At 29.1% G+C, this 60,948-nt stretch overlaps 7 protein-coding genes across 13 annotated transcripts; 1 reads left to right on the top strand and 6 right to left on the bottom strand.

Moving 5' to 3' along the window:
* Window positions 1–1,030: 1,030 nt before the first annotated feature.
* On the top strand, window positions 1,031–4,110 carry LOC137827123 (uncharacterized). Its single transcript, XM_068633338.2, has 3 exons — window positions 1,031–1,356; window positions 3,098–3,152; window positions 3,570–4,110. Exons 1-3 carry the CDS (start codon window positions 1,222–1,224, stop codon window positions 3,896–3,898), a joined length of 519 nt encoding a protein of 172 aa, XP_068489439.1. The 5' UTR covers window positions 1,031–1,221; the 3' UTR covers window positions 3,899–4,110.
* A 633-nt stretch (window positions 4,111–4,743) lies between these two features.
* Window positions 4,744–5,261, bottom strand: LOC150025359 (seed trypsin/chymotrypsin inhibitor TI5-72-like). Its single transcript, XM_090293641.1, has one exon. The coding sequence runs from the start codon at window positions 5,213–5,215 to the stop codon at window positions 4,901–4,903; it is 315 nt and encodes a 104-aa protein (XP_090149767.1). The 5' UTR covers window positions 5,216–5,261; the 3' UTR covers window positions 4,744–4,900.
* Window positions 5,262–13,895: 8,634 nt separating this feature from the next.
* LOC137825616 (acyl-CoA thioesterase II) lies at window positions 13,896–24,085 on the bottom strand. Its single transcript, XM_068631328.2, has 17 exons — window positions 23,880–24,085; window positions 23,630–23,722; window positions 23,009–23,076; window positions 22,772–22,853; window positions 21,009–21,055; window positions 20,783–20,908; window positions 20,442–20,519; window positions 20,262–20,349; window positions 18,914–19,026; window positions 17,608–17,670; window positions 17,479–17,534; window positions 17,250–17,354; window positions 16,970–17,026; window positions 16,411–16,512; window positions 15,889–15,937; window positions 15,563–15,631; window positions 13,896–14,499 (listed from the first exon to the last, which is right to left on the bottom strand). The coding sequence occupies exons 1-17, from the start codon at window positions 23,893–23,895 to the stop codon at window positions 14,422–14,424; spliced, it is 1,290 nt and encodes a 429-aa protein (XP_068487429.1). The 5' UTR covers window positions 23,896–24,085; the 3' UTR covers window positions 13,896–14,421.
* A 3,040-nt stretch (window positions 24,086–27,125) lies between these two features.
* On the bottom strand, window positions 27,126–33,491 carry BAM7 (beta-amylase 7). Of its 6 annotated transcripts, XR_016514816.1 has the most exons (12): window positions 33,092–33,460; window positions 32,177–32,767; window positions 31,494–31,772; window positions 30,820–30,897; window positions 30,434–30,637; window positions 30,152–30,346; window positions 29,802–29,966; window positions 29,571–29,658; window positions 29,398–29,497; window positions 28,321–28,539; window positions 27,902–28,121; window positions 27,126–27,455 (listed from the first exon to the last, which is right to left on the bottom strand). XR_016514816.1 is itself a non-coding variant. In XM_068629314.2 (11 exons), the coding sequence occupies exons 2-11, from the start codon at window positions 32,627–32,629 to the stop codon at window positions 27,427–27,429; spliced, it is 2,103 nt and encodes a 700-aa protein (XP_068485415.1). In that variant the 5' UTR covers window positions 32,630–32,767; window positions 33,092–33,491; the 3' UTR covers window positions 27,126–27,426. The 6 variants fall into 6 exon arrangements, 4 of the variants coding, with proteins under 4 accessions (XP_068485415.1, XP_068485416.1, XP_068485418.1 ...); XR_016514817.1 differs by lacking the exon at window positions 31,494–31,772; XM_068629314.2 differs by having other exon boundaries at window positions 29,398–29,658; window positions 33,092–33,491.
* Window positions 33,492–36,745: 3,254 nt separating this feature from the next.
* LOC137826884 (uncharacterized) lies at window positions 36,746–41,589 on the bottom strand. 2 transcript variants are annotated; one of them, XM_068633042.2, is made up of 5 exons: window positions 41,468–41,589; window positions 41,242–41,357; window positions 37,627–37,704; window positions 37,314–37,393; window positions 36,746–37,219 (listed from the first exon to the last, which is right to left on the bottom strand). In XM_068633042.2, exons 3-5 carry the CDS (start codon window positions 37,696–37,698, stop codon window positions 36,958–36,960), a joined length of 414 nt encoding a protein of 137 aa, XP_068489143.1. In that variant the 5' UTR covers window positions 37,699–37,704; window positions 41,242–41,357; window positions 41,468–41,589; the 3' UTR covers window positions 36,746–36,957. The 2 variants fall into 2 exon arrangements, with proteins under 2 accessions (XP_068489143.1, XP_068489144.1); XM_068633043.2 differs by having other exon boundaries at window positions 41,463–41,572.
* A 2,749-nt stretch (window positions 41,590–44,338) lies between these two features.
* LOC137823601 (uncharacterized) lies at window positions 44,339–44,749 on the bottom strand. Its single transcript, XM_068628806.1, has one exon. The coding sequence runs from the start codon at window positions 44,747–44,749 to the stop codon at window positions 44,339–44,341; it is 411 nt and encodes a 136-aa protein (XP_068484907.1).
* Window positions 44,750–49,173: 4,424 nt separating this feature from the next.
* On the bottom strand, window positions 49,174–49,572 carry LOC137823599 (uncharacterized). Its single transcript, XM_068628802.1, has one exon. It carries the CDS (start codon window positions 49,570–49,572, stop codon window positions 49,174–49,176), a length of 399 nt encoding a protein of 132 aa, XP_068484903.1.
* Between the last annotated feature and the right edge of the window lie 11,376 nt (window positions 49,573–60,948).

The following is a 60,948-nucleotide window of genomic DNA, read 5'->3' as shown; positions in this document are numbered from 1 at the left end:
TAAATGAAACTCAATTTAGTCTAATTTAATTAGATTGTGTCATTAAATAACCTGAACCAATGGATACTCATGTTAACATAGTAAAATAAATACAAACAAAGAATCAATCAAGATAATTTATTTTAATGGTTAAAGAATATATATATATATATATATTTTTTTTTCATGAGAAACTTACGTAAGAGAATAAAAAAAATAAAAGCAATTGCGGATAGAAAAGGTAAAAAAAATGTGCAAAGATAAAAAAAAAACCATAACAATAACAAATAAAACACAACATACATTATTTTTAGATAAAATTCATTAAAAAAGTACACAAATAATTATGTACTTAAATGAATCAAATGATTTAAAAAATAATAGACTCTGTTACCTCTAAGTTGATCAATGATATCGTTACAAATATTTTTTAATATAATATTTATTAACATATCTACACATGAGAAAACAAAGACGAGATACCAAAAATTGACTAACTATATTAGTTACCTAAAAAAATTTATTGCTGTCTTAATTACATTTTACGACTAAATTATTATTTTTTGAGTTTTACTGCTTAATTTTTTTCACATATTTTATTACCATATATTTTAATTTTCGCATATTTAACCCATTTATTAAATATATAGCGATGTAAGTTTAAAATAAATAAATAAAATCACATGTTATTTTTATTTTTATTGACAAGTCAGCATGCCATTTTATGTATTTACAGAATAGTAAAACCTGTGAAAATTATAAAATATTAAAATTAAAGTAATAAAAGTTGCTCAATGACAATGGACAGTAAGATAATTAAGTTATAATAGTTTGTAATTTTGGATATTTTAATTGAGTATTTGTTAAGAATTTTTTTTTATTAAATGTTTAAAATATTTTTTATTTTTTGTCTTATTGTTTGATTTTTTTTTTGTCTCTGATATAATTAGCCGATCAACTTCATCCTTGGAAAGTGGAGAAATGAATTTACCAAATTGAAAAAAAAAATAAAAAAAAATGTTGAAATTGATTTGAGAATTAAAGATGGAGAGATGAAAATAATAAATAGCTGATGGGCTCATGGGGAAGGTACTCACACTTCGAATTTAGTTAGCCCTAAAAAAATCTCAAAATTAAGGTTTTTTTTTTTCTTTGTAAAAGCCAACAGTGAGATCGTTGTGTTCATTTTTTGAAACTCGAGAAGAGAAGAAACGATTAAGTCACAGAAAAAGCTTTGTTTCAATGGAAGAAGCCAAAGCATCGGTGGCTCCTCCTGTTCCTCCGATGACGAGGAAGAGGCCACTCGAATCCAATGCTCACTCCAATCACTTCAAGATTCGTGCCGTTATTCGAGACCTTCGTCCTCGCTTTCTCGAGGTTCAATATTTCAAACATCTGTTTTTTTTTTTGTTTTTTTTATTTTTTTATACAGTAACCATTTTTTCTTGTTTATATAATGTAATAGTTGTTCATGAAACTAGTTGGCTTGTGTTTTAACTCTCTGTCTTTTTCAATTTTCAAAGTGACTAGTTGCTGTGAAAATCTCAAGTTTACTCCTCTTGTTCCTTTGGTACTCTTTTGTGTTTGGCTTTTATTCATATCGAGTTTCGCGTTTGTTTTTGTAATATTTAGTTAGTAGGGTTTCTGGTGTGTTTTTTGGGGGTGAATATTTTGTTTTAAGCAAATCATTTTAATCTAACATTTTTTAGGATGAAATGAATGGAGTTTTTCATGTAATTCGTAAGGTGGTGGAACTAGGGTAAATGTGTGATCAGTACCGGACCCAAAATATAGGATATGATTTTTTTAGCAGGACAGATTAATTAGCAGATCGAAATAGTTGCATGGAGTTCTAAAGATTCTGGAACTAACTACTAGGTTGTTTTCAGTATCTTGTATCTGGAATTTATTAAATAACTTGCGTTTCTAAACTCTTTAATGCCAAATGTGTTCATTTCAAAGTTTCAAATAGTAAAACAATTGAAGTATGGCGGGGATCCAAGGTCTTTTCATTATTGTTGCCTCTTACCTGTTCTTCCACCTTACAATCACGGTATTTTTTATATTTGGTGATCTTCTTGGTTGTTTTGAATACAAGTTAAGATTAGTTAACATGGTCTTATATAATTTGTGCGCGTGCATCTTTGTTTGGGTTAATATGGTATCAATCCAAAGAAGAGTTGAGGAGAGATTTGCAAATACATAATTTAAGGTCCCTTCCCTAAATTTTTCTCATAAATAATCTTTCTTATAGTTGTTTTGTGTTTAATTGTAAATTTGTTTCCTTGAAAGAGAGTTTACTATGCAAAGAAAGGGCATAATTTGTGATTAAGTTTATGTGAAGTCTCAAGTCCAACATTAAAGACCTGAAAATCAAACAAATTTCAAGTACCTTGATTTACACATACACACACTCTTAATTTGCTTAAGTTAGCTTTTTAATAGGTATTTGTAATGAATAATGACCTGGTAATAGATGATTTCCGAAATATAGAACCTTTTATAGAGTTTTTATCCATTTTCTAATGAGAAATATCATGCTTAATATGACTAATCCTAATAAAGAAATTAATCTTTAAGAAAAGAAGTGAAAGTTAAGAACATCAGCTCGACAGAGCAAACTAGTCTGAATACCAATTGGCCAAGACAAGTCTCTGGTTTGAAGTATTTCTTTTCCAAAATATGAATATGGAACAAATAAAACATGTACACTTTACCTGCTGATTCAGCAAATTTTGGAACTTTCCTCTTTATGTTTTGGTCGGAACCAAGAAGGTGAGAACATCTCTTATTGTTGCATACTTGCATGTACATCTTATGTAGATGCTTCATTAACTGACTCATATTGACTTTATATTGATCTATACTACCATGTACTGAGGTACTAGTTTCTTTTATATGATCCAAGGTGGTGTTATGAGTTTTTAGTTACCATTTTAATAAGTTATTATCTTTGAAACTGATTTGGATGTGTGAACTATTGAGTCATTTTCGTAATAGTTCAGATAGATTGAGTTAATTTCCAGTGTATTTCTTTCCCTTTATCTGGTGTGTAGAGTGTCCTTTCTTCACTTGAAACACTGTATGAAGTTCCTCACATTGCTGTTTGATTTTGAAGCTTCTCCGAACTCCTGACTACAAAAATTGCAAGGCATCCCATGAAATTCAACAACGTAAGATCATCCACACAAAATTATATTCTTTACATGTTTGATTAAATAATCAAATTATATATATATATATATATATTACACTTCTGACGATGAAATTGGACAATATATTGAATATGTCTATTTATATTTGGTATGTCCTCTGAAAAAAAAAACAATTGTATTTTGTCTGTATGGAGGAGATTCATGTGCTTAATGATTGGCATATAGGTAGGACCTATGCTCATCCAGTCAAAATTATATTACATGATTGATCAAATAATCAAATCCTAAGGATATATTTGTTATATTATGTCTATTTTATTTATATGGGTTTCTCCACTGAGCCACCATGTCTATGATTTCTGGTAGTTTTAGGGTAAGTGGTGTAAAAGTACTACATGTGGTAGCTTGAAGTATGCCTTTTGACTTCAATTGCAGAGCTGAAGATTGTGATCAAGTTATATGAAAGCATGAAAGCGGATTCACTGGCGAAGTCTAAGAATATGCAAGATGGCCAGATGAAGGCTCCATATGTCAAGTTTTCTGAGCAGATTCAAGTAGAGAAATCATTTGCACGACCATCTGAAATTAAGCTTACTCCACCAGTTCCTGGCTTTCAGAAGCAGCAGGTTGAAGATGGTCTACCAGGGACATATATAGTTGGAGGATCCGCTTTTGGCTGGAATTTCATCACCTTTTCAGGCAAAGAACCTGTCTATTGCGGTAGGTCAAAGCAAGAATTTCGATCTGGAAAAGTTTCTAAGTAATCCTTTGGAGCTTGAAACCCCTATTATTGATGGTCAGGTAGAACTAAAGAGTATAAGTGGTTATCGGGAACATTTCTTTTATGAAACTTTTATTTAGATATAACAAGACACTTGACAGATGCTGCAGTGGTTCTGAGATTGGTTAGATTTCATCACGCAAACCATATCTTACATAAATAAAAATTCTCAAAAAAAAAAAGTATGCATCTGAAGTAATGTGGTTTGTTTGACTGCAGTCTGGAATATTGCCAACCCAACTTTGATATTTCAAATAAATAATGATATTTACATTGCTAAAGAAAGAAATAGGCATTCTGCATATTCTTATTTTCTTCTCAATCAAAGAAAGTATTTTTACGAACATTGAAGTCTTTGTTAATTAACCTGTATAAGTTGTAAGTATCATTGAAAAGTAAAAGAGAATAGTAGTTCCTCTCTCATTTAGGTTTAGATCAAACCACTTCTTTAGCCCTAAAAGTAAGAAAACGTATTCAAAACAAAGTCTTACTCATTTTTGTCTTTGAATTTAGTTATTTATTGTCTTTGTTTATTAAAAATATATCAATATTATTGTTTAAAATTACATGATCTTCTAAGTTTGAACAAGAATGAATGACAATTTCTTAGAATGTTTTCAATCTTATTGTTTTCAAGAACTAAAATGTATAGCAACCTAATTCTAGAACTTGCAGCTGTTTAAACAGCATATGTGTAAGAATATCACAACCTAGGGTATGTCCTTTTAAAGCGCCACAAAGCAATATAAATAAGGAAAGCAAAACTAAAATATAAATAAGGAAAACATAGAAGAAAAACAAAACTAAAAAAAACACAATGATCAACAATTCACCGGAAAATGCATGTATACTTTCATTTATTTAAATATATAGAATGCATGTATACTTTCATTTATTTAAATATATAGTTATAAATTATACTAATGCATTCATACAGGAATTGAAATGGTTGGTGAACTCTGCAGTGAGTTATCTCTGCACATTCTCAGTGAGCTTTGGTTGGTTCATAGGAATGACATGATTCATAACAGAAGTCGGTATCGTCATTGCAACGACACTGTGGAGGAATGGAGCGTGTGCAAAAACATGATTTGCATGCAGAGTGACATGTTTCTCCGATATCTTCACAACGGCACTGTGGAGGAATTGATTTCGTGCATGGACAGTTGTCACAGCACGGTTTCTCTGTGGATTTCACTTCATAATTTGCATAAACTGTTGTTGAAACGAACCCTAAGAGGAAAAGCAAAGAAGCTACTTTCAGCAACACTTTTATCTTAAGTTCCATCTCTCTCACCATAAACTCTATAACTAATAGAGTCTCTTCTTTCACCACCACAATGAACTCAACAATAGGTCTATTTATAATGGGATGCATGTATAGATAGACAAACCCTGTTTTTCTTCTTATTTTAAAATATGTCTTAACTACTAAAATATCTAGATTTCTTTGGTAAAACTTTTTAAAATGTTTAATTTATAAAAATATTAATAATGCTCACACTTCATTTATAAAGAAAATTTATTTTATGTTCACTCATAATATATTTTTGTACAAGTTACTTTAGTTATTCCATGTGCAATTGGAACTGTGTTTTAATTCTTAATTTTTAATTTATCCCTACTTTCTCTGTCCCCATTAAATGTTTTACCTTCCATCTTACCCAAACACGTGGTGCTAGTTTTGTTGCAGCAAAATTTCTTAGTTTTGGGTGCCTTCATCATTTAACTTTGGAACTCAAACTCAATTAATTACGATTGACATAAATATTAGCATACAACTTTCACCGAGTGCTAATAGTAGCTTCATTGATTTGCCGAATTATGAAGTCTGAATTGTAGTAGCTGCTTCCAATCTTACCCAGACACGTTAGCTGATCCTATTGCATCAAATTTTCATAGTTTTGGATGCTTTCACTCAGATAATTATGAGTATAAATGTTTGAATAATCTATTCAGACACGTGTGCTAAAAGGTTAATCTGACCGGTTAAGAAGTATTAAGTCATAACTGTTTTCAATCTTATCCAAACATTAACGGACACTATTGCATCAAATTTTCGTAGTTGTCGGTGGCTTCATTATTTGACTTTGCAACAAATCTTAACTTTTGTCTTGTGAATGGTCTAAGCCAACCAAACACATGACTTTTGATGGCGGCGTGCTACACATAGCTTCCTTAATTTAATAATTTATTAAGTCTTTAAATCCTACACATGACTAGATAACTTTGTTACAGAGTTATCTTAAGGTTTTGACTTGTAATAAAAAAAAATCTTCCTTATTAGTTATTAGAAATTAAATATAACTAGATATTATATACAAATAATAAGTTATTTTAATCTTTTACTGTTCAAATTTGTTCAATATGTTAACACTGTTGTATATAACAATTATATTTTTACTCTTTTTTTTCGGTTTTTACTTTCATAAATATCATAAATGAAATATTGAATGTCTTATGGTCCATTACTATAGTATGATATCTCTATTTTAGATATTAGTTTTTGCAATGGTTAGCTTTTTTTTTTTTTTTCTATTTCTATCATTTATTTATTAAAAGGAGTTGAATTATTGATTTTGGTATTAATGTTTGTATAGCTAATTTTTTTAATGTTTTCAATCTTATAAATATATGATGAAATTATTGTATTATCCAGTCTATTAATATTGTAGTAAATAATATAAATAGATATTACAAATAATAGTTATTTTATTTCCTTTACTATTAATACAAATCCTATTTTTTTTCCTTTTCAAATTACTAATGTTTGTAATAATATTTTTGTTTAACATTCTACATTTGTATATGTCTTTCATAAAATCTTTCCACTTTTTGAGTAATGAATTTCTTTTTCATATTTCACATGATTTTTCTATTTCCAAAGAATTTTTGTTCTCTTATTAAATTTAAAATATAGCCTTCAATTCACTAAAAAGTATTCCATTTACTATTATTTTACTTACGATGATAATTTTTTTTTTAAAAAATTAACAATTGTAGTCTATTTTTGCAAGTATGAAACTGTTAATATTATAAAACAATCTTTTTAGATGGTTAAAACTCTGTTTCGGTTCAATAGTAAGTGTCTCAGGTTTGATAAATGAAAAGAGCTTGTCTTTAGTGATTTTCTATTAATATTAGATAATGTACATCAACTTTTTTTTTTTCATCTAGAGACCTCAATAAAACTTAGTAGTTAAGAGAAATTAACATTCATTCAGTCTGAATTTAATTTGGATTTTTCTATCAATCCAATTTTGGAGTTGTGTGTTTCCACTATTTTTCTTCTAATCAATAAATTTTTTCTCTAATATTATAACAGAAATCACCTCTCTTATGTTCTATACCAATCGAAACCTAATTATCAATCATTATTAGATATATGACTTATGCATTAACTTTGTTTTTCTCTATAAACAAATTTACTTCTCAAGTCATTTCATCAATTTTTGTTGGTTATCCTAGAGGCTACGAGGGATACAAATTATACAATCCAGAAACTAAACAATTTTTTTTATTTATTTCAATGGATGTGTTCTTTCATGAAATATTTTTTTTTCAAGAAAGTGATTTTTTCTAGAGATTTTTTCTCCTTTGTTGATGATAAGGTGATTCCTTTGTCCATTAGTGATGATTTGCCTTAGATACTTCTAGTTCATTAATCTAATGAGCCTCAGTGTATATGAAACATCAATGTTCCAGGTAATGAACTTGAATCCTTTGTTTAAAGATTATTTAGAATGTCTAATAAACTCTTTTATTTGTGACTTTGCGCTTTAACACCTCACACCCTTATCCCATTCAAAAAATTTATTTTTTTGGACAAATTCAATCCAAAATATAAAACCTTTATAAACCAAAATTCTACTATTTATGAGCCTCAATTTTGTCATCTAAGTAGTTCCTTATCCTAAATGGAGATATGTTATGACTCAAGATATTAATGCTTTGAGAGATAATAACACTTGGTTTTTAGTTCCTTTACATGTAGGCAAACACAACATAAAGTATAGATGAGTTTTCAATTTGAAATATAGTGTTGATGGTTTAGTCGATAAGTACAAAGTTTGATTGATAGTCAAATGAACACAACAAATTGAAATTGATTTTTAAGATACTTTCTCATTTGTGACCAAACTTATTGCAAAAAAATGGAACCTACAACAACTAGATATCGATAATGTATTTTAAAATGATGAGTTATTTGAGGAAGTATATATGATATTCTTCAAAGTTACAAAACAACAACAAATAAGTTTATATATTTATTTAGACAAGTCTCTACACAATGGCTCTACAAGTTCTCATCAATATTACTGCAACATGATTTTACAGTCTAAAAATAATTACTCTATATCATTAACATTGTCTTCTTTGTTCAAACCAAAGATCCTTGGTTCTCTTCAATAATTCTTAGACTTGGAAATTTCCAAATCCAACAAAAGTATTTTTTTAAGAGAAAATATATTTCATCTTTGGTTGTTGTCACTAGTCTCTTTGGTAACAAACCAATTACTTATTCATGGAACACTTAACTTCAATGATGATAATCCTATTGAGGATCCTTTTGTATATAGAAATTAATTGGTAGACTTATGTACTTGTCTACTTTCATACCAGACATTATCTTTGTAGTTATTACCAAACATTTAACTACAACCCATTACCTATCATAAGAAAAGTTCAGTTCAGGTCAAGGTATTTTTTCTTGACCACCAAAAAGTTTCATCTTATGCACACAGGGATAATTGAAGGTGGTAAAAAATGTATTGTGTCCAAATCTTCAGTAAAATTAGAATATCCTATCTTATTCTCAATATCCAGTGAAGTGGTTTAACTGAAATGATTACTCAAATTTTTTGAAGTTTTAACTGAGACCTTTATGTTCTTATAGGATAATAAATTTATCATTCATCTTACTTCTACTCTCCTAAATATTGATTTAAAATATGAATTTGTTTAAAATCAATTATTCACTCTTATTCACAGAGTCCTTCTAACTATCACTATAAGAAAATCATGAAATAGAAATCAATTTTAGAGACAAAAATAATTAGTTACTATAATGACTAAATTATAGACCATTTTAAAAACTAAAAAAACTTTTGATTTCTATATTAGTTTATATTATTGTTAACTGTTTTTAAATTGGTATCCAATTAGCTACCAATGTTTTTCTACCAAATTTATAATTTAAATAATTGGTAGTTAAAACTTTGGTAGCTAATTAGATACTAATTTAGAAACTATTTAAAAATAATAAAAATTAATTTAGAAACCAATATTTTAGTTTTTATTATTTAATTAGTTATTATAATAAATAATTATTTTTATCTTTAAAATTAATTTTTATTTCATGATTTTCTTATAGTGTATTGTTTTTCAATTGTTTTTATCCACATGTTGAAAATCATGAGTATCTATCCCACAAGAGATATTAAAATAAAAAGATATTACAATATTATATTTACTTTGTTAGTACGTTACTATTAGACTATTAGATTTTTCAAAAATCTAATTGGATCAAAGTGCTCCAATTTCACACGGTTTTGATGAATTAAAAATTCATTTATTTAAATATAATCTTTATATTTTGATCCATTTTTATAATTTTTTTAGATCAAATTTTTATTTCGTTTATACAAATTTTAAAAATTAAAAAATCTAAATTTCCAATTGTAAAATTAACTTTCTAGATATTATAGAGGGACTCCTCACTTGGATTATTGTCATAAGCATTTAAACCAACTAAGAGTACTAGCACAAGTTCTCTCTCTACCACCTCCAGCATAAATTTTGACTATACTATTTTTTTTTTTAAATTATGGATTTGAATTTAAGATTCAATTTAAATATTTGGATTTGGATTTATCCAAATTATTTTTATAAAAAATATGAATTTCGATTTAAAATATGATCCAATTGAATATGGATATGTCCTTAGTTGTTGAATTGAAGTGAGAATGTTGGTTTTGTTCTTGAAGATAAAAAAGGTGAGGAATCTTTCTGCTAGGCATTTGCATTCTGTAATGCCTGCACACAATAACAAATTGTTTAATCACAATAAATTAGCATAAATTTGGAGTTTTGTCTTTCGTTCCTGATCTGTATTTATTCCTTCTGTAACACTCTTTAAGGATTAACAATTACCAACCCAAACTCATTTCTCAACTCTTGAAATGAGTGTAAGGATAAGAAGCCCAGACACGGATACGATACGGACACGGAGATACGGCTAAACTGAAAATTATAGGACACGGGACACGGCTATATATAAATTAAAATGTAGTAATATATTTTGTTATATGAAAAAAAATCAAGAAAAACATAATGTTTAACTTTTACTTTTTTTGGAGATTTTAATATTTTGTTTGAGATTTTATCATATTTTATCTGAGATGTAGTGTGGAAAAGAAGAGTTCTTTAAAACACTGAACCGCGTTTTTTTTTCGAGCTTTTCTGACGTGTTCAAGGAGAAAAACCGTTTCCGGCCCAATAAAAAGTGCCCGACACCGTGTCGGGCACGCTTCCGCCGCGTGTCTGTGTCTGTGTCCGCGGTGTATCGGACACACCGACAACACATTTTTAGCCGTATCCGAGCTTCATAAAGATGACCCCTAGAATACTCTTTTAAGGTGCTAAAACACCAGCACTTTAAGCACCCTTTGCAGTTAAGAAGGACCATCACAAAACATTTAGTAATTTCCTCTTCAAAACTCAATTTTTTTAGACCCTAAAATAGAAGAAATGATGTTCATTGAAATTTTCTTTGCTGATATATAACAGTGTAAAATGACATTGAGTGAACGGAGTTCATGGTACCCATGAGTCTAGTTACTCAATTTAAAATATGCTTCAACTACAACACTTTTATCTCAGACCTTGAACTGCAAATATATCACTTGTTTTTCTGGCTTTAGGCTCTTCATTGGAGTATCCATCTCAGAATATCCATTTCAAAATGACAATTTCTGTCACAAATTAGTTAAATATCTCCTCTTACTACTCTCCTTAACAAGCAGTTAGATGACACTGCTTAACTCTTAGAACATAACATTAAGAACTATATATCTGATTTGTATATATCAACAATATCAATTCCTTGTTGGGCATTTCTGAAGCTACCACTATATCTTATTGTCTATTAAAAGAAGCACATTACTAGTTACTTCATTGATGTCTTAGCTAACAGTTTTGTATTATAATGAAGTAGTTGATTGGCTCCAGGTTTTCAGACACTCATAAATCTTCACTGATCAAGGAAGAAGAAAGTATATTGCATCATATTCTTCAATAAATTATAAGCATTCACCACTGTTTTCTAGATTGGCAGAAAGGATGTAAAGTTGAGGAGTGAGATATGATGCTGATAATCCTAAACTCATAGGAAGTGTCAAGACCAAACATAAGAAAAATTAATTGTTGAATGAACACCTTTTCAGTTTCACTTGCTAAAAGTCAACAAAAAAATTGAAAGAACTTTATGAAGAAAAATTTATGCATCAACCAAGAACATAAAACAATTAAAAGTAATGAAATTGGATATTGTCTGAAGACTAGTGAGACTAGCGTGATAACCAACTACACCACCCAGACGTTGTTGGCTTATTTCAATATTAAACTAATATATTGAATTAGGAAGAGAGTGAACTTTAGAAACAACTTATCATGAAGTAATATTTATAAACTTACTTTTTTTCTTTTGGCTAACTTTTCTATATTGTGGATAGAATCAAGCTAAGAAAGATATAGATACTTTTGATGATGTTCTTTGGTAAAATACATGAATTTGATAATGATAACTCATGTAATATAATTTTTAATTAAACATTTTGTCATTAACTATCGTTATTTTATATTTAAAATTTATTGAATGGTAGATAAAAGAATATATTTGGACATTGTAATCATGCTCGATATATTTATTAGGTAGATGCAATATGTTGGGCATAATTGAAACATTAGAATTAAATTAAATGCACTTGTATATAGTTAAAGGAAGAGAATTTAGTACTTAAAATTTCAGTTTCTGTTTTAAATTTAATTAAGTTCAAATAAAGTGGTCAGTTATTCATCTATCTTTTAGGGATATAGAGTTAAAAGTTAGGGCATAATTTTAGAAAATTATCCACTATTATATGAAATTAGTGAATCTAGATAATATTTTTTTATTTGGTTTCCGTTTATATTGTTTCTTTTATCAGCTATACAAAATAAAATAAATAAATAAATAAATAACATTCGTGTGTTTATATTACTATAAAATCTAAATTGCATTTTGTATTCAATAACACCAAATTAGAAAAAAAAAATCAAAGAAAAATCTTATTATTGTAATTATAAATGAGTTGTTAATGTAATGCATACTTAAATTAACATTCATATTACTTACTTCCTCTTGAGGGATCCATGACTACCATATAAGTCCTTTGCCTCTATCATCTTCTTATTTTCCTGGAAGACCAAATATGACCCTAAAAAACATTTGTTAGAAACTAGTGTCCTTCAATACTTAGGTACAAGTGCCCAATCATATTTTTTTTCTTGTTCTGTGAGAGGAATCAAACATGCTTCTTCATTCATTCTTTAAGAGAATCAAAATAGATAAAAAAAGACTAATAGTTGTTTCATATTCATTCCAACTTTCAACTTTTGTTTAGAAAAATATAAGTGTATAATATAAAAAATAGAAGAGAAAAGGTTGTGGAATATTAGTAGAAATGAATCCAATGACGGTAGTATTGAACTTCTTAAATTAGTAGAGTATTTTTTAATAAACTAAATTCAAAAGATATGATTTTTTATATGACAACAAGGAAGAAGAGGAAAATGAAACAATTATTATTAGAATGCTCAAAGGTATAACCTACATAAATATTATTTTTAGTTCTATCATAGATGTTTATATTGGTATAATTAGCCAGAATTGATTATGATAGGCCATATATATTTTAAATTGTGAATATTCAGTGTATTATTTTTTCTTCTTGTCATACTAATTATCTAAGTATGTTTCTAAAAAGACAATTGTTTTGGAATGTAATATATTGTGGATTATATAATTTAAATTTTTATACAATTAAAAAAATACTATAAATTATATCATTTAAAATATATTTCCAAATCCAAAAATATATTTTAGATTATACCAAGATTGTACAATTTGAAATGTTCTTAAATTGTTTTAAATTACACAATTTAGAATATTTATACATTACATTTACAATCTATAATATTTTTCAGATTATCTAATCTAAATTACATTTTAAATTATATATAAAATATATTTTTAAACTATATGATCTAGATTATATAATTTATAAATTCAGAATATTTTAAAATATTTTTCAAATTATATAATGTAGAACATGTTCTCAATTTCGCAATTTGAATATGTATGGACATTTTAAACTTCTTCAACAGAGAGTGCATGAAGCAACCATTAGGATAGACTTAGAAGATGGATTAAAAGATAATTCTGGTATGCTGACAATTCATTAATTCAATTATTTAGTCCCCAAAGTTTTTTTTTAGTTTATAGTCCTCCTTGGTTTTGTTAAATTATTGTATCGTTTTATACATGGTATAATAGCTGAACCATTCTTCTGATTGGAGAGTTCAATAACAGTGTTAGGCGAAGAAGATTTGCCTTGGTCTCATCCGTTTTAGTTATGAACTCATGTAAACATCATCCCTAAACCCCTTCACTCATAATAATAACAATAAAAAATAAAATAAAACACATAACCCAATCCCAAATGATGCTTTTGCATATCATGATAGTAGAATCGAGATACAAGTACTGTATCGAAGAGTTGATATTATGAATAGTAAATCGTTTTGTATCGTGAATTTTAAGATTCATAAATATTTAATATATACTTAAATATATAAGATGTGTATACATGCAAGATACAATAAATTTTATATATATATATATATATATATATATCACACAATTTTACCAAAACAACCTCTAAAAAAATAATGTGGTGCATACATGTTATTAAACAAATTATGTCTATCTTCTTTTATTTACTCATCTTTTAAAATCCACACTGATTCGCACAATACAGAATCGTTTCATTTCGCGATTCAGCGATTCTTCGTACAAATCGCACGATACAACTTTGATTCAGGGACGAAAAAGATTGTTTACACGATTCGTATCGTGGGAGAATAAAACTATATCGTTTCGTACGATACATATAGTGAATCGTAAGATACTAATTACTAAGTATAGAACACCTCCAATCCTAAGACATCAACCAGTTTTCAGTCACATCACAGATTTCAACCATTGATGAAATATATATATATATATATATATATATATATATATATATATAACTTTATGTGATGGTGCTGTATAGGTGCACCACCAATTAGATGGTTCACTCTAGAATTCACCACAGAACGAAAACCAAATAATTTGTGATGACCATGCATTAAAACAACACATAACTAAAAAGAAAATCACAAGTCCTTTGCCTTCTTGGCTATTTACAGTTTAGATTTGGTGGCTGAATTTGGAGAAATCACTTCCCTCATTAGACCTTCTTGAACCACTGATACAAGAAGCTGCAAGTTCCCAAACAGAAAAAAACCTTAAGACAAAATGAACCAGGGAAAAGAGGAAAAACTACTGCTGAAAAGAGATAGTTCATGTATTAATCGCATATTCGACTTATTTTACCATATAAAAACTCATAAAAGACTTAATGGTTAAGCTTACTGAATAAACTAATAAGAACTTAATAAGTTTTACTGTGAATTCTCATTTAACAAGAAAGAATATTGAAAGGTCATGAACAATTCTGTAGACCCAAATATGTTCCGTACAAGTTAAATATATCGAACTTCCTATGTAAAAGTAATGTAACAACCCCAGTTTCAAAAAAGTTAAATGAGAGTGTGTTTAAAATTTGAAATACATTTATTTTAACATACAGAAATATCGAAAAATATTCGCCCTATTTGGACTTTTCCTCTTATCTTATGGCTAACTATAGTCATGATGCTTTTGCCCGATTTTTCAATATGTTTGGTTTTAATTAATTTTGTTGGAGGAAGTTTGTTTCACGGTATAACTTTGCATTCCCAAGAATTATATTCCTAGGAGTATTATACCCAAAAAATTTATCTAGTAATTTTAGACAAAGTAAATATTAAACTTACTACGTTAAAAATTAAAAGTACCAGAAAAGTAGAGGGCAGTGAGGATGAGTAGTTATTTTAGATATAGATAATAACTAATGGAAAGGAAATATCCACCTCCTCTGGATATTAACCGCTTAAAATGTTAGAGTATTAAAATGTTTGGTGAAATTATATTTTCTTAGTTTCCCAAAGAACAAAAAAATATTTATTCTCATCCCCATTTTTTTCTGGAAATAAAAGAAGATAACATGAAACAAGCACCCTTTCATATTTCTTTTCTCTTATTGTGTTGAAAAAGTTTATCTAACCAAAACCATGGTTATATCCTCAAAATTTATTTATTCTTCAAACTATCACTAAATATGTCTTCTATCCCCCTTGGGCATATTCATCGAGAGAGTAAAATAAAAAAATCTTGATCATACAACCAAATATGGATAATCAAGAGTGTGTGATAAAGTGATGTGAAGAGATAATCCCTTACCTCTCCCTTTTGATTGAACATTTCGCCAGTAACATAGCCACGGGCATTACAGGAAGTAGGACTGGAGATCTGTAAAACAAGTATTAACAACTTCACAGAATGAAAAAAAAAACAAATTAAAAAGAAATATTTTTTGAGGAAAAGTATTTTTAATTTATAAAACACTGTCTAATTAAATAGTTAATGATATTCAAAGAGTGGTTAACGAGTAACCAATTTATTGACTTATTAGCTGTTTGAATGATTTTTTGTTCCTAAAAATAACTTTACCAAGAATTTTGTTGTTTTAACTTTCCTAAAATAATGAAACACTTTACGGTACTCACCACAAATAGCACCCAGTCATCGGCTCTTAAAGGTCTGTGAAACCACATGCTGAAATAAAACCAACAAAACATCAAACAAAAAAGAAAGAAAATTCATAATCATAGCTCGAAAACTTGTAGTTTTTTTTTTAATGTTATTTTGATGCTAGGAACAACTTGTTAGTTGAAAACTTTTAGTTTGTCTCAGTGTTATGTTAATATACTTCCTTTTACACCAAAAATAATGTTAATATACGCTATCTGTTTTACAGTGACTATGGTTTAAGGTCATTTCACACAAACAACAATAAATATACCACTTCTTCAAACAACTTTGACTTAAAAAGCGTCATTCTTTTAGTAAAGCATACTTTTGATCGAGACCGAGAGTGTAATTAATTTGAAGACAAATTAGGATGAGAAAAACTAATGCATCATTGGAAGGAGAGAAATTAAGTCAATTGGAAAAGTTTCAGATGACTAAAACTATAGTCGTTGTGGGACGGAAGTACAAATTACACATTACATGACTCAGATACTTACGAGTGGTCCAGACTTACAGCGCGTGCCTTCATGCCCTTCCTACGGTTGGGATTCAAACTCACTTGAAGAAAGATTAGATCTGAAGTGTATGCTACCACACACCTGCAACACAAACCCGATTCACTTACTATTATATATAAAAGCACTGAAGAGCTTTTACTATAAAAGCGTTAATAAGCTTTTGGACTAGTTGGTCTTGATATGGTATTAAAGCCAAATATGATCATATCAATCAATAAAAGAAAGACACACAATAGGTCATTAATTTAATCCTTGCCTCTCTCATTCTTCTACGTAGTAAGAGTTTAATTTCGGTAAAGTAAAATGGCCCTATGCATTGTGTCTCAAACTCTCCAAGCTTGGTCTTTCTTACTACACAAGTTTTCCTTTTCCCAAGGCAACACAAATTATAACAGAACTTGAAACTATTTATAGTAATAGGCTCTCCTAGAAATGCAAGCCTTAGCACATCAATTAAAGCCCTCCTAGCTCATGCATAGGACAATTTCACAAAGCTACTCAGAACTGAACATATCCAAAGGTAATAGAAATTATGTACCTGTGCAAGGCCTGATCATCTGAAAGTTTTCCCCTTGCTCGGAACCAGTATCTCAAACTGCAGTCAAATTTGTAATAAGATATATAATATGCAGCATTAAAATTCCCTAGCATTAAGTCTTTAAAAATGATTTACAGAGAAAATAAGGCAAAGGATTCAATAATGATGTATCTGGAATGGTACACCAATCCTTTCCCTTCTCTCCCCAAATCTCTGACACAAACATAGCATAAAAGACCAGTAAAAAAGCAAGCACAAATTGGCAGAGAATCTAGCTAACCTAGGGGGAGATTTGGTCTGATTTGTTGAAGCTCTAGGTTCACAGAACCGTATCTCTATTGGCCACGGAATGAATTCAACTGTAGCCACCTTGTTCCGGTAAGTTCTGAGGCAACAATTTTTTGCGTTATGGCAAAGAAAATCTTCAGTATTCTTAGGAGTTGAACCAAAGAAAAAGTAAAAAAAAAACAAAACTGTAGCATCAAGCATGATGTGCTAGATATTATTACCTTGGAAGGCGAGGGTCGGTAAGACGTAGCTCCCGAAGCTCTTCCAACGACAAAAGCTATAACAAAGAAAGAAATATAACAGTCTAATATATCCATAACTGTTTTTATGAATATAAGCTAGTCACTTGCCTTATTTGGAGCAGGGACTGATGGGATAGACACTTCCTGGTGCTGAAACCCCAATTCTTCCTTCTGTAGATTTAGAATAATAACAAAGTTAAATGTGCTCCTGAATTTAGAGAATAATATCTTGACAAGAGCAAGAGCATATGTGCTAAAAGATCATATGTCAATCAAAATGAAAACGGCTTAAAGAAAGCTACATTATATGTTATATTTTGTAATCATTAAAAAATAATACTAGAAAAGGGGAAACTCAGATTCATACTCTTCCAATTATATTTCCAATGCTAGATAGCATCTCATGTACTAATTGTTAATGCTGCATCAACGTACCTACTCCTCCTAACAGCACTAAAGCTTATATGACCATACCCAAATAAATATAAATGCTTTTCATAGCAAAGTTATTGATGGTATTCCACTTTTGCATCGGGGTTTTGTTAATTCTTTAAACATGTTTTATTGTATCAATGCCAAGAATGCCATGTTATATAGTTGCACTGCCCCATGTTCTCCAAATGACCATTCATCTAGTCTAAAAAACCTCGCTACCTATTGGATATCTGCAAAAAATATCTATGGATTTCTTTTATACCCACTGGTATTCATGAATATTTTAATTTTAACATTTTAATTTTAAATAAAAATATTCAAAAATTAATTCTTTAACATAAACTCAAATAAAAAATTAATTTTAAAGTATAATTAAAATAAAATTGTATAATAAAATATTAGTGTAATAAATTTGGTCTTTCTAAAAAACAAATTTAAATATCTAGAAAGATTAAAAAATTAATCTTTTTAAAAATAATTTCAATTTCATAGGTATAAAAAATATAAATATATAAAATTAAATTCAAAACGATTCTTTCACCAATAATTTATTTTGATTGCTATATTTTTTTTCTAAAAATATTCAAATTAAAATTCATTAATAATAATTAACAGGTAGTGGATATATGTGGGTTGGATTCCATAATAACCATATTAGTTCCATCAACAAGTGGATAACTATAATATTCATATCCATTATCTCTAGGTATCCATTAAAGATGTCTATTTACAATACTATTCACGGATATCCACGAAAATAGATTTTTTTGTCATCCCTATGTACAAGTAGGAAATGTTAAACTAAAGAAAACCGCATGGGATTAACCTTAAAAAAATTCCCTATTATAGACTATATATTCAATTAAGAATGATAACCAAATATGCAAAAAGAGAAAGCATAACTTAACCAGATTCAGAGCTAAATAAACAGAAATTTTATCATATTCCATGTCAAGAAGAATGTGGAATTGAGAAATACATGAAATGAAGCCAGCATTGTGAATATGACGTTTCCCTTTTGAATTGCATCCACTTTCCTAGTAGCAAAACTCTTCCCATCACGGACACGGCTAACTTGATATATAATGGGTACTGGAAGACAAAAAGACACCAAACTTGATATATAATGGTATTGCGGTTTGTTGCAGAATGCATGCCGGAAGAAATAAAAATACAATATATACATATAGAGCCAAAATAAATTTTCATTAAATAAATAATTAAAAACAGACACAAAACTAATAACAATAGCAAGTTCAAACCTTCAAATAACAGTAAAATGATAACAAAACACCAAGTTCAAGACTTCAAATAATGATAAAATGATAATAGTGAGTAGGATGAGATACTTGGTACTTAAGCCGTAAGGCTTTTCTACGTAATGGACTAATCTTTTAAGTTGGACTCTCTTCTTATTCTTAAGACCCGGCAATTGGCCTTTTTATAGAGTTGGGCTGCGAAAAGATGATGCAAGCCTCTCAAGGAGAAAAGTGCTACTACTGGTTCAATATCAACAGGGTGAAGCCATCGTAAACATCGGTCCTTAAATAGGTGGTAATGTTAGAAGTCCCACATTGAGTAGGATAACTACTTGATATGATACTCAAGCCTTGAGACTCTCCTACCTAATGGATTAGTCTTTTGGGTTGAGCTTGTCTTCTGCTTAAGTCCTAATAGTGTCACACTAATATTTTCCTTTCCATATATAATTATTCATATCATGTATTTTCTTGTTTAGCCACACATCCATCTTAACATTTCATTTTTGGTACTGCCACTTTTTTCTCTTTTACCTCTTTAGTACAACATTCATTACATGATTTACTTAAATATGATTTGTCGCCTTAGACAATAGAAACTTTGTTAGAGGACTATAGAAAGTTAAGATAAAACTAACTCAAGAACTATTCAGAGCCTGCAATTGTCGAGAACAAAACATTGAAGTTACTTGACAGTATTGAGTTTAACTAACAACCCATAAAGTAGTTCAAATTACTTACATTTAAGCACAAATATGCAGTACAAGCTATCCAACAAATATAAACATGCACAACATTAAAAAAAGAAATGATGAAAACATGAAAAAGCCAGGAGGATGTTTTTTCAACAAGAAAGTCATTAAACTGCCATCTTTTAAAAAAATTGCTGCGATTTGCAAATGTTAATCACAAAAAAACAATAGAAGAAAAGGTTCTTCTACAAAACAATGTAGCAGGAGGACCAAGAAAAGAAAATGAATCTTTCAAGTAAGCGAAAATGGTACAAAGAGACAAAATATGGAGCTACATGGGAGTATTGTCAATGAAGTTCGGATTAAGCACACTTACTGTTAAAATCCCCCACAAGAAGAAAATAGACATGCAAGCTGTGAACAACTTTAAGACAATCAACAGATTTTGATGCTGCAGCCAGTGCCTGTAAATTATATATTACCTTGTAAGCAATCATTTCCTATAAAGTGATGCTAAGTAGAATTCTGTTTATGGCATTAAGGGGTGTTTTCATACCTGTCCAACAATTTGTCCACCAAATACTTTTCCAAATTTTGGAGCATCTGGAGGAGTGATTCCTCGGAAGATATCTACCTACCAAAGAGAAAGAATAGAATGATACAAGGAGGAACCATACAAAATATAGCCTACTTGATATCAAAGATAAGCTAGGACAATGATGTCTAACTAGTTTCCTTTTCCTTCTCAGTCTATTACATTATATACTAATAGAATGATACAAGGAGGAACCATACAAAATATAGCCTACTTGATATCAAAGATAAACTAGGACAATGATGTCTAACTAGTTTCCTTTTCCTTCTCAGTCTATTACATTATATACTATATATGGATACCTCTATAGGTTCCAAATGCAGTATATGCTCCACAAGTGAGCATGTATCAACCGATTTTTCTGCACTCCAGATAGAGTTCGACTGCAGCAATGCTGAATGCTCATGGGGCAGTACCAAGCATGATAGCTGTCACATCAACATAAACAATTGCTGTAGAATAAAAAAAGTGTTTGTTTACATATCATGTAGACATTGGAAAACAATAGGGAAAGAAACCAAAAGGCACCTTCGTCAAAGCTATGACATCAGCACGGTGAACTTCATTTGATAACCCTGTAATTATAGGTATATAGCAATAGTATCCCTCACTACCCAATGTAACATGATAACTCGAGACAAAAAGCTTATTCACAAAAATATCAAATTAGATGTGTGCTTTTTAGAGCAGTCAAACCTCATTTGTGTAATTACAAAATTCAAAACTAATTTTTGTTCTTTCAGTTCTGAAAAACTAATTCAGCATGATGGTTGTAAAGATCATCACCTAAAACAGTGGGTCAGAGTGTTGCATGACCAATAAAGAAGAGATTTTGTCAGCAGAAACATAAAAAAAAATCCTGGTAAGCAATTATACAAGAACTAAAACTTCTTTCCCAACCAAGCTCATCAAGTATTATGGTGTGTCAACATGACAAAAAGTCACTACTAGTATGATTGTTAGTGGAAAGCCAAAATGGTTGCCAACAGGAAGACATACTAATCAGTAGAAAGGTTTGTCAGAATTACAAGACATGTAATTTTTTTAATTTAACTCTTTTCTTCAATGCTGTGAGAATTGGAAAACCAACAATAATATCAGAAAGGGAATAGAGCAAAGATCAAGCTTTAAAAACGTAACCAAACAACATAAGGATGTTGGAAGAACAAACATCCAGAAAAGGAGATAAAGGGTAGAACCCAGAGAAAATAAACACCACAAAGATTGCCAAGATACATATCAAACCTGATGGATAAAAGGACATGTCAAATCAACACGCTAAACCTGATGGAGAGATGGAGAGATGGAGAAGATATCAAACCAAATTACTAAACACAAAATCATTAGTCCAAGGGAGCCAAAGAACCACAAGAATATGGTGAAAGGGAGCAACAGGGATGGATCTATCCAATGACATCCAAAGAATACAACTGCAGAGACAATGACTTTAAAGAGCATGCACTCTAGTGTGCCAAAAAGGCAAAGCTTACAAAACCAGTGAGGAGGATTTCCCAACTTCAGTGAAACTGAAACTTGATAACCATTTCAGTCAGGGATACAGTTGTGGGTTGATTTACCGAGAAATAGACCACATACAAATCTGGGATGAATTCGTCAATTGAATAATTACAGGATAGGTTGTATAATTTGGCATCACTTTGATACTATTGTCAGGAACCAAATATTCCCAAGGCTTATGTGGTCAAGTCAACACACATAAATGGTTTTATATTGGTAACACGCCCCTCAAGCCAAAGCCCATTGAGCTTGAAACATGAACAATGCACTGGTACCTTACCTTCTCCTTAAAGTCTTTCTTTTTCAAGGAATGGAAGTGGCAAGGTTAGAACTCTTGACCACTGAGTCATAACACACCAAGTTAAAATTAAATGGTTCAAGTAGAGGAGAAAAAGAGGCTTTCATTGATAGAAAGGTGATTTTAAGAATATTCTTGCATATATAGATGTGTTAAAATTTGAACCACTAAACCTTATCTGTACCATTACTGAACTCTAATCCTAATTAAATAAGGAAATGAAACAAAATCAGGAAACCATTCCTAATAGATCATCTAAGATGCTCTAAATTGTTTAAAAAGATACAATAAAAATATTACAAGATATTTTCCTGAAAATCTAACTGATATAATTAACAATAACCAAATCATGATGACCAAAACTCCTAGACCTAACAGGCCTACACCTTTGAGGGTGTTAGCAACAATAAACAGCAGTCTTGAAGCATAGCTACATTATTATCAGCAATAGCTACATAAGAATGAAGTTTATTACCAAAACCAAAGTAGTCATATCTTTTCAATAGAAACTCTGGATGATTATCATCATCAGCATTAACAGAGCCAACAACCTCAGCCTGCAAGCCAGGAAACTGAATATTCAGCACAAAACTGAAACTTTGAAGTTGCATAAACAAATTCTTTTAAATCTGAATCTACATCACTTCAACTGATCCAATGACCATTTTGTACACAATTTTCAATTCAAATATAACATGAAAAATGAGCATACCTCTCCTTCCCAGATGAAGTAAAAACCATCCCCACGTTCTCCCTCACGAACAACATACTCTCTCGGCTCTACATAATAATTCATCATTCAAGACTTGAAAACATTAATGCTTGCTTATACCAGTTCATCAGGCATCCTTCCAGAAATGAAAAAAACACTTCCAATCGATTGTCGAAATTCTGCATACTATAAATCTTCTAAAATACTCTAATTCTCAAAGCATAATAAAAATAAAAATAATCATAACACTTAACTATGTTATTTAGTTCCTGAAATTCGACATTAACTTTTGGTTCCCAAATTAAAATTAAAATTATCATTTTAGTCCGTCAAATGTTAAAAAATACATTACCATTTTCCATTTCCGTTAACGCAGTCTAGATACAGGATTAAAACCCTAGATTTTATATCTGAGAGATTAAAATGAATTTATTATTCAATTTTGGTGACAAAACTTATAATTAAAAATTTCCGGACTAAAACAAAATTAAGCCAAATAGCAATAATAATGAAACTACAGTTATTCGAACATTTTTTTTAACATTTTCCCACCTAATTCGCCACACAAAATACAATTCAACAACAAAAGAGGTAAAATCTTCAAAACCAAAATTCTATTACCATAATATTTGGGAATTACAAGCTCAGATATCTTCCTTACAGACGAGCCAGGAAGCCTCTGTAGCAGAGGAACGTTCCCGAGAAACTCAAACACTGCAGCAAGATCAAACAGACAAAACCAAACCTAAAGATCGGAAGCATTAAACTGAAAATAAATAAAAGTATAATTACAAATTCCTGATCCTCTGATGTTTGGTTAAAGACAAATGATGGGATAACAGAAACAAAAATCGCAAAAGGCTTCACTCACCTTCTTCCTTCGCCATTACAGTGATTGAATTGGATGATTGGAGGAGTGTGATGGATGTAGTCACATTAACTTGTATCTAAAGTATTTTATATAAGCAACTAGACACTGGATATAGTAAAAACACATTCTTAACAAACAAATAAATTAATATTTTAACTATTTTCATTCTAATTTTTAATTATTAATTTAAAATAATGCGTTTTTACCATATGCAATTTCAAGGTATCAGAGTCCTTAGTCCTTATATACAGGAATACATTTACCGTTTTGGTTGTTAGCTATTATTACCAGTGGAAAGTGTTTGTGGAAAATAATTTCTATTACAACTAACAAAAAATAGGAGGGGAAATTCATTTCGGTTTTCTGTAATTTTGAAAATTAAAAAAATTATTATTAAATGCAATAATTAAAAAATTATAAAAAGTAAAAACATTTTATTTGACTTCTCTATTTATTCCATGTATGAAATATTGAAAAACGAAAACTGAACAAAATTATGTGTCTTATATTTGGAAAAAATTGTATACATTAAAAAAGAGAATTCTGATTATAGATATTGTAATTAAAATATTATAATAATAATAATAATGTTATTATTATAGTAGAAAGAGGCTCCACACTTATCTATATTTATACTTCTTTATGATAATAAAATAAATGTAATTAATATTATAGTAAAACCAAATTACCAAACATAAAGAATAAAATTGTAGCAAAATAGGTACAGAAAATAATTATAAAAATAATCTACTTATTATTAATTATTATAATTATACAGTAATTTTTTTTAATATTTCATTACTACAAATTAACTAAGATAAGAGTAAGAAGCGTAAAAGAGATTAAATAAATATATACAAAAAGCAATTAAAAACATTTTTAACTATTCATTACAACTAGTCATTGTGTTGTTTCCTATAAATAACGAAAACTAAAAGTTAATTACCTAAAATAAGAGTGGAAAAGATAAAATAGATAAAACAAATACATGAAAAAAACACTTAAGAAATCAAATTTCATTATTAATAATTACATATATATATATATATATTAATTGCATTTTGATATACACCATTTTGAAGTTCATAACTATTCTTCAAAGTATGCAATAATAAAGAAAAAAATAGTAAAAATAAATGACTAAATACACTACTAATTTATATTCTTCTATTCATCAAGGTATTATATTTCTTTTATTTTTTATCCTTCACATAAATCTATAATCACACCTCAAGTACAAAAAATAAAGTACATATATATTATTTAAATAAATATACAAAACTAAAACCAATATAAATATTAAATTTTAAATAAGATAACATATATAATAAAAATTGGACACACAAATGTTAATGACCATGTGTTTATTCTAATTTATATGTATCTTCTTCACTTGTATATAAAGGATTCCTTTTATTTTGTTGTACATATTTTACTTCTCATTATAAAATTTAATCAAGGTATTTATTTGTTTATATTTTGCAGCCAAAAATTGATTCTTTTTACGCTCTTTATAATTTTATTTATCCCTTTATCTTAAATTTAAATCTCTCAAATAACATTTCAAATTTCAATAATGTTACATAAAAATAAATACATTATATAAATATATATATATATATATATATTAAAATTAATACACATATTAAACATATATTTAATTTTGCTATTGAGGTTGATTTTCTGATATCTCTAACATAACCTTGCTTTCAGTCCTATTTTCGATTAAGCGAAAACAACACCAAATTTTCACTCAAGCAAGCTCATTTTTACCCAAGCTAAAATATTCTCGTTCAAATTAAAAAAGAAATATTTTTTTTTCTTGTTATCTCCTCCATGAATTGAAATTGTATATGAATGTTTATTTTAAATGTGAAATGAATATTAAGTTGTATGCTTAATTGATTTTGTGCATATCGAATACTGACACTTGAAGAACACGTATCGGTGAAGTGTCCAATTAAAAAAAAATTGTTGGATTTCTAACAATTCTAGCTAGGTTCTAACACAATTTTAAAAAAAAAAAATACATTAATTTTCTAAAAAATCAAACTTTTGTATAAAAATTTATTATGATTATAAAAATAAAGAACTAATCTTTTTGAACCATGCATAAAGAACATCTTTCTGCTAAAAAAATGAAACAAACTTGTGCTAAGAAATTTTTATTATCAATTTATATAATTCATAATTATATAATATATAGATATGTGTTATCTGTCTTACATTTTAGAATATCTCCGTGTTCGTGTCTATGCTACATAGGTGGTGACTCATAAGAATTGTATGAATTTGTTGTCATGTGTCATTTTATATATGTGAACTATAAAATGTGTACTAAGTATTAATGTCTATGTTGTAAAAGATATCTCTTTGCTTCACTACTGATGATCTAAGTCACACGTAGACTAAGATATCAGAGGATGAGAAACCCTTTTTTAAGGGTGGATATAATGAGAGAAAGTGCTCACTTTTATTGAATAATAGATGGCTATTATATAGCCTTTACAAACTAACCTAAACAATATCATAACTACCCACTAGTAACAGTAACAAAATTACTCATGACTAATCAAATCCTAAAACTGAATTAAATCCCATAATAATAAGTATTTATTGTTGACTGAATGGTAAAAACTTAATGTATCTAAATATTGTATATTAGATAAGATGTTAGTCATTAGTAAGGTATACTTAATACAAGTATTTTGAAAAGCCAAACTTGATATTTTGTTGGTTGAATATCTTTGAATATGAATCAGCGTGTGGTCTACATGTTGGTGTACATTGGTAAATGAAGGAGATTGTTGTGAGTTCTTGATTAAAATGTTTTCTTTTATATAATTTTCTTATGCTTAAAAGTTATTTCAATATTCGTATGCTTAAAAATGACATTGTCAAAGTTAAAACTAAGCAAGGTACCTACTATGCTGATGCTTTTTAATAAAAATTATTAGATGTTTCATACAATTATGTTTCAAAAGTACAATCAAGCCTTATCACAATTTGAGATGTAATATCCCTTGTAACAGATAAATTTAATGAATAAATTATACTAGACATCATATAAATTATATGAAATTGATGTAATTATAATATATAAACTAATTCTAGTAACCAACAAAAAATGTCAAACAAATTATTTACAGCTCCTTACATGACATAGTTCAGTTACAATCTGTCAATTGCACAAATTACTTATCCAACTGTAAAACTCTAAAAGTAAAAAAGCTGCATGGAACTGACTTAAGCAATTCATCATATCATCATTTATATGAGTATGCTAAAGTTGCAAGTTCAATAGTTGTACAGACAATTGTACATTGGCTAATAAGGTCAAATGAGTGGAGTGAATAAATTATACATCTCTTATGTGAGTTGTTTGATCCCAAAAGAAGGGGGGAAAACAAAAGCTCATTCTAATAAAATTACATGACTAACGAATATGTGCCGCAGCAAATAACAATCCTAATTGTCCTATTCTGTAGCAGAATACCCCAACCATTTTGTCGGGGGAATTATAAATACAAATCCTATTTTTCATGGGTTATACCTGAAGATCAAGAACAGCTTCCCCTGCAATGAGAAACGATGCAGTCATCAACCCTAATATAATCAAATGTCTCAAAAGATAGCAACAACTTTAGCAGAGACTAAAAGTTTCCGTATTCTGATAACTGATATCAACCCTTCATTCGTATAAAATTACTTGTTAAACGATTACAATCAGATTATAGGCTCATGCTAGGTGGATCAAAGAACACTGTCAATGGAAGCAAATAATGACATCCAGAGTTCAATACAAAATTAGTAGTTGCTGAACTATAACTATGAAATAAATTTGGTCTTCTGGTTCTGCGGATTACCTTACCTACACTAGGAAGTAGAAAGTTTCCAAATCACACATGAGCTTTCATCCAAAAAGGTCATATAAAGGGACAACTTTCTTTCCTCAATATATATATTTCCATAAATCAAGAAGAGGGTAAACATACATTTGAAATTTTTCATTATCATCTTACCATGCATCCTTTTGACAAATCGTTCGAACTCTATGAAGTTTTGTCGTTCCATAAGAACTGGACTAAGCCTCAGGTAAGTAAAGGATGAAAAGTGCCTTCCATCTGGATCATTCATGGGCTTGGCATGATCCAAAACCTTGTTATAGCTAACCCTGTTTAGGCAAGGAAACCCATTTTGACTGGTAACTGGTAGGTCAACATCCCATCCGGCATTCAACACCTGCAATACACCATCAGCCAATCAGGGGTGCCCTTTACATTCATCGGTTTTAATTTTGAAACAATATTTAGTGAAAATCATTCGTTCTATATTAGACCAACAAACATAAATTATTCTAACAAATTCTTTCCAATGAAATTGCTTATACAGGACACGAACCAGATAACAATATAAAGTTTGGCAAGGATTAGACACTTACTTGCCAGACTAATCCCTCAGGATCTGCAAATGTCTCTGGAAAGCCCTCGTGTTGGTTTAATGTGTGCAACTCAACACAAGGAATGTTTAAGCTAACTCCGTTTATCTTTAACATTGTCAAAATTGCAGCATAGCCATCACGATTGCATGGGTTATAGTACCCAGCAGTTAATTCAGCAGCATGACTTGCAGTCTTGTACCACCAGTAAATACCTGATAACTGTATAGAACTTCAAATATATCAGACTGTACATGACCAAAAGACATACGTGCTCAAATAACTAAAAATATATACCAACAAATGTATAACACCTAGTCAAATAGAATAAACTTTAAAATAGCATTTTGGAACAGTTTTATTTTCTACTTAATTTTTGGGGCTTGGTGCCGAAAATACTATTCTTTTTGGTAGTGGATAAAAGTATATTACAAATGGATATCAGTCAAAAAAAGAACACTCCCCTGATCAGTAGTGGACAAGTAAACCTGAAGAACTCTAAGTCAATTTGTTTTACATTAAGGGAAAGTAATTTTCAGGAACAAATCCACATCATGAGTATTAGGGACTATTTTTTTTTACCAAGTTTTCTTTTTCCAGATTATTTTCTTGAAATGGATTAGGCCACAACACGTGTAGCATTAATTTTATAAAAATGATTCTTTTCCCTTATAACTTGTTATGGGAGGTGCAGACAAGGTCGTTGATCTTTTTTGTGGATGAAAATTTATTACTTAGCAATATCATTGATCAGTCTACCAAAGATGATCCCTTCCTCTGTGCTAAACATCGCATATTGAAGAACCCATCCCACATACTAAATAAATTTAATATAGTGTTGGTTCTGAGAAAAGTTTTCTCAAGAAAGCAATATTTTTCACTGAAAACAAGTTCACAAAAGTGACAATTAAAATCATTGAAAATTAACACCACGTATATAAGATAAGGGCTGATCAATTATTCAATTCCTTGTGTACTAAGACAAAATCATTAGTTTCGGACACACAAAAAATCAAAGAAGCTTTTTTCAAGATTAAGAGTACAAAATTTTCTTCAAACAAAATTTCTTTATTAACTTACCTTTGCAGTAACACAAGATCCCTCAAAAGCTAATTTTGCCAGAGAAAGTACCCGGTTTCCATGATCAACTAAAACCTGAGAGTACCAGCTAAGAAAAAACCTGCCATAGAAGCCATCATAATCACCCCCATCACAAAAGAAACCTGTTTCATGTGGCTGAGAATTATAGGTACCAGCATTATCTGGTCCTCTAGCCCAAATAGCGTGCCCTCTTGCTTCTGCTGCTTTCCTAAGACTTTTCAACATATACTGATCGTAACACTGTATAAAGGATGGGAGGATGTTGAGCAAAGTGGTTAAAAAGAGATCCAAGAAAATAAACATTTGAGCCAAGGAAGCATTTGCGAGGGAAAACAGAATCTTAAAAATTGACAGACACAGATAACTATAATACACTTGATTACCTGGAATTCACCAATACCAGGATATCTCCAACCATGCTTTACAGGACAAGATGGGTATCTTAGCTCTCCACATGGACCCAGTCCAACTTCAACCATGGAGATTAAGCCATCCTCAAAATACTCATCAAACTCTACCCGGAAACTTCTCATGAAATCAAAGTAAACCTACAAAGTGCACCATACTTAATTTTATTAACATACATAAAATGGAAACTAGACCTCCAATCCTAGCCCAAAAAAAGCATCTGATTTATAATTCAAATTGATTTGTTTGGAAGGAAAATGATTTGAAACTAAGAAATTAACAGTCTAACACCGGTATTATTGTCATTGCATAATGTCATCATTACCTCCACAGCAGTACGACCTCTTAAAACTCGTTCCTTGTCTATTCCCCAAGAAAGACATTCAGGGTTGTGTCTTCCCTCTCTATCAGTGAAAAAAATGTCAGGATTGCTCCTACCAATTTCAGCAACCCAATGGGGCAATGGAATACAAACATCATCACCAAAATTCCCTCCACATTCATGAAATGACATAACAACCTGGCCAAGTGTCAAAAGGACATATCACCACCCAAGGCATATCGAATCAGCAAGAGAGCACTTAATGATTAAACTCACGAAACTTACCTGCAGCTTAAGCTTAACTTCTCGCACCATTTGAAAGAGTCTCTTGTAACCATTCCAAGTATACTCTTGTGGAGCATGGGCCTCCACTATTCCCCACCAACAATCTACCATAACACCATCAACATGTACTGATTTCAACACCCTCAGCTGCTTTAGCAGACCATCAGGATCAACAAGCTCACATTTTATATTGATCACCCCTAACTGTCAAATATAGACAGAATATTCCAATATAATGTTAGATTCATATTTAAAATTAAGAAAAATACAGTTTTTTTTCATACACTAAGAATACCCATATATTATGAATAACTACTCACTACAAACATATAATAGAAACAGAACTTCAATAAATTAGTGAAAATAAGAGTAAATTAATAGCTTACCGGCAGCATCACATATACTGGAACATACGGGGAACCAGCCAAATCACGCTCGGGTAATCTGGGGGGCAAGTCAGCAATCTGCAAATGAGAAGAAGGTATTAAACAATGCCAAGATATTTATCTTCCAAAGGCACCATACTGAAACAACTACATGGAAAATAAAAAGAATGAATATGCCCTTTTTGATAATTATTTGACTCGAGGTTCTTTTCAAGTTTTCATGATACTGACTTTTAGTGACAAAAACAATAAGGTTAGCTCTTTGCAAGAACAGAAAATGTAGAAAATAATAGACAAGTCAAGAGTTCTGTGTATGCACTGTACCTCTAGCTTAAACCCTTTCCTCTTAATTCATGCCTACCTTGCACTATCTACCCTTCCCTTGCATATTCTGATTCCTGTATAAACTGAGTTCCCACCATTCCTAGCCAGCTCAGGAAACAATTATGCTCCAGACTTTTACCCATCGCTAGTGTTTGTCTACTCACCTTTATTCTTTTATAACATGTTGTGTTTCTATACATACAGGAACGATGACTGGGTACTAATATAGCAATGAATAATCAAATAGACACCAGTTCATGCTATCTGCCTATTATCCATCACCACAGCAATAGTAAGAAACTTCACTCTAAAATAAATTAATATGTTGGTCAAATGCCTTCACTAAATACCTGCTTCTCATCAGCATTATCCATTGAACCACCAATCAGAGGACGGTTGTCTCTTTGTGCTTCTCCATCCCCCACAATAGATGTTTGAGATCGGGAAGTTGAGGATAGATTATAAGGAGATGGTGTTGGCATAAAAACACCTTTCGATGCACTATACTCTAAAGGGCTCCTATGGCCAGAAGCAACTCCCCTAAGAGAAGGGGATGGAGTTTGTTGTGAAGCCACATGGGAAGATGATGAAGTTACAATGGTAGAATTACCACCAGCTGGCTTTTGACCCTGTAAGGTTGAGAAGAAAAGGTTCCAATGTGGGAGTTTTTCTGAGATTTGTCAGAACTGAAATTTGCAGATGCACAACAATAATAAGACATTTAAAAATATACAATATTTTAACTTGACTAAGCCAAGAATTAAACTACACAAGTACCATGTATCTATGTACACACTGCAGACAAACAAAATATCTTTTTTCAGCAATAGAGCCCTCCAAAACAAATGTTGTTGCTAAGATTCTCAAAGTGAAACAACGGGGTTAACAAAAAAACATAATGATCAAGCCATAGTCCTCCCACTCATGGAGAGACCACATATGATGCCTACAGATGCAGACCAAAAGTCACAAAATTCAACTAAAGATTTAGTTTCAGAAACAGAAAAGTTTAACTTATGTCTTGCAAGATTACCTGAGATCTTGAGGGAAAAGTAGTACCATCTGGAAGAACCACCCATCCAGCCTCCCTAGCTAGAGCAGCAATGACATCATTTATGTCAGCCCTAACTCTTAGATTGTAGTTTCCATGCCTGCGAAGCCCAGCCAAGATCCTTGCAGTGATGGCCCTCCGGCGCCTCTCTCTTAGCTTTGTTCTCTCTTTCTCTTCTACCGGCCTAGATCTTCGAGTACCTCCACCGGGGGTGCCTACTTGTTCATGAAACTGCTGGTGCTGCGGAAACCTGTTGTCACCAGTGGCAGTTCCCATCTCATTCCCACCATCAATCCCCACCATCCCTGAAGCATTTCCCTGCTCGCCTCCATTTTCCTCGTAATCATCATCTTCTTCATCCTCATCTTTCACATCCATTCCCATTTCTTCATCATCCTCACTCGTTCCCACAAGCCTCTGCATATCAGTTGCCATAATCCCAAGTCTGAATCCTCTACTGTTCAACTTAATTAAAAACTATCATACTGATTCTGTTGATTGCCAGCGCCATAAAAATTTATGAACAGGTTCCATTTCAAATCAAAAAACCCATGTCATCAGGAATTCCACAAACTGCACAAAACAATAAATAGTCATGTCATTTTCCTAATAATTTAAAACTAGAGTCACTAAAATTTTCTCTTCCCCTAAAGCATTTTAAGCTACTTTTTTTTGTTCTCACAGCTATACCATGCACTATCAGACACTAAATGTAAAACCACTCACGACAAAGATTCGAAGCTTGATTCATCATGGTGTGAAGAACTAGCTCTTTCTTCTAGATAGAACTCGCACATTTTTAATATCTTAACAGCACATATTTTCTCATCCCGAGCTATAACAGAGGAGAAGAAATCCACATATGCGAGTTAATCCAACACTTTATCATACAGTTACCTTCCAAATTGAAATCAAAACAAATTGTCCAGTAGATCCGTCTTCTCCACACCGAAATCTTCAGAACTCCGTCTGGCACCGCAATTCCCGGCGACCGGCACGGAGGTCCGGCGAGATCGACGGAAAAGGGGAGGATTCCGCCTGGAAAGAGTTCAGAGGCGAGGGAACTGCGGTGGCTGCAAGTGTCCGGCAGCGGGAAAGGGAAGAGGTCCGGCCGGCTAGGGATGAGCGAGCGTGCGAGCGAGTGAAGCATGCGAGGATCGAGAAGCGTCTCACGAGGTTGGGTTTTCGCTCGTGTCGTGTGTGCGTGTGCGGAACCAGCGTGTTTGCGAATTTGACACGATTGATGCGTGTCAACTTTAAGTGGATAAAAAACAAAATTAGTATGAGTGGGTTACACATGCAATGCATGATTTTAGTTTCTTATTAATGGGAGGGTTTTTTTTCTTTTTTAAACCAAGTGGTTATATCACATTTATGCTGTGATACTAATTTTTTTCATTTTTATTTTATCAATTATATTAAATTATATTTATAGTCTATATATATTATTTATGTATTTTAGTTTAAAAATACAAAATTATTTAGAAAAGATAAAAAGGATAGTTTTTAAATATAAATATTAAAAGGTAACGTTTGTTTTGCTATATCAACCGTGTTAATAATTAAATTTGATAGTAATGAGCAATACTTAAATCATAAATTATATTACATAAATTTATTAATTTTTAAAATAGATTTTAAACTTATTTCTAATTTAAAACCAGTTTTTTTAAAAAAAATTATTGTTGAATTTAGACACCATTTCCATTGGAAAACATATAAAAGGTAGTAATATTCTGATACCAACCCAAAAAACTCCAATTTGATAACTCAATAATAATATTTTAATTATATTTATTTTACTTTTAACTTAAAATTCTAATACATATTATTACATTATTAAAATGGGTTGTTGGTGTTTTTTTTAGTATCAAACTATTATTTAACATAACATATATGAAAAAATATTTTCCAAGTATTTGCCTGTTTTGCTTAGTAGACCATTGTTCTATACCATAAAATATGTCATAATCTTATACTTTTGTATATCCTTTAAATTGTTTAAGTGTGAGTTTTATATTATTTGAAATTTTTAGGACATATAATATTAACCTAAGTAATTTCAGTAAATCCCTTTAAAGTAGAGATAGTGTTTATGATAAGAAGTTTATGCACGGATAAGAATTGTTTAAATTTTAAAAGTGATTTATGATAAAAATTACTTTATTAAATATCAACAATGTTCACTTTAACTTTGAAGCCACACTAAAAAAATTGGCTTTTATTTTTTAAAACTTAAATTATAGTAACTATGACATATCTTTTAAGTTATAAAAGAACTTTTTCGGTAACTAAAAAATAATTTGATAGATAAAATACATAAAACTTTTAAGGTAGTTTATAAATGTTAAAAAAATTATTATACATGGAAATTTGTTTTGGATGATAGCTAATTATAATATTTTTTACAGTGTCTGTATATATATACAATGGTCAGGTTAATTTAAATATAGAATAAGAATTTTTCTAAACTAAATAATTTCTAAAACAGTTACTTAAGTAGATAGGATAGAAGATATTTATTAAAATAAAAAATAAAATTTATTTTTAAAATAAACTAATTAAATAAATATTAAAAATAGAAATAGAAATATTTTTATTTTTATTTTATTAACCAAACATTTATTTTAAAAGAATTGCTTAATTGTTTATTTTATCCCTCAACAATATCTATTCCACAAATTTTATCATTAAACTTTTTTTAATACAATTAATTGTGGAAGTGTAGAAATTAAACTAATTTTATTAATTCGTCAATTGAAGAGACTAACTAATGTAATAAATGGCAATAAAAAAAGCTAATGTAATAAATAAAAAAATTATAAAAATTACAAATTGATCACATGACATAGACATGTTTTTGTAAAATATCCATCAACAATGATGTTTTGAATAAGATGTTATTATCTTTCCTAGTTGTGCCTCATGTCATTTTAATGGTTTTTGTTTAGACAAATAGTAATTTTGTCATGATGGAGAGATAATCAAATAAAAGAAGGTTCTTCATTTGGTCAAAAGAAAACAATGAAAAGTACAAAAAAATTAAAGATATTTTGGGAGTTTGTGAAAATAAAGAACAATAACCAAAAAATCTCCAAAAACTCAGTGTTTCTCATTATATATTTGTGTTAATTTTGTGGAAGGTGGTCTCACATGTTGGTGAGGTTGTAACATAAGACAATTTTTACCAACTTTTTTTTACTTATTTTGCTTTAAGCATGACTTTCATTTTAGTTATTAATTGTGATTTTCAAAAGGTGGGTTACTAAGAATTTGCAATTGAAGGTTTTAAATAATGATTCCATATATAGTTTTTTTCTAATTTATTGATTTTGAATTAAGGTTTTGTTGTATCTTGGTTATCCACTTTCACTTTATGCAACCATATTTGTGTTGTGTGTGGTTAATTTTATAGACCATTTGAAGTATACAAAACCAAGTTCACAATTAAATGTAACTTTTTTTTCTTTAAAATAATTCAACTCATATATTCCTCATTTGAAATGAAGCATGAAGTGGAAATAAGATGTTGATGAGATGTCATACAATGACACCACAAAAGTTATATTCGTTTTTGTTGAAAATGTAAAAAAAGGCTTTTGTAGTAAATATGTGTTGCTTCATTTTAGTTGATGTTCACACTAATAATTGAGAAACATATTGTTAAGAAAGAAAAAATGCAATAATGTTATGTTAAGGGTGATAGTATGAATGTGACCAATGAGAAAAAATAACTATTTAGAAAGTTGTCAATGAAGAGAGACACTTCATATAGCCTGTGAAAAAACAAAGACAAATGCTTCCTACACCCAATCATTTTTAATCTGCACCCAACATATTTTTTTTAATTTTAGAAACTTTATTCTGAAAATAAAAATTCGGAATTGAAAATAATATATTCCAGAAAAATAAATCCGGAAGTGGTTATTGAGTTTTGGAAATAAAAATCCGGAATCAAAAATTAAAATTCTATTTCGGACAAAAAAATCCAAAATTGAAAATAATACATTCCAAAAAAAAAATCCTGAAAAAAGATTATTGTGTTTTGGAAATGAAAATCCGAAAACAAAAATGAAAAACCCATTCCAGATAAAAAAATCCGTAATATAAAATTTCGTTCCAAAAAAAAAATCCAAAACACATATTTTGGAATTTTATTTTAAGGACATTTTCGTCTTTTCCGTGGAATCTGGTGCAGGAAGCAATTGCCAAACAAATAATCAAGACCAAGATAGTGCATATATGGAGTAGAGATATTGTATAAGCTTCTAATGAGAATATTAGAAACGATGATAAAGATAAGGATTTTGTTGAAGTAGAAGTACAGAAAAAATACAATGTCAATATCATATATGAATATATAGAGAGAAACTAGCTAAACATAAATTTATGTATCATCCTTTAAAAAGACTGTTTGTAGAGAAAACGTTCATTAACAAATGTGTCAATAATTAGCTAAGTCACTATAGCTTTGTATATATGCTAATATTTTCCCATTTACTATAGTGGTCATCATACTTAGAGAGATCTGCACCAAGTAAAAACATTGTGGACAAAATAAACTGGGCATACACTAATCTGTGTCCCCAGACAAAATACACCAATTCTTCATTAAAATTAGTATCAATTACACGTAAAAGTATATGTGCTCAAATGTTAAAATGTCAATCAAGAAAAATATATATTAAACCAAAATTCCAAAAGGCAAATGCAAAATGTGATACTTTACAGCCTTGGAGCAAAAAAGAAGTGATCAGTAAATGTCACTTCTGCTTCTTATTTGGCAATATAGACGAGGGCAAAGGCAGTTTTGGCTTCCTCTTAGCAAACGCATTAGTTCTGCTATCTAACTCCTCGCTCTCTTCATCGTCATCTAAATTATCTCTCGCAGTTGTGGCAGATTCCTTAGCAATATTTGCTGCTTTTCTTTTTTCACCACTCAATTTGGCATACAAATTCTTTTCCACAGGGTCATCGGAAGGTACAAATTTTGATTGGCGTTGAACTCTTGCACCTAGACCAAGCCTATAAAGTTATGATAGTATAACATCAGCAATATCTATCATGACAAACAAACAAACAAGTGCATCATAACACAAGCGATAGATTTGCTACTGACCCGGAAGGTCTACGCTCTAAATCCGCATCTGTTCTATGATCATCTGCATCTTTGCTCATATTATTTACCCATAACTCGGCCTGTCAATCAGAATGGTTGACGTTTAAGTACATGTACAAGTAGTAAATTAACTATATTTTGATATAAGAAGTTCCAATCTTTAAGCAAGCTACTTTACTAACTAGTCACACACGTTTAATAAAATGTTGCTGTTAGTGTAAGGTAATCATCTGCGTGAATGAATATTAATACTCCATGAAACGATTTGACGACCACAAATTACATATGGCAAGAGGGATAACAAATTGCTTACCAATTTCAATGCTTTGTCCAACTTAAAAATTTGGGGAACGCCACTTTTCTTGGATGTTTCTGTGACACTCATTGCAACCTGAAAAATTGAAAAGAACGAATTAATAAACACTCATACTACTATATTTTAAATATTTGAAAACATGATATTTAAAAAAAATAAAATTGCTTACATATATATGATATATGATATATGATATATGATATATGATATATGATATATGATATATAATATGTAATATATAATAGTGTAATCTATAATATATTATATATAATATGTAATCTATAATCTATAATAAGTAATATATAATTTATAATATGTAATATGTAATCTATAATCTATAATCTATAATATGTAATATATAATATATAATAGATAGATAATAATATGTAATATCTAATATATAATATATAATAGATAATAATATCTAATATCTAATATATTATATATGATATGTAATATATCATATATATAATATTTTATATATATATATATATATATATTTTACTCTCACATGTAGGAGGTTTTCAGGATTTGAAGTTGTGAACTACGTATCACAAGACACTCATGCACGGAGAAAAGGCTTATTTTAAACAATTTTTAAAAAGTAAAAGCTATTTCATAATTTTAGTTTGGATGAAATATTTGACACAGCCACTTAACGGTTACTATCATGAAGTTTTCTTTATTCATTAGTAATAAAATCTAACTAAACATACTTCTAGTGCTTTAGCTTCACAAAAATATCACTGCAGAAACATTCTGCAAGTTGTAAAATGACACATTAAGAATATCTATCTCAAGATTATAGAGTGATGTACTTGCATAGAGGCAAGATTAGACATGGTAGAGAGAAATTGAGGGATGGACAAAGAGCACAAAGAAGAACAGAGGGCCGAAGTGTGTGAAAAGGAACTCAGAATCACATCACAAACTGCAAGAAGCCAAAATGAAAGATCAAAGATCTCTTGTAAAACTTGATGCATATATCTGAGAATGGAATTAATGGGAGAAGTTCTTCTCCAGACAGATCAGTAAACGAAATACCCAAAAATAAGGTTGAAGATGAAGAATAACTAGACCAAAGGGAAGACCAGCCTCAATAAACCATAGTTTGGTGAGGAGGATGCTTTCAGATGGGCAACAGAGTAGAGAGGCACTTCAACCTCAAGGGAGTCTGGGTTAGGGAAAGCCTTCAGCTGGTTTCCACAGTGGAGGTCATTCACTACTACTCAATGTTGATAAAATTTAAGTGGGTGGTGATTATGAGGTTTCACCCTTGATGGTGTGAAACCAATATGAAATCTAGTTGGGAACAAACTACTTTTATTAAGAAAATCAAAGAACAGTTTGAATAGCTTGTGGGTCCATCCATTGAGGTGTTATGATCAAGAATGTCTCAAAGGAATTTTCTTGAATGGATTGAGGAAGGGAGTGAATTTGAATTAGAGCTGCACCCAACGTTACACACACAAGAGGATCAAGTTCACTCGAGGACATGAAATGCAGTACCAAGTTGTTGACTCACAAAAATATTCAACATGTCTTTAGTGAAGCTGCACCCTCATCTTCCTCTGATCTCACACAGCCAGGCTCACTATAGTCCAGTCTTCCCAAACTCCTCCAGCTCAAATGAGCCCCCTCCATGTCCTTCCTTTGGCTGACACGAGTTTCTTCATTGAATCATTTATGTGATCAAGGTTTCAACAACTATAACAGTGTGACCTGCAGAGGATTCTTTCTGATTATACTCCATCTTCTCATGGCTACCTCACTGGCTGTACCCATCCCCACAACCAAAGGGCAATAGTCCCATCTGGAATCACTCTCTCACTTATAACCACCATTCATCTGAGGATCAACATGGATCCATATAAATTGTATGACTTCTCAACAACATCAATTCATATCCCATTTTAACACTTCAATGAGAATCTTACTCAAAACCTAAGCTGCATAAGTACCTACGTGCTTCATATGCAACTTCAACGAAATTTGTGCCTATTAGGTTAACTGAGAGAGAGTATCATGTAACTTACTCAAGTGAAGGCGTCTGCCAACTGGGTTTTTTCTCAAATAATATTAAAACTTTCTTGCAATATGGTCCACGCTCTAAATGAACAACATCTTCACAAACACCACCTTAGGCACCGCCTAGTATGAAGTGCAACACATTTTTAAAAATGGAAATCACACTTATATTATCAAACGCTAATGCTTACAAACTTGTGGCCAACAGAATTGTGGTCCCTCAAACAGCGTGTAATTACGAGATCAAGCACTGAAGCTGAATATCGCAGCTTAGCTTAATCTTTGCGGAAATTCTTTGGATTTTAGCTCTTTTGAAATAATTATCTATTTCTTTCTCCACTCCTATCATGCTTTGTGACAATCAAAGTGTTGTTGCTATAGCACACAACCCTGTTTTTAACACTAGAACGAAGCATATAGAGACTGATATTTTTGTCTTCGTGATCCAGTGTTATCCAAACAACTTAAAGTTTATCTTATTCCTAGCTCGGATCAGTGGGTGGGTGTTCTTACCACCAAGCCTCTTTCTTCTAATCGTTTTGAACTTCTTAGGCACAAACTTAATGTGCAGAATTTAGTCTATAAAAATCCATCACCTTGAGTATGAGGGGTATTAGAGATGTACATGTAAAACATTCAGTTATTCAACTGGATGTTAGTTTTTCAGTTTTCTGTTAAGCTTTCTATTATGTTTGTGTAACCTCTTTAGAGCCTATATATGCTCAGCCTGTGTATTATTTCTAATTAAGTGAAATAATATTCAGTTCTCCTTTTGTTAAGTTTTTCTCTTTTTTTTTCTTCATATCAAAATTCTGATAAAGCTATATTGTTCTTTATTCCTTTCCTGTTTCAATTTTACTTTTAAAAAACATCATTTTGCTTTTATAATTCCAATGAGTGTTTAGATGTTGACTGGTTATAGGGGCTACATACACATTTTCCCTGGGTTTGATGTGCACCATGTGGAAACTCAACCAATAAAAATCACAATAATTTAACCGAAACAGGACAACAAAATTTATGGTAAGCAGTGCTAGAGAGGTATTCTAGAGTTTTCAAGGGCCTAGCATTCGAAATTGTTGCATGGACTGAAGATGTTCTTTGTATAGATAAATCAATGAGTAATCGGGAGGTTTTGAAACTACAGAGATGTTCTTTACAACTGCATCCTAACAATGTTGTCTTCCATCCAACGATCTTTCTGTAAACTACATATTTAGGTTTAAGACTGAAGTGAGTACTTACATAATTACATTCTCAAACCTGTCTCTCGTTTAGTAAATTATATATATATATATATATATAAACGTAATTAGAGTAAGTTTTTCCATAAAGACACCTTATCTCACTAGAGGAGATGGATTGCATAATTGGGCTTGGTTAAAAACCAATTTCTCAAGAACTAATCATCATGAAATTGCTTTTATTAATTTCTTCTAGAGTCTTTAAACCAATTTCTTAACGTTCCCCCACCGCCACACACATTTACAGCAACACAGGAAGCGGAAGACCGTGATGAAGAAGCAATAGAACCATAACAATAGACAATTAGATAAAGTAAAATGTCTCAATGAAACTTCCTACCAGACACAATTAAAGCTCAAGCAAGATCTCTACGTTCAAGAGCAGCAATTTATCTTGCAGACTGTTCTTCCAATAAATGTGAAATCAGCTAGTTTCTTTTTAGTAGCAGCAAACACCTGCATGGCAAGAACAAATCAATATAGAGAAGCAACATTTGGGATGTACAAAGGAAACACATAAGGATTCGCGAGGAAACAAGCAGAGAGCGGCGCAACGCGAACCTAACCTAGAAGAGGACTCGCAGCTCACGGCGGAGTTGCGACTGGCCGTCAGCACAAGGCGGAAGAAGGTTGGGGATTTTTGGAAATAGAAGTTGCTATAGCGATGAAAGTTGGAAGTGGGTACCCAATGAAAAAGATGAAGAAAATGATAAAAGTGTAATTTCACTTGTTTTATGAAAGTGTAGAAAGAAGACATGGAGGTGTAAAAAGAGTGATTTGTTTTTCGTAGTCCCATTGATTTGAGTGATGAAGAAATATTTCAATTAAAGGATTTGTAAAATTCATTCATTTAATTTTTACACTTTTATTGTAAATATATTAAAAGATTAGTAATGAAATTTGTGAGTTAGATAAAGTTGAGTAATAAAACATGAAATTAAACATAAAAGAAATACAAACAAATAAATTCAATATTAACACTAAATATATATTTTTTTACAATAAAATAAAAAATTCATTAAAGAGTTAAGAATGTTTTGAGGTTGTTTTGTAGATGCATAATGTCACTAATTTTTTTGGCAAAAGTCATCAACATCATTTATATTCATTTGTTTCTTATGATTTACTGTCGCCAACAATAGAAGAGTGAGAGATTTGGTTGTTTGCTTCAAGGTGAGAGTGGGTCAGTGAGACCAAATTGAGACAAAAGTCACGTAGACATGACTGGATATTTACATGTGGATTAAGTTTAGATTATGTGGATTAAGTTTTTTTTAAATCAATATTGTAACACTCTAAAAATACATCTAACTATTATAATAAAGGTTCTACATATTTTTATACAAGCTTAGATTTTTTTCAAAACATTCTTAATACATGATTAGGACTTATAGAAATATAAATATTTATAATATAAAGTTCAAAAGAACATTCTAAAGCTTTATGAGACCTCCAACACCTATATGATTATCTGCTCGTGTACATATAGTACAGTCATCGCGAATCCAACAGAAATAATCAAGGTAAGTTCAATACAACCCAAGTCGTGCATCACATATGTCACGGTGTGCATGAACTCCCTCACCAACTTCTCACCACCTGATATCTTAGATCTTAGTCTATGTGACTTAGATCATTAGTGAAGCTCAAAGATATCTGTTACCACATAAACATCAATACTTAATAAACAAACAAGCATCAGTCCATACATTATTCCAAATGCATGAATTCAATTCCATACCATTTTCATCATACAATATCATTCAAAATGTGATCCATAATATTTAAAATCTTATTTAACATAAAAAAAAATAATACAATACTAAACCTTCAAAATTTAATATTTTTATAAGTTTATATAATATATAAACAAACAACACAATGTATAAACACACAACATCCCTGCAAGAGAAATTGAATATTGGGACCATGTTCCCTTCACATCTAGATCTTCTAGTCTAAGTGTTATTAAAAATTAAATTTAGCTTCTCTTACCTTAATCGTTTGCTTTCCAAGCAACTTCTACAATTTTATTCCCTACGGTCTGGATAAGCTTCAAAATTTATATAGTAGAATAAGTTGAGATGATTAATCTTCTCAACTAACTCCGATGACTAAATTCTAAAGAAAAACAGAGAACAAATGATCTTTAAAGCAAAAATAAACTTACTCTGTTTGAAAATATGATCAAGTAGAAATGTTCTTTAACTTGCCATCTACAACGTGATTCGATCAGATTTTAAAATAGATGAAGATTGAGAGAGAAAATTAAGAGAGAAGGAAAAGATTTAGAGAGATAAGGAAGAAAGAAAAAGAAAGGTGTGTGGGGGTTATGTTGGTTTAAAAAAAAAGTGTTACAAATATCAATTAGATTTATTTATGAACAATGTAACTTAGAGTTAGTTATGATCTTCTAGCTAACATTATGATTACTTTTCGTTTGAGCTTAATAATTTTTTTTTATTGATGTTAATAGTAGTTATTGTTTTATTTATATGAATAAGATTATTTTGCTGTAGATATTGTTATTTAAAAATTTATATAATTAAAGTTTTCCCAACCAGTGTTAAAGAGACTACTTTTTTACGAATGTGATGAAAAAAATTATTGACGTCTCGCATGATTTTTTTAATGATTATAAGGATTATTTTTTTTTATCAACGACACTAATGTTAGTTTTGTAAATAATCTACTGGGATTTTTTTTATGATGTTTGGAAAAAAAATTGACGGACATAAATTAGGATCTTTTTGTTAATGTCAGTCACGGAAAATTTTAAAATTGACAAAAGAAATCGACAAAAAAAATCCCAAGCAATGTGAACCTAACTAACTGTGATATATATAAACATTAATTGAAACACAATATCGATACATGAAAATCTTTTTTAATATTTATTAGAAAAATCATGATGAATTTTAATAAAAAATATAATATTAATTAAGATCGACTAAAACATATCATCAGTTGATCTTTTTAGTTATTGACAACGATTTAAAATTTAAATAACTTTTTTTACATTTTGTTATAATTAAAATATTATTTAAATAAAAAAATAAAATTTGAATGAAGATATAGAAACACATAGTAATAACCTTAGCTAAAGGATTCAAAAAAAAAAATATTGGTATTCACAATAAGAAATGACACTTTTTAATTATAACTTTATTTTGAATTCTTCAATGAAAAAAACTACTTGCATTTTTATGCTGAAATACTAGTTTATATATTTATCTCTCTTTCAATTCATCAGAACCTTTTTTAAGTATAAAACTGTGATGGAATATTAACTTTCAAAACAAATAATACTTCAAATACTCTAAAGAACTTTAAAAACAATGAGGAATTAAGAAGAAATAGATAAGAATGTTAAGGAAACAACAATCACTCAAAAAATAACTTTTTATTGAGATGAAACATGAGAATAATGTATATAACTAATCATCAATCCAGTCATAGCAAACATAATTAGCAGGTTCAGCTTTTCCTATGTACCTACAATATTGCTTTTCTTTGATCTCCCAAATGGCACTTTCACAACCAGCCTGCCTAGTTGTTCTACACAGATCAAGGGAGTGATGAACATTATTCCACCGAAAGAAACACATGAATGGTGAATGTCCTATTGGTGGAGCACCACCATTGTAAGTCCACTCAAATGAACCACCATTCGGGAGAATGTGTTCCTTATTATCAATATGGAAACATAAAACACTCAGCATCAATTTACCACCCAACATGTTTTTTACCCCAACAATGGATCCTTCTGTGGGCATAGCATTGCTTGCAAACCACACAAATGCCATAAGCACCCATGCCATGGAAAAGTTTCTGCTGAATGGAGACATTGTTGCTGCACCTTTCTCAACCTTTTTTCTTTAGAGATTAATCTCTCAAGATAAAGAATTCAAGAATGCATATTTGTGAGAGGTTTTTATACTTATAATATAGTAATGTGGTGTTAATGTAATAGACCTTCCTCATTTTCAGAAAAAATAAAAATGCCAGTTTGAAATTTTTGAAAACAACAAATTCAACCTTTGAAAGTAAAGAAAAAAATTAATGTCATTCATTATATTTGTAGCTCTCCTTCGTTAACTATTTAATAAAAAGAGTAATTTTTTGTGTGTGTTAAGTAAGGACTCATCTTTCACCTTTCACCACAATGAAACGTAAAAAAACTTTAAAAAATAAAATAATATATATATATATATATATATATATATAACACTTAATCTGTATAATATAATAAAGGTTAAATGATCTTCTTATCTGTATTATGATAGGTAACTAATTTTTTTTATTAAACTTTAAATTATTCAAGTGCTTATATATAAAAATATTGGAATAAACTTTTTTATATCATTCATGTAATTGTAGTATAAAAATAATTAAAATAATTTTTTTATATATATAAAATTGATTCAATTTAAATTTCTACTTTCTCAATCTATTTTATCAATTGATTCTATAAATATTTATCCAATACTTTTTGATGGATCCATTTATTTATAAGTTATTCAAATAAGATAATAATAAATTATTAACATTACCAAACACACTTTAATTGTTATAAAAATAAAACAAAATTATGTGATGAAAAATATATCTTTCATATATGATTATTAATAATAATAACATCCAAAATATTTAAAAAAATAATTAAGAAATATTTTCTGTAAACAAAATTGAATTTCGAGACACAAGAGTGTACTATTTAATTTTTTAAAAAAATATTTTTTTCTTCCTTTCTCATCTTTTGACTACCAAAATTATTTTCAACTTTTTCTTCTCTCATCTTTGACTGGCATTAAAAAATTCCTTTCATATTTATTAAGGAGGTGTTTGATAAAAATAAATTCAGATAATTAAGAGTTCTAAACTTGACTAAAGACTAATTTTTATTTAGTTACTTTGCACTGAAAATTAAACTAGTGTTTACCACTAGACAAAAATTTATAATTGATAACATAACAACCAAAGTCCAAAGTTTACTTTAGTCCACTTAACATTCACTATGGAATAATTGATTTCATATCAAACAAAGTTTTCTCAAATCCAAATTTACACACTTTATGTCATTCCACCATACTAACTCATGTTTGAATTATTGTATCGGATTTATCTTTCTCAAGCAATATTTTCCTCCAGAATCCTTTACTTTTATTACAAATCATCATTTTTATTTTATAAGTAAAGCTTCATTAAAATTTTGTACTTCTCGACTGACTCATGCTGGTGGAACAAAAATAATAAAGAACAAAGATAAGTGCAGAAGAATATTGAAAATAGACGAGACAAATAAAGGAAAACAAATTCATAAAAAAAACAATTCATTGGTGTCCTAAAATTATAATAGTCATAATATTTATTTAAATTATAACCGATATCATTACAGAAAAATCATTAAATAAAAACTAATTGTAGATACTAAAATAATTAGTTACTATACTAACTATATTAGAGATTATTTTATAAACTAAAAAATTATTAGTATCTAAATTAGTTTTTATTAATAATAAAAAATTACAAAGTAGTTTCTAAATTGGTATCTAACCATTAGTTACCCAAATTTTTTTTATCAGCAAGAAAAAATAAATAAATATGATCTGCTTCAAGGATGGACCAACCCTTATACGTAACATAGTGAAGGGCATACCACTCAATCTACCTAAGCACACTTCAAAAGAGTGTCAACAACTACCTACCAAACAAACAACCCCAATCAAGCCGTCAAAATAGTAAAACTTGAACACCAACTACTTAAAGCCCCCTCGAACACAAGCACCCCTCAACAACACAAGGAAGACCGCCCAACCGGCCTAAACCAGTCACAAGCTTTTAACCGAAAACATACATATCAGGGGTTCAAGGCACCAATCAGAGAAGGAGAAGCATGCCGAAGGAACTTTAGAAGATACCCAAGTCCAAACCTTTAATCAAGTCGATGAGAAAATTTCAAAATGGTCAACCACTCCACCTTTAAAGATACAATAGTTTTTATGCCTCCAAATCTCACTTACCATCGCAATCCAAATACTTTCCAAGATAAGATTAACCGACGTAAGCGCATCGAATAACTTAAAATGTATAAAATGCAAACCAGGATCAAGATGGTCTACTGAACTCACTCATAACCAAGCGAAACAAAGATTCCACACAAGCCAGGATACTCTGCAGCCAACAAAATGATGACTTGTTGTCTCCTTAGACACCCCCACAAAGACAATAAAGGTTAACAATGATTTAATATTTAAATAACTCTTTTATATTTTTTTATAATTGAAATATTATTTAAATAAAAAATAAAAAATTGTAACCCCGTAAAAAAATAAAGAACAAGGAACCATAACCCCATTCACTCTTTCATCATTTTTCTCTCCCTTCTCTCTCCCCCTCCTTTCTCTTTTCAATTTCTTTCTCTTAACTCTTCTATTTCAATATCTGATCATGCCATGTTGTAGCTGTGGAGTTATGGTACATTTCTACCCGATCAGATTTTCAAATAGAGTAAGTTCATTTTTACCCTAAAGATCTCTTATTCTCTATTTTTCTCTATGATTTAGTCATCAATCTTGATGTGGACAATTGAGAAATGTGTTCATCTCAACTTGTTTTACCATATACTAAAATTTTGTAATATTTGGATAACTTACTATAGGTTCCTAAATTTTGGAGTAATTCTCTAGTTTGAGGTAGAATTTCTATCAGTGGAATTTCAGGTAAGGGAAACTAACTTTAACTTTCAATAGTACCCTAGGCTAGAAGATCTGAATGTGGAGGGGACATGATCCCAAGTTTCAATTTCTTTTGCAGGGATGTTAGTTGATAAAATTGTTTGATTTTATATTGTGTGAACATGTATAAATATTATATTTTGATAGTCTAAAAGTTAAATATTGTTTTTGATGTTGGAAAAGTTCTTGAATGGTATGAATTTTTAAATGTTATGTGATTGAATGATATGTATTATATATGAATGATGAAAATTGTATGAAATTGGTGTCATACATTTGGGATAATGTGTGAGTTATTGTTTGATGGCATTAAGTATGAAAAACATATGTTTAACGGAGATCCTCTAGCTTCATTGATGATCTAAGTCATATAGAATAAAATATCAAGTGGTGAGAAGTTGAGAGAGAATTCATACACATCGGGTCCCACTGTAGACACTCGGTATTGGATGTTTGAACTTACCGTGATCTTTTCTCTTGGATTCACTAGTAATCTTTGGATCAAATGTTAATCTCTGGTAGGGGCATACTTAATGAGTTTTCTAGAAGAAGAAGTGGGATTGAAATGAAATCCAATGATTGTGATTGAAAATAGATGCATGTATGGTTTATATGAATGATGAAATTGATATTGAAATTTTATACGACAACATTTAAATAAATGTTTATAAATGATTACTTTGATTGGTTCTTTTTGCATGAATTAAATATATTATGAAATTTCTTTTCATTAGCTTATCCTTGTTTGTGTTGTGAGCTGCGATGATTGTACCTCATATACCAACCGATGATCATACAGGTGTCGGAGAGTGCGAGGGCTTTAAGATATAGTTTTGAACCTTATATTGTTAATTGTGTTTTTATAAGTCATAAACTTGTAATAGAAATATTTTGAAGAAAAAAAAAACTTGAAGTATGTATAGAAATTGGTAAAATTTGTATTGTAATAGTTAGATGTATTTTCTGAAGTGTTACAAAAATTGATAAATTTTAATTCTGAAGTGTTACAAAAATTGATAAATTTTAATGAAGATATGGAAAAAATAGTAATAACCTTAATTAAAGGATTCAAAATATAAAAAAATATTGGTATTAACAATAAGAATATATTAAGAAACAACATATAAGTGATTTAATGATACTTTTTAATTATAACTTTTTTTTAATCTTCAATGGAAAAAATAACTAATTGCATTTTTATGCTGAAATCCTGGTTAGCATTTGCATAATCATAAATGGAGATATAATCTTTAAATGAATGAGTTTAAACATATATTCTTGATCAATATAGTCTTACATAATTCCGACATTGAGGTTCGTGACTGTTTACATATTTATCTCTCTTTTAATCCACATAACCTTTTTTAAAAATAACTTTTTTAAAAATAAAACTGTGACGGAATACTAATTTTCAAAACGAATAATAATTACGAAAAACTTTGAAAGAAATGAGAAATATGTAAGAATGTTGAGCAAACAAGAATCACTCTAAAGTCATTTTTTATTGAGATGAAACATGATAATAATGTATATAACTAATCATCCCAGTTATAGCAAAAATAATTAATAGGTCCACCTCTGTACCTACAAAATTGCTTTTCTTTGATTTCCCAAATGGCATTTTCACACCCAGTATACTTGCTTGGTGAACACAGATCAAGGGAGTGATGAACATTATTCCACCGAAAGAAACACATGAATGGTGATTGTCCTATTGGTGGAGCACCACCATTGTACTTCCACTCAAATGAACCACCATTCGGGAGAATGTGTTGCTTATCAATATGGGGACACAAAACGTTCAGCATCAATTTACCACCCAACATGTTTTTTACCCCAACAGTGGATCCATTTGTGGGCATAGCATTGTTTGCAAACCACACAAATGCCATAAGCACCCATGCCATGGAAAAGTTTCTACAGAATGGAGACATTGTTGCTGCACCTTTCTCAACCTTTTTTCTTTAGAGATGAATCTCTCAAGATAAAGAATTCCAGAATGCACATTTGTGAGAGGTTTTTTATATTTATAATATAGTAATATGGTGTGGAGGAGTTTCATAGGTTTTTTTTTTGTTCTGCAAAAGAATAAATTTTTTTAATTGATTCTTTTCTAATATTTCGTTGACTTTTGAGATTAAAAAAATATAATAATATGGTGTTAACGTAATAAACCTTCCTCATTTTCAGAAAAAATAAAAATGTCAATCAGAATATTTAATAAAACAACTCATTCAAGTTTTAAAACTAAAGAAAAATATTAATGTCATTCATTCATTGATATTTGTAGCTCTCCTTTGATATTTAAGAGTAACGTTTTTTATTGTGTTAGGTAAGGTCTCATCTTTGATATTGAAAACAACTCATTCAACTTTTAAAACTAAAGAAAAAAATTAATATCATTCATTCATTGATATTTGTACCTCTCCTTTGATATTTAAGAGTAACGTTTTTTATTGTGTTAGGTAAGTCTTTGACCACAATGAAACGGTCACAAAACAAACAAATATATATATATATATATATATTATAACTTTATTAACCAATTTTAAAAATAAAAAATAATTAAATTATAAACTAGAAACTATTTTAAAAACTAAAAAAAAAATATTATTTCTAAATTAATTTTTATTATTATTAAATCATTTTTAAATTATATCTAATTAACATCTAAATTTTCTTTAATTATTAGGTTGTTACATGATACTTATAAATTTACTTTCACACTCTCGAGATATTCAATTTCATATTAAGGATATGATTAAATTTATATATATATATATATATATTAATATAAATTATCAACATTCTTTATCAGTTGAGTAAAAGTGCGTAAGACTTTTTCAAGTAATGAGTTGGCAATGTGAGGATCACAACGGTCCAAGTGTACCACATGTATTGCTTCATGCATCAAAAAATTTAATATGTAATTTTTATTATGTTACATCAACATTAAGAACCTATACTCAATTTTAATTCAATAAAAAAATATATTATATATAGTAAACTTATTATTTTAATGAACAAAATATTTTTTTAATTCTTAAAATTGGGTTAATTAAAGTTGATTATAACATCTTGATAAATATCGTTAAGATGATAAACTCAAAATTTAGTGGCATCTAAGATTATTATCTTAAAATAACTCCTTTAAACAATAATAAAATGTTTTTATTGATTAAAAAATGTTATCATTATTTCATTGATTATTTTAAAAAACTGTTCGTAATATTGGGATTTAAAAAACTCCTAAAAATAATGGAATTTATAAAACCATTACAAAAAATTAATCTTTTAAAAATTACTCAAAATCGTCAATAGTCTATTGACAACGCTCGTTCTTTCCAAAAAAATAAATAAAAAAACACATTTAATAGGGATTAAACTCCAAATATTATATATAATGTAGCATCGGACGTTCTTTCCGTTGATTAAGTCAAACACGTTCTCTCTGGAATATTTTCTAGATTTCAGAAAATCACCACGTACGACCCAGAGATCACTAAGCATGTCTCTCGCCATCAGTTGCTTGGCCCACATGGCCAAGGCCCAAGTCAACCTACTAGAGGGACTTCTGAAAGGGGGAAAATGTACGTTTTTCTAATATTATCATCGTTGACTTAGCGTCGGAGTGCAATCGCAATCGCAGGTATCCCACCGGCCGACCGAGGCACGCGAAGAGGAAAGGATACTTGAAGAATAGGACAACCAAGAGTGAAATAAACATCGTGTATCGACGTGGATCAACATTACTCAGCCTCCAATATCCATACAGGTACAATTGGCGCCCACCGTGGGGTCCGAGAGGCTCCTTTGCCCCTCAACTAGGGGATCCACTCCCCTTTGACCTCGACTGGGGCTTGTTCCCGTATGCCAATACAGTCACACATCGCTCAGGAATCGAGGCCAATAGCAGTTTATATACTCCCTCCTCCCTTCAAGGCGCCTTTTCAGGACAAAACTGTGACGGAGCACCAACCTCCAAAGCGGATAATACCTCGAATGCGGTGATTGATCATAGCGATGTTGCCCAACGACTTGAGGTCGGAACATATAATATTTATTAAAAATAATTTTTTTATAGTGAATATAAAATTCTGCACACTTCTTAAGGAATATTTTCAAAGAATTATGAGAAATTCTTATTAAGAATACATTTTTTTTATATAAAATCTTGTTATTTTGAAATACTAGTTTGTAACAGAGGTATATTCATTGGATGTGGTTTAAAATTAATGTATGTACATGAATAATATAAATAACTTCTAAACGGTCGTGTAGTATAAAATGATTAAATTTCATCATTAATCTATATAATAACTAAAAGAACGTTGAAAATTATTAAATATTAATAAGGATAAATATTACAACAATTTTAATTATGTTAATTTTGTCACAACTTCATTAATATTAATATTTAAGACAATTGAGTACAATTTAATAATAATTATGTGTGTTTATTACAAGAAACATTATTATTAATATGGAAGGAATCATTAAAAAATTAAATTTACAAAATAAAAAACACACATCAAAAGAAAAAAATTAATTGTATATATTAATATTATTTTTACTTAATAAATACACTTGATAATTCTTAAAGGTTGAACAATCTCAAACATTAATTAATAAAATAAAAAAAATTATATTAAAGTTATAGCTTTTTTCCTTATAAACAAAAATGAAATAGGACAATACTATTTATCTTTCAATACCGTTATTTACAAAACCATATATAACAATTCAAATATAATTTTTGAGTTAATATTTTTATTTTTCAGTTTTAAATATTTTATAATAAAAAATATAAAACTGCTCAACTTTTACAAATATTGGGTGTTACCCGTTCAGTTTTAAAAAGACGTTATAAAAATAGCAAAGAAATTTAAATTAGCAATTCATTTGTTTGGTTGGAATGATTTATTATTTAAGAGTAATTCAGGGGATTGATTTGAAATGACTTATGATATTCTCATTACTTAGTTTAAGTGATTTGAAAAAACTTATGATGTTTTGTGGAGAAAAAAAGAGAAAAAAATGTGAGACAAAGAGAAAATGATCGATTTGTGAGGATTGTTGGATAAATTATTAATTTACTTATATTAAATATTTAGTTTTTAAATACTTTTCTTTATTTAGATTTTCTTTATAGAATATTATTAGAAATTAATAAATAATACTTTTAGAAAATAATTTATTTATATTTTCTTAATTACTTTTTTGCAATAAAAACATTTATATTTTAAATATACCATAACGACAATTTTAATATTAAATTAAAAATAACATACTCTTCTAGTATAACCAAATGAGTTTAAGATTTATAATTTATAATTTGGAGTTTAAAGTTTATCTAATATATATTATATGCGTTTGATCTTTCATCGTAAAGGAATACTTATCCATTAGCATACAAAATGTTGTTTACTATATATTATGTATTCGATTTTAATGATAAAGAGAGAATTTATTAATCTATTATATAAGTCAACTTTAAATATAATTTAATATTATAAAATTAATTTATAAAGTAAAATTTGCATCCATCTATCTATACCTATATATAATATATAAATAGGATTTTCTATTATAATCGTTTTTTTTTTACTTTCTTTCGATTCTACCTTTATTTAATATATTTTATTTTATTAATACTGAAGTATTTTGTTATTTCATATGAATTATTGAAAAAATAAAATTATTTTTTAAATTAATATTAATGTACAGTTTTTATATTATTTTTCACTTTTTTTTTTCTTAATTCCTTATTTTAAGTAAGGAAGAAAGAGAACATATTCTCACACATTTTCACATTACAACTCACATATCAAATAAAATAATATTTATTTTTAATTATTTTCTACATTTTAATTTTTTGTTTTTCAATTTTAACTCATTTAAATTTATTTTTGAATGTATATTAAATTTCTATTATCTTGAAAATTGACTAAAAGAAGAAAATGCGAACCTTTGTTAATTCAATAAAACAAAACATTGTATTAAAATTCACATATTTTCATTCCCTATTTTCTTCAAATCACTCTCTATACATCAATCCTCCACTATTCACACCTTCTCATACCTGTAACCAAAATCAAAATTCTAAACATATTCTTTCACCAGAACAACAACCAGTCTTTATTGAAATGACATAAAAAGGGATTAAATATGCAGATACAGCACTGAGATCACAACCCTAACACGAACAATTGAAGAAGAAAAAGAATACAAATCAAACACGCCAGTTGTAGCAAGTAAAAGTTCCATTAAACCTGCATGCTGCATTTTGTTTGACAAACCATAAGCAGGGGTTGCAATCGGCGTCACGATATTCGTCGTACATGCGAAAGACGTGAGGCTTTTCATCACCACTCCACTCTAAGGTACACTTGAAATCGTAGATATCATCATAATTTTCCCAGGTAACGTGATCTTGAGGGGTAACAAGATATCCTCCTAGATACTCACCAAAACTGCAAGTAATGGCTAAGTCTTGTGCAGGTGTCAGAGTATTTGTAACCCAAACAACTCTCTTAGTTCCCACACTGTTCTTCACACATGAGAACACCAATGTCACCACCAACACTAACCAAACACTTCTACCAAGTAAAGACATTCTACCTTCTCTCACCCCTTTTTTTTCACTATCAATCTTTACATATATATGTATATATGAGTGTATAATAAACTTCTGGACAAAAACACCATTGAATTTCTTTAGTTTCAAAAAATTGAATGTAGGGGTATAAGGGTAATTTACTATTTCAATTTCTCTTTAAAAACTTGCTCTTCGCTCATCTTTTGTCTTTCTCTCTCATCTTTTATTACAATTAAATTTTTAAAATTTCTCTCTTCTCTCGTCTTTGGATAGCATCAAATTCTTAAACTCAATCTTAACTGGAATTAAATTTTCAAACTCTCATTTCCAATTTCATTAATACTAGAATATGTTCATGGAAAATAATTCAATGGTGTATTAATATTTATTTTAATTTTTCTAGTGATATTTTTACAAGTTTTTACTTTAATATAATGTAAATATGTATTTCTAAACTGAAATTAATTTTTTAATTTAATTTCTTGAGTGTTATTTTTTATTTCTTGTCAACCTATTTCAGTAAAGATATTTATAAAACACATATTTTAATCTTATAAACCAATATGTGACATCTATCTACACTCCAAATGCTTTAAGATAATTCCTATTTTAAGAATATTGATATGGAATTCTCTACTTATTTTTTCTTAAATCTTATTGCGCTGTACCATTTTAAAATATTTCTTACCATTCTTATTTTAATCCAAGAATTTTATAAAATTTATATTTTAAGAACTTTTATTTCATTAGTTGTAGATAACATGTTTTTAAGATAGAAAAAACATTATTTTATCATTCTGATTTGTATATAAAATTTAAAGTGATAATTTTCCAAAGTGATATATATATATATATATATATATATATATATATATATATATATATATATATATATATATATATATATATTTGGGCTCTCAAATTTGAATCTTTTTAGTTACACATTTATTCTCTCCAACATGTCCGCTCGAAGAACCCAATAATTGACATTATTTATGGGTAATGTTAGTGGATAGACTACTTGTATTTTGAAGGAGTTTTTTTTTTGTAAGGATTCACACTTGAGGGTGAGATTGCGAGAAATTAAGTATAAATTTGGGAGTTTTGTTGGAGATTCCACATCGACTAGAGATGAGAACATTTCATTATATATAAATGGGTGCAAACCTCAATCTCATAAGCCGGTTTTATGGAGTTGAGTTAGACTTAAAGTTTATTTTGTAATATGGTATAAAGTCATTTTGATCTTATCCTAAATTGGGTAAATCGTATATGAGAGGTACACGTTAATTTTGAAGAAGTTATTACATGTTGATTTTCAAACATATATTCTTTATATATATATTTTTGTATAATTTTTTAAATCAAATTTTTAAAAGAATTCATTTCTAAAAATATTATTTTAATCAGTATAAAAAAATTAAATTAGTTTAAATCGTAACCTTCAAATACTATAAAAAAATGAATTAAATTTATAGATTAAACAAATCGGTGTTTGAAATGAAAAAAAAAACTTCAAAATTCTATAGTACATATATAATCTATAAGGATTATACCAGATAAACTTATTGTAATGTTATAATTATTATTATTCTTATTATGATATTATTAATATTAATAATAAGGTTAATATTAATTAATAATGTTAATAATCTTAAACTCTAATAGTGAATAATATTAATAAGAATATTAATAATATTAATAACAGTATTAATAGTATTAATAACAAATAACAATAAGAATAGTAATAATAAAAATATTAATAATAATATTAGTATTAATAATGATAATGTTACTAATAATATTAATTAAATTATTAAATTAATATTATAATTTTAATATATATTAATTTGAAATAAAATTTTAATATTACTACTATCATAAATTATTATTAATAATAAAAAAATATTAATATTATTATAATTATTTTCAATAATAATATTATTATCATAACTATTATTATTATTATTATTATTATTATTATTATTATCTTTAATTATTATCAAGGTATAAATATTAAAAAAAGTTGTTCATATAGTTAGTTAATTTGTCTGTAAAATTAGAATACCGGCAAATATCCGTCAATAAATCCATAATTTCTTGTAACTTCTTGTAATGCTACTAAGTAATTTATATTAATTTTTAATCTAATAAAAATGTTAAAAAAAAATAAAATTATTTAGACTTAATTATTATATATAATAAAATTATTATTTTAATGAAAAAATATTTTTTTATCCTGAAAATTGGGTTACTCGAAGTTGCTTATAACATCCTAATTAATATTCTTAAGGAACTAAAATTTTCTTTTGACTGAGTGTATACACATAAGATCGTTATCCTAAAAGAACTACTCCAAACAATCCATAGTAGTTCCTACACATTTCTCATGGAAGATTTTCGAAGAAACTATTGTAAGAAATCCTTTTGCTTGTTCTTTTGTGACCAACATTTGCTTGTTCTTTTGAAGGACCAACAAATGAGTCAACGTGATTTATATCCATTAAATGTATATATTTAATACTTCCATACAACAATAAATATTCATATCCATAGCAAATAAATAACATAAAAAAACATTTATATTAATTAAACGCATACCTTCAAAATACAACATTTCTTTAATTGATTTGGTTCAATTAAAAAAACATAGAGAGGAATATGTCAACCGATGTCCTTAGTGTGTTTTTAAGACATTGATTCAAATTCTAAAGTTTTGATTAGAATCCATAAGGAAATATCACAATAAAATTGACTACGCACATTTTTTATAAAACCTTTTATACATATACATGAATAATATAAATAATTTTTAAACGGTCGTTTAGTAAAAGGATTAACTTCATCGTTACTCTATATAATAACTAAGAAGACGTTGAAAATGATTAAATATTTTTAAAAAGTTTATACATATATTAGTTAAATAATATAATTTGAGAATATTATCAATACATTTTTATTATGTCTTTGTTATAACTCTATTATATTAATAATAACACATTATTCATTACTTTACTTCAATATATTTGAAGACCGTTATTGACAAAACCTTACATAACAATTTAAATACACCTAAAGATAAGTTTTACATTCCACTAAAAATAACTTACCAATCTCCAATAAAATCAACAAAATACCTTAATACACTTTTTACTTAAATCAATTATCTCATCATTATTAAGCCGTCTTATTTTTTATTTTCTTTCTTTTCAAATTATCTCATACAAAAATATATAAATTACCTATGTTTCACTTAATATAAGGTTGTTGATTTTTTTTTATTTTTTAAATAAATTTATTCTATAACAGATAATAGACGAAACACTATAAATCTATGACAGTTTTTTATGATGATTTTTAATCACCCATTATAATAAATATTACAGTGACATATTTGTAATTTTGAAATGATTTATTATGTATGTGGTAGATTGAACCGACATAATAACTAGTTATCATGATAGGTCATATTTTAATTGTCATAAAAATTGTGTATTATGTGTATCAAATTTGTGATAGATTAAAATAAATCCTAAATTTCTGACGTTCTTTATCTAAAGGGTTTGTGTGTTGAAAGGTTTGCACAAAGGAACAAAAATTGAGTGTAAGAGCGAGTGGGAAGGTGAAACGATTCAACTATCAGAAGGGGTTTTTGTTCATAACTCCAACGACAGTTTTGAGTATCTTTTCGTTCATCAATCAATTGCATATCAAATTTGACGGCTTTTGAAGCCTTGCTGAGAGAGAGTCCATTGAATTTGTCATTAAATACGACACTAACGGATGCACCAGACAGGTGGTGTCACCGATCCTGACAATGCCAGCGTCCAAGAAACCCATCGTGGTGGTGGTGATGACAAATTTCATAATATATTTAATATAAAATTTCATTAAAAAAAATATCACCTACAAACCAATTTTACAAATAATCCTCCAACTTTTCACCCTCCAAGATACACACAGAAGTAAAACTACACAATAGATTTAAACACAATTTTTACCACAATTTTCTTATACCAGAACAATAAGCAGTCTTTATTGAAATGGTATAAAAGGGATTAAACATGGAGATAAAACACTGAGATCTCATCCCTTATTACATGAACAATGAAACAAAAATGAATAAATATTAAGAAGGCCATCTGTAGCAAGAAAAGGTTCCATTATACCTGCATGGTCCTCCTTCTTTTATAATCCATTTGCAGGGGTTGCAATCGCCATCACGATAATCATCGTACATACGAAAGTGACGGGTTTGAGAATTCCACTGGAAAATACATTCTAAATCATCCAGATCATCAAAATTGTCCCATTGAAGGTGATCTCCAGGGGGAATAATATATAACCTATACTCACCAATAGTGCAAGAAAGGGCTACGTCTTCTTCAGGTATCAAAGTATTTCCAACCCAAATAACTCTTTTAATTCCCATGCCATTCTTCGCACATGTTAACAACACTATAAACACCAAAATTAACCAAACACTTCTACCAAGAAAACACATTCTGTCACTCTTTTTTCCCCACTGTGAAATCTTTATATATATACATGTATGGACGAAAAAACCATTGAATATATTGAGTTTTAAAAAATTTGAATGTAGGGGTATAATAGTAAATGTATTATTAAATATAAAATAAAACCTTTCTTCCCCTCATTTTTCATTTTTTTTTCTCTCATTATTACAATTAAAATTTTAAAATATCTCTCTTCAGTTATCTTTAAATAGCATTAAATTCTTAATCTCAATCTTTTATAATTTCTTCTCTGGAATTAAATTTTCGAACTCTCATTTCCAATTTCATTAATACTACGAAAATATTCACATTCAATGATGTATTAATATTTATCTGAATTCAACTTATCATATATTTTAAGATATTTTTTTATAATTTTTACTTTGATGTAAGAGTCCTAAAAGATTATTTACTTTTAACACGAAAAAAAATCATTTTTATTGCTATTTTTTTAAATCTTGAGTTTTTTTTTTTACGTCTTAGCAACAGATTTCAATATAGATGTTTCATAATACTGATGCCAACCATAAATTACAATTACACTCAAAATCTTTAAGGTTGTCTCTATTTTACGAACACTGATATGATTTTTTTTTTTTTAAATTTTATTGCGCTGGTTTTAAAACTTTCTTACAATTTTTATTTTAATGCAAGAAATTATAAAACTTACATTTTAATAATTTTTATTTAATTATTAGTCAAAAAAATATTATTAAGATAGAAAAATATTTATTTTTATGATTTTGAATTTTATATAAAATTCAAAAGTGGAGTGGACTAGGTTGGACACCTGTTGCAAAACTTGTTGAAAACATTGAGGCAATTTCTTCCTGCACCATATCCTACATCCTATATTTTTTTAATTTTCAAAATTATCCTTATTCTGGAATAGAAAATATCATTAAAAAAAATACATTATGGATGAAGAAATCCAGAATACAAAATTAAAAATATATACCGGATAACACTTTCTGGAATTCAAAAATGTGTTCCGGATATCCAAATCCAAAATATTCTGGATAATAGGTTCTTGAAATAGTTTTTATTTACACCCTTTTTCATTTTAAGGTTATTTTCGTCATTTTGGAGGGACAAGTTGGGTGCATGTTGAAATTGATATGGTGTAAGAAGAAATTACCAAACCTTGATCCATTTCGCCAAAGAGCGGGTCGGCAAGTCGACCCATTAATTTTTTTTTTTTTCAATTTTTGTATTTTGTTATATATATATATAATATATATAATAAAAAACATTTAATTACATTAATATGTTTTAATTGATTAATTAATGTCTCTAATTAAACAAATTAAAATTATTATTATCTTTACCCATTAAATTACTTCATTATAATAAATAATTGAAACTTAATTAATAAATATTAATTTTTTTATTGTTAATAAATAAATTAAATATAGAATGAATTTTATTTTCAATAAAACTTTATGTTCCTTACTAAACAAACATTAATGTCTAGACTATGGCAAAAATTTGCATACCCATCAAAAACCATATTACATGGATCAAAAAGCTTGCATGAAATTATACTCAAATGATTATACATTGTCTAGTTTCATACTTATAATTAAAATTTAGATTCTACTAAATGTGTTCAACATGATCCTACTTAGTCAAAATAACCTAGTATGCTAAGTGAATATTTACCATCAAAATTATTTTTTATAGAAGAATATCTAAATGAGTTAAGGGTAGACATATGAGATTTACAAAAATGACATATTGCTTATAGAAATATGGCAATTTGTCCTTGCAAGTGAAATGATGATTGTGACATTGGTATGAATAGACACAATTAAATCATATAGGAATAAAGAGATAGGTAATGGTAGATGTTTCACATAGGGGTGACAATGCAGGCTGATCCGTCCCGCGTTTGACTCGCCCCACGTAAAAAATACAAACTCATTTTACTGGCTCACCCCACTTAAGAGGTAGTCTGCGAGCATGCGAGACAACCTCTTAAAGAAAATATATTTTTTTTAAAAATTAAAATTTCATTAATTATAAAAAACCTATTTCTGTAGTTGAAAAATTAAAATTTCATACTTGTTTCAATTCATTTAATTAAAATAAAATTATAAAGAAATTCAAATATGAGGGTTGTTAGAAGGCTTGATTAAAAATAATTAAAATTTTGTTTTGCATCTATTTTCCCTTTATATGTATGTAAATGTATC

Source organism: Phaseolus vulgaris, chromosome 8 (assembly GCF_051622355.1).
Source record: "Phaseolus vulgaris cultivar YP4 chromosome 8, ASM5162235v1, whole genome shotgun sequence".
Classification (NCBI taxonomy): Eukaryota; Viridiplantae; Streptophyta; class Magnoliopsida; order Fabales; family Fabaceae; genus Phaseolus; species Phaseolus vulgaris.
This window is presented reverse-complemented; position numbering and strand designations above follow the sequence as displayed.

What these genes read in the sequence shown, in the direction of transcription:
- LOC137827123 (XM_068633338.2), top strand. Translation starts at nt 1,222, where the DNA reads ATGGAAGAAGCCAAAGCATCGGTGGCTCCTCCTGTTCCTCCGATGACG. An exon ending in TTCGTCCTCGCTTTCTCGAG is followed by an intron (nt 1,357 to 3,097) that starts GTTCAATATTTC and finishes TTGATTTTGAAG; the next exon opens with CTTCTCCGAACTCCTGACTA. An exon ending in ATCCCATGAAATTCAACAAC is followed by an intron (nt 3,153 to 3,569) that starts GTAAGATCATCC and finishes CTTCAATTGCAG; the next exon opens with AGCTGAAGATTGTGATCAAG.
- LOC150025359 (XM_090293641.1), bottom strand. Translation starts at nt 5,215, where the DNA reads ATGGTGAGAGAGATGGAACTTAAGATAAAAGTGTTGCTGAAAGTAGCT.
- LOC137825616 (XM_068631328.2), bottom strand. An exon ending in ACTTCATCTGGGAAGGAGAG is followed by an intron (nt 22,854 to 23,008) that starts GTATGCTCATTT and finishes CCTGGCTTGCAG; the next exon opens with GCTGAGGTTGTTGGCTCTGT. An exon ending in ATGTCATAGCTTTGACGAAG is followed by an intron (nt 20,909 to 21,008) that starts GTGCCTTTTGGT and finishes TTGATGTGACAG; the next exon opens with CTATCATGCTTGGTACTGCC.
- BAM7 (XM_068629314.2), bottom strand. Translation starts at nt 32,629, where the DNA reads ATGGCAACTGATATGCAGAGGCTTGTGGGAACGAGTGAGGATGATGAA. An exon ending in AAGTTAAGCTTAAGCTGCAG is followed by an intron (nt 30,347 to 30,433) that starts GTAAGTTTCGTG and finishes ACACTTGGCCAG; the next exon opens with GTTGTTATGTCATTTCATGA. An exon ending in CTGGTATTGGTGAATTCCAG is followed by an intron (nt 29,659 to 29,801) that starts GTAATCAAGTGT and finishes TCCTTTATACAG; the next exon opens with TGTTACGATCAGTATATGTT.
- LOC137826884 (XM_068633042.2), bottom strand. Translation starts at nt 37,698, where the DNA reads ATGAGTGTCACAGAAACATCCAAGAAAAGTGGCGTTCCCCAAATTTTT. An exon ending in TGGACAAAGCATTGAAATTG is followed by an intron (nt 37,394 to 37,626) that starts GTAAGCAATTTG and finishes TCTGATTGACAG; the next exon opens with GCCGAGTTATGGGTAAATAA. An exon ending in TTAGAGCGTAGACCTTCCGG is followed by an intron (nt 37,220 to 37,313) that starts GTCAGTAGCAAA and finishes ATAACTTTATAG; the next exon opens with GCTTGGTCTAGGTGCAAGAG.
- LOC137823601 (XM_068628806.1), bottom strand. Translation starts at nt 44,749, where the DNA reads ATGTCTCCATTCAGCAGAAACTTTTCCATGGCATGGGTGCTTATGGCA.
- LOC137823599 (XM_068628802.1), bottom strand. Translation starts at nt 49,572, where the DNA reads ATGTCTCCATTCTGTAGAAACTTTTCCATGGCATGGGTGCTTATGGCA.